This window comes from Podarcis pityusensis (genome assembly GCF_964106645.2).
Source record: "Podarcis pityusensis genome assembly, chromosome: 2".
Classification (NCBI taxonomy): domain Eukaryota; kingdom Metazoa; phylum Chordata; class Lepidosauria; order Squamata; family Lacertidae; genus Podarcis; species Podarcis pityusensis.
Window position 1 is genome coordinate 120,504,297 of NC_138029.1, and position 60,948 is coordinate 120,565,244.

The 60,948-nt window shown below is 43.9% G+C and overlaps 3 protein-coding genes and 1 long non-coding RNA gene across 6 annotated transcripts; 3 read left to right on the plus strand and 1 right to left on the minus strand.

Moving 5' to 3' along the window:
* Positions 1-5,391: 5,391 nt before the first annotated feature.
* LOC308471308 lies at positions 5,392-12,541 on the plus strand. Its single transcript, XR_013982888.1, has 3 exons — positions 5,392-5,463; positions 8,537-8,768; positions 10,050-12,541. It is a non-coding gene; the product is annotated as an uncharacterized lncRNA (long non-coding RNA).
* A 17,033-nt stretch (positions 12,542-29,574) lies between these two features.
* Positions 29,575-35,614, minus strand: LOC308470312 (uncharacterized protein). 3 transcript variants are annotated; one of them, XM_080993457.1, is made up of 4 exons: positions 35,504-35,614; positions 32,355-32,450; positions 32,178-32,261; positions 29,575-31,161 (listed from the first exon to the last, which is right to left on the minus strand). In XM_080993457.1, exons 2-4 carry the CDS (start codon positions 32,421-32,423, stop codon positions 30,001-30,003), a joined length of 1,314 nt encoding a protein of 437 aa, XP_080849583.1. In that variant the 5' UTR covers positions 32,424-32,450; positions 35,504-35,614; the 3' UTR covers positions 29,575-30,000. The 3 variants fall into 3 exon arrangements, with proteins under 3 accessions (XP_080849583.1, XP_080849585.1, XP_080849584.1); XM_080993459.1 differs by lacking the exon at positions 35,504-35,614 and adding an exon at positions 33,359-33,460; XM_080993458.1 differs by lacking the exon at positions 35,504-35,614 and adding an exon at positions 33,315-33,385.
* Positions 35,615-36,292: 678 nt separating this feature from the next.
* LOC308471827 (vomeronasal type-2 receptor 26-like) lies at positions 36,293-45,804 on the plus strand (the record flags this gene model as incomplete). Its single annotated transcript, XM_080996106.1, has 7 exons — positions 36,293-36,455; positions 39,060-39,153; positions 39,724-40,015; positions 41,326-42,126; positions 43,203-43,433; positions 44,032-44,158; positions 44,877-45,804. 7 exons carry the CDS (start codon positions 36,293-36,295, stop codon positions 45,773-45,775), a joined length of 2,607 nt encoding a protein of 868 aa, XP_080852232.1. The 3' UTR covers positions 45,776-45,804.
* Positions 45,805-57,779: 11,975 nt separating this feature from the next.
* On the plus strand, positions 57,780-60,105 carry LOC308469896 (vomeronasal type-2 receptor 26-like). Its single transcript, XM_080992979.1, has 3 exons — positions 57,780-58,081; positions 58,311-58,437; positions 59,156-60,105. Exons 1-3 carry the CDS (start codon positions 57,824-57,826, stop codon positions 60,052-60,054), a joined length of 1,284 nt encoding a protein of 427 aa, XP_080849105.1. The 5' UTR covers positions 57,780-57,823; the 3' UTR covers positions 60,055-60,105.
* Positions 60,106-60,948: the final 843 nt, after the last annotated feature.

Genomic DNA, 60,948 nt, shown 5'->3' on the forward strand with positions numbered 1-60,948 from the left:
ATGTAAACAGTTCTGAGCTAGATGGACCAATAGTCTAATGATGATGATGATGATGATAATTTATTAAATTTGTATAACACCCTTCATCTGAAGAGCACAGGGTGGTTCACAACAACAAAATACAAAATAAGAACATAATACATAATAAAAATGATAATAAAGATCAGTAAAGATCAGTAACCCCCTACCACAAATACAGTTAAAAGGCCAAGTGTGTTGATCAACCAAAGGCCTGGTTGAAGAGGAATGTCTCCACCCCCATTGATCAGCCCGGACACTGAGGTCCAGCTCCGAGGGCCTTCTGGCGGTTCCCACCCTGCGAGAAGTGAGGTTACAGGGAACCAGGCAGAGGGCCTTCTTGGTAGTGGCGCCCGCCCTGTGGAATGCCCTTCCATCAGGTATCAAGGAAATTAACAACTATCTGACTTTTAGAAGACATCTGAAGGCAGCCCTGTTTAGGCAAGTTTTTAATGTTTGATGTTTTATTTTGTTTTTAATATTTTATTGGGAGCCACCCAGAGTTGCTGGGGAGACCTGGCCAGATGGATGGGGTATAAGTAATAAACAACAACAATAATGCTGGTAGCCCCTCCAGGTTGCATATATGTGTAAATATGGAGTGCTGTGTAACAATATAACTATATTTAAAGCACATGACTACCTCCCCAAGAATCCTGGGAACTGTAGTTTCCTTATCACAGAGCTACAATCCCCAGCACTCAAAACCAACTACAGTTCCCAGGAATCTTTGGGGGAAGTAATGTGTTTTAAATGTCTGGTAAGGATCTGCCCTATTAATGATGTGCATTATTTTCAATGGTTCTGTTCTGAGTAGAACTCATAATGGCTACAGCCCACTGTCCAGGGGATGCTAAAGATATGAAAATGCCTTGATACAAAATCAGGTGGTTTTTTTTGTCATTGCATACAACACAAAGTTATATGGAGTAAATAAAACAAATGGAAAATAAAGAGAAACCAAACTCTCTTGTGTTCAGTGGGACTTACTCTCAGGTAAACATGAAGCTGAGGCTCCAATACTTTGGCCACCTCATGAGAAGAGAAGACTCCCTGGAAAAGACCCTGATGCTGGGAAAGATGGAGGGCACAAGGAGAAGGGGATGACAGAGGACGAGATGGTTGGACTATAGTAATAATAAAGTAACAAACACGGAACAGGAAAGAAGAGGGTAATAGAGGGGAGCTGATACATGAGGAAGAAGTGAATTCAAAAGGAATAATATAATATAATAAAATAATATAATAATTTATGATGTTGGGAAAGATGGAGGGCACAAGGAGAAGGGGACGACAGAGGACGAGATGGTTGGACAGCGTTCTCGAAGCTACCAGCATGAGTTTGACCAAACTGCGGGAGGCAGTGGAAGACAGGAGTGCCTGGCGTGCTCTGGTCCATGGGGTCATGAAGAGTTGGACACGACTAAATGACTAAACAACAAACATGTGTAGGGTCACAGCATTACAGTTTCAAAGCTTATGGTTTCACACCTTATGACATCTTAATGTTGGAAGGACAATTCTGCCCATCTTCAGTGATCCAGAGTTCAAAGGACAAAAAGCTTCCCTCACCACCTGGGCTTCCACTGGGGCACAAATTTCCTCCTTTGGTTAACTCACCAAGATCCGTCTCCAGCGTCAACAGAGGGCCCCAAAGCAGCACCCACTCCAAGAAGTGAAATACATTCAAAGGAGCACCCAATGAGTTAAACATCAGGAAGGGAAAGGCAGAAGCGAGAACCCAAATTTGGAGCGCCTTCCTGGGTGAATCCTGTTCTCCAGGGAGCTCTTCCTAGGGGCAAACCAGCCGCTCCAAGAGAGGCAGTCATGACTTTCCTTCTTCCTCCTCCTATAGCTCCTTTCTCATTTGCTCATTAAAATGGGAACCAGCTGCAGGTCATTTGTATGGAGTTTTCAGGGGGCTTGCTGGGAATTGTAGTCTTGAGGAAGTGGAAACTTTGGCAGGGAGAAACCGTCGGAACTGAAAAGAAACTGCTGAGGTTTTGTTTTTATTTCAATACGAAGAATAACTTCACATTGTTTTCTTGCTCAGCTTTCCTATAGTGTCTTCTTGAGACTTAAAAAAAAGGATGAAGGATGTAAGAAAATGGTTTGCTGGGAATCAGGAATGGTGCTGATATAAATCACCCCCACATACCCCACATGAATGGATTTGTTTAGCCCAGTTGGACAGGCAGCGTCACCCAATGGATAGCTCATAGCTGTCAACATTTTCCTTTTTTAAAGGGAAATTCCCTTATTCTGAATAGGATTCCTCGCAAAAAAAGGGAAAAGTTGACAGCTATGAGTAGTTGCAAGGGATGGGGAGACAGGATCTTGCCCTAATTCGAACAATCACACCACACTGGCTCTCTTATTGAATTGAATGCCAATTAGGGAGTTTTCTGGGTTGGCAAGGGCTGCTGGGGATTATAGTTCTCATAGAATCACCAAATCACAGAGTTGGAAGGGACCCCAAGGGTCATGTAGTCCAACCCCCTGCAATTCAGGAATCTCAGCTGAAGCAGCCATGACAGATGGGCATCCAACCTCTGCTCAGAAACCTCCAAGCAAGGAAAGTCCACAACCATGCATATTTTTATACAGTGGTACCTCAGGATGTGAACAGGATCCGTTCCGGAGTCCCGTTCACATCCTGAACAGAACGTAAGACGCGACTGCGTGTCTGCGCATGCACAGGTCGTGTTTTGCCACTTCCAAGACTATGCGTGACGTCATTTTGACCGTCTGCGCATAGGCGAGCAGCGTATGACTGTACTCCTCTGACATCTCCCATGCCCATGCTCAGAATCTAATTTGAAGTTTATATAGAGATCTATACATTTATAAGATTTTAAAATCCTGACTTGTCACTTTAAAAAACCTACAAGGAAGGCAGGCCTTTGTCTTCCTGCAGGTCCACCCCATATGTCAGAATGTCCCCTCACAGTCCTTACATTTCCAACCTTTCTCCAACCTTAGTTGTTTAGTCGTGTCCAACTCTTCGTGACCCCATGGACCAGAGCACGCCAGGCACTTCTGTCTTCCATTGCCTCCCGCAGTTTGGTCAAACTCATGCTGGTCGCTTCGAGAACACTATCCAACCATCTCGTCCTCTGTTGTCCCCTTCTCCTTGTGCCCTCTATCTTTCCCAACATCAGGGTCTTTTCCAGGGAGTCTTCTCTTCTCATGAGGTGGCCAAAGTATTGGAGCCTCAGCTTCAGGATCTGTCCTTCCAGTAAGCACTCAGGGCTGATTTCCTTAAGAATGGATAGGCTGGATCTTCTTGCAGTCCATGGGACTCTCAAGAGTCTCCTCCAGCACCATAATTTAAAAGCATCAATTCTTCGGCGATCAGCCTTCTTTATGGTCCAGCTCTCACTTCCATACTGGGAAAACCATAGCTTTAACTATACAGACCTTTGTTGGCAAGGTGATGCCTCTGCTTTTTAAGATGCTGTCTAGGTTTGTCATTGCTTTTCTCCCAAGAAGCAGGCATCTTTTAATTTCGTGGCTGCTGTCACCATCTGCAGTGATTATGGAGCCCAAGAAAGTAAAATCTCTCACTGCCTCCATTTCTTCCCTTTCTATTTGCCAGGAGGTGATGGGACCATTGGCCATGATCTTCGTTTTTTTGATGTTGAGCTTCAGACCATATTTTGCGCTCTCCTCTTTCACCCTCAGTAAAAGGTTCTTTAATTCCTCCTCACTTTCTGCCATTTGTTATAAGAAAAACTGCTCCCTTTCCCTTATGGGGTATTTCAGAGCCTGTATAGAGTCCTTAAGTGGGTTTCCCCATCGGTAGAAGAAAATAACAGAGGCCAACCGTAGTAAGCCTGATCTTTATTCAAGGAACTGTTGCAACATGGTCCCCACTCACCACATGCAGGAGGTAGGAGAACCCAGAACAATGCTGTCCAAGCCCTTATACAGACTTTTGAAATTGCCCACCCTGTAGCCCAAGACCCCCCCCCCGAAAAACCCCCATCATACATACATCACAGAAGGAGGCACTCTACAGCAGAAGTCCTGCCTGCCAGGATAGTCACTGATTGCTTTACCTGGGCAGCCTGGCCATTCTTTTGTGATGGTTAATACTTTAGCTCCTGAATCCAGCTCACAGGCTCACCCTTTTCATACACCAATACAGGATTTGCAAGCAAAAAGACAATAGGAAGGCTTTCCCCCTTTGCCTCCCTTATTGCAGAGGAATATTTAAGGTCATTGGGAGAGTCAAAATGGCTTCAGGGCTGCTCTCCCATACTATTTCAGACACATGTTCATATATTTAGATATGTGTGCATTTATGATTATTTATTCTATATCTGAGACCTTAAAATTCTCATAACACATTCTTGTACCTTTGAGCTAGCTTCTCTGTGGGTCTTTTTTGATATCTTTGAGCCACAACTTCTATTCCCCTTGATCCTCAGCAGGGCTTGGCTGAGGGGTTTTTGGAGAGCAGCAACATCTGCAGGGCATCACATACGCCCGGGACAGGGAGCCTGTGCTCTCCAGATGTTGCAAAGCCACTGCTAAGGGATGAGGGGACTTTGGGAGTCCAACAACATCTGGAAAACTGCAGCTTCCCTGTTGCTGAAACTGAAAATAATCCACATATATAAGTTTATTGGAGTGGCACAAAATACTTCCTGAGATGTGTGCAAACCTGGTGGCCACCTAGAAGAAACGTCTGACCTCTGTAATTGCCAACAAGGGTTTTGCAACCAAGTACTAAGCCTCCTTTGCAAAGGGATCACATACTTATTTCAGTTACAGATGGGTAGCCGTGTTGGTCTGCCATAGTCGAAATAAAAAAATTCCTTCCTGTAGCACCTTAAAGACCAACTAAGTTAGTTCTTGGTATAAGCTTTCGTGTGCAAGCACACTTCGTGTGCAAGCACACTGTGTATCTGAAGAAGTGTGCTTGCACACGAAAGCTTATACCAAGAACTAACTTAGTTGGTCTTTAAGGTGCTACAGGAAGGAATTTTTTTATTTATACTTATTTCACTCATTATAATGCACGTCAATTTCTGACTTTTGTGTTCTGGGTTTCTGGGGGGTTTTCCTATTGTTACTCTGTCTCTCGCAGCTACAACAAACCTACCATTAAAATTATGGACTGGTCATTTCTTCATCAGAGGGCAAACGGGCAAATTTAGCATTTGTATTATATATATTTCCCAAATTGGCTTTGAACTGAGCAAATGCCCAGGGGACAGAGCGATCAACCCCCCTTCCCACCTCCCAGGAGTCGCCTTGGGAACAGAGCCTGGATTCCTAGAGAGGATTTTGACGCGTAGCTTTCTGTTTCGAATGAGACTCGCTTCCCGGAAACAACGTCACGAGCAGCTGCTTTTTGAAAAATTCCCGGTTTTCGGTCAGCTCTCTCTTTTTCTTGCAGCGTGGCTGAAGCTGGATCGCGGATGCGCGCTGGGCTCGGTGAGGAGATCTCGGCTAAGCTTAGGGGAGGCTTTTGGTGTCTGCAGAGAGATGGGAAGCAGAAATTAAAAGAAGAGGCGGGTGTTTATTTTACTATGAAATAAAGTCAGAAAAGCCTATTTCCGAATTAAAAATTAAGATAGTGCGGGTGCGTGTCCCCCCCCCCCTCTTTTCCTTTTGATTATTTTGCTCTTTTTACACATTAACTTTGTTTGGGTTTTTTATTGCATTATATGTTGGAAACCCTTCATAAAATCGATTTAAAAAGGAAGGAAGGAAGAAAAACATATGACTTTTTTCAGGATTTGAAGTTACTGGGGGGTTGGGAAGCATCCGCGCACCAATAGCAACATATTTTAAGGTGATTCCAGAGCAGAGCCTCTTTCTACAGATTTCTGCTTTTGCACCGCGAGGTAAAAGGGGGAATTTCAACGGCGGGTCTAAAGCGCCCCTTCAAAAGGGTTTAATCTCCTTTGCAAGTTTCCTAGCCTGGTGTGGTGGTCTGTGTCCCCCGTCTTTTCAACTTTTGATTTCCCCATTCCCCAGGATGTTACAAAAGTGAGGCAGAGAGAAAGAAAACTTTTATCAAAATAAGGCACAGGGTTGGATTTTACACGGAAAGCTGTAACTGAGAATGGGAGTCTGCCTACCCAGACATATATTTTAATATGAACTTGTATTATATCATGTACATTGAGTACAACTCAATCTGGTTGAGTTTCTGAAGGCGATAGCTATTGCTACTGGTTATGCTCTGCCTCCAGCTCTGCTTTTGAATATCAGTTGCTGAGAATTGGGAGAGAGTTTCTTTTTTATATATATAAGATATTTATTAAGCTTTTTTAAAGTATTACAATAAAAATGAAAAACAAAAAAACAAAAATACAAAATAAAAATAGTTAAAAACACACAGATTTTCCATTGCTTATTTTCCTTTAACTTGTTTCCCGGACCTCCTCATACCTCCCTTTTTTGTATTCCAGTTCAATTTGTTGGTTCAGCAAATCCCTACCCTCTTTATTTATCCTAATCTTTAGTCTTAAAATAGTAACGTTAAATTTTTACCTATTAACAACCCATTTTTCATAATCCCTTAAAGCATTACAGCTGGAAACCACTTAATTTCTATCCAACATCATTCTAACATTCATTAATTTTACAATAATTCTGTAGATAGTCTTTGAATTTCTTCTAATCTTCTTCCACCGACTCTTCTCCCTGGTCTCGGATTCTGCCAGTCATTTCTGCCAGTTCCATATAGTCCATCAGCTTCATCTGCCATTCTTCCAGAGTGGGTAGATCTTGTGTCTTCCAATACTTTGCAATGAGTATTCTTGCTGCTGTTGTGGCATACATAAAAAAGGTTCTATCCTTCTTTGGCACCAATTGGCCGACTATGCCCAGGAGAAAGGCCTCTGGTTTCTTCAAGAAGGTATATTTAAATACCTTTTTCAGTTCATTATATATCATTTCCCAGAAAGCCTTAATCCTTGGGCACGTCCACCAAAGGTGAAAGAATGTACCTTCAGTTTCTTTACATTTCCAACATTTGTTATCGGGCAAATGATAAATTTTTGCAAGCTTGACTGGGGTCATGTACCACCTGTATATCATTTTCATAATATTCTCTCTTAAAGCATGACATGCCGTAAACTTCATACCTGTGGTCCACAACTGTTCCCAGTCAGCAAACATAATGTTATGTCCAAAATCTTGTGCCCATTTAATCAAAGCAGATTTCACCGTTTCATCCTGAGTATTCCATTTCAACAGCAAGTTATACATCTTTGACAAAATCTTAGTTTTGGGTTCTAACAGTTCTGTTTCTAATTTTGATTTTTCCACCTGGAAGCCAATTTTCTTGTCCAAATTATATGCCTCCATTATCTGATAATAATGAAGCCAGTCTCGCACTTTATTTTTTAGTTTCTCAAAACTCTGCAGTTTCAGTCTATCGAGAATTGGGAGAGAGTTTCTGTTGCATTCAGTTCCTGCTTGTAGGCTTCCCACTAGAGGCAACTGGTTGTCCCCCTGTAAGAACAAGGGACCCTCTTTTGGCATTAAGTGGTTCATAAATAATCCTAAGATATGGACCTTTGGTCTGACGGAGCAAGGCTCTTCTGGTGGTCAATATATTTTTGTAACGCGAGCTGCCCTAAATTGAGTAAATGATGTTTTAGTCTTGCATCTAATCACAGTCACTCTTGTTTCCCCCCTGCTTTCCTTAGTGCTGCACTGTTTCTGCGAGGTGACCCATGGCGGATCAAAGCCCCACAGTTCACTTCTTGTGGAAGTTGAGGATTTTTAAGGGAGGCCCATCTCCTACTCTCCTTTTTTATATATATTTTTCAAATTAAAAATTTACAGAGATATATCAAACATAAATCATAAAAACAATATTCCAGGGAATCTCCTGGGCTTCCATCCTCCCCTTTGTGGGTCCTATTATTAATCATTTCTTCCTGCATCTTTTATGACAGCCCAAACCTATTACCTCTTCAATTTTGTCCAGAATTAACCTTAAACTACAAGTGATATTGCAATCCTACTAACAATTTTAACTGTTTACATTGGTCTTTAAGATAAGTTATAAGTTTTGCCCATTCCTTATTAAAATTTTGGTCTTCCTGATTACTGACGCTTCTGGTCATTTTAGCCATTTCAGTGTAGTCCATTAACTTCATCTGCCATTCTTCTCTGGTAGGAACTTTATCTTCTTTGCAGCTCTGGGCCAGTAACATCCCTGCAGCTGTGGTCACGTACATAAATAGTCTTTTCTGCTGCTTTAGGATAAAACTTCTCTGTTTTATCGTGTTTTTAATATTCTGTTGGGAGCCACCCAGAGTATATTATTATTTATTATTTTCCATTTCCCACCTTATCCCTGTAGAGCAGGAGAAGGGCAGCTGAGACTTCCTCTGAAATAAATATGGTGTCTTTAAGGTTCTTCCCCGATATATAAAAATATATAATCCAATCATGGAATAGGGATGCTTATTGAGGGCTTGATTGGACCCAACACTATTGCTCTGCCCTAAAAGGTCTCCTTTCTCTTTCTCTTTCTCTCTTGGAGATGGCATCTCAGGTGGCGGCTGTGAGCTCCCCCATGGCAAGCCAGGCTTTGTGTTATGTCGAGAGAAGGCCGCTGGCCTCTGAAATCCAGCGAGGAGATGGTGATGAGAAGGCCTCCCTCTATCAGATCCTGCTTGAGCTCATGGATGCTGTGAATCGCCTTCCTGAGCCGACCTCAGCTGGATCTCCTTCCTGCCCTTCAGGAAGCTCAGAGGCTCCTTGGAGCCTGCAATGTATGTACTTTATAACCTGGGGCCTCAAATCTTCTCCCCTTCAGAGTCACTTCAGATGGCTGAAAATTCCTGAGGCCCCCCCTGACATGAAATGACAGTGCAGGGGCGGAGCTCATCAGATAACCAGTGCTATATGGAGGCAGCGTGTAGTGTAATTGGGTGCAAATGACTGGCATAATTGTCTGTGGATACCTATTCCATCTTTGGACATTTGCTAAATTCTCTGCCTTGCTGTTTTTCCCCCTTGTTGCAAGGAGTTCTGTAGGTCAGCTTCCTGAAGTTAAGTACAGCCATTTGCACGTATCTTTACTCATCCCCTATACTTTATTGACCTTAATTTTTAGGGTTGTAAGTTGTTTTGAATCGTTTTAATATTGCGTTTAGGTGCTGTAACTGTCCCTTGGACCTTTGAGTGAAGGGTAGGAAATAAGTAAGTAAATAACATTCTCCTTTCACACTCAACCTTATTTTCCTTCACCCAGCTCCTGTTGCCAGTTCCTTCCATCCTTCGGCCTTGGCCCAGTATACCTAAAGGAGCGTCTCCACCTCCAATGTTCAGCCCGGACACTGAGGTCCAGCTCTGAGGGCCTTCTGGCAGTGCCCTCACTGCGAGAAGTGAGGTTACAGGGAACCAGGCAGAGGGCCTTCTCAGTAGTGGCACCCGCCCTGTGGGTCACCCTCCTGTCAGATGTCAAGGCAATAAACAACTACAGTGGTGCCTCGCAAGACGAAATTAATCCGTTCTGCGAGTCTCTTCGTCTTGCGGTTTTTTCGTCTTGCGAAGCACGGCTATTAGCGGTTTAGCGGCTATTAACGGCTTAGCGGCTATTAACGGCTTAGCGGCTTTAAGAAAAAGGAAACAAACTCGCAAGAACTCGTAAGACGTTTCGTCTTGTGAAGCAAGCCCATAGGGAAATTCGTCTTGCGGAACGACTCAAAAAACGGAAAACTCTTTCGTCTTGCGCGTTTTTCGTCTTGCGAGGCATTCGTCTTGCGAGGTACCACTATATCTGACTTTGAGAAGACACCTGAAGGCAGCCCTGTTTAGGAAGTTTTTAATGTTTGATGTTTTCTCCTGTTGGGAGCTGCCCAGAATGGCTAGGGAGGCCCGGCCAGATGGGCGGGGTATAAGTAATAAATTATTATATTACTATTCCTCTCTGGTCCTTTTGCATTCACTTCCTCCCGTATCAGCTCCCCTCTTTTACCCTCTTTCCTGTTCCGTGTTTGTTACTTTATTATTACTATAGTAAATATTTTACTTTTCTCTCTCTCTCCTAGAGGAAGTTGTGGATGAACCAGTTTCTTCTGGGGAGGAGCCAAAAGCCCCCAGTGAAGCCACAGATGCCCACAGAGAAGGGAGATCCTGTGAAAGTTCAGAAGTCGCAAAGGCCTTGCTCAACATCTACTTGGGGCACTGCTGGGGCTTGGCCCACATCTGACGGCTCCTTCAACGATAACCTTCTCTCCAGAACCTGACTCCTTTTGATGGCAGTGAGGGGCAGAGGCATGGGACTTGTATAACTGCCCGCATCTGACAGAACAGTGGGGAGGAGAACTGGGATGCTGTGGAAGCATCCGACTTTTCAGGATTCCTCAAGTGAATACCTCTCATTTCCTGGCATTGCATCAGGTGCAAGACCCATTGGAGTGAATGAATATGACTAATTGGGGCATGTTGATTTCAATGAGCCTACTCTTGAGTTCAGCTTAGCTGCACAACACTTGAAGTCCCTCTTTATGGCTTACCTCTTCTGGGAAGCCTTTGGCCTATATGCACAGGTACCTTTGTAATTAAGACCAGGGTTGTGGTTGTTGTTGTTGTCATTGTCATCTGCCCTTCTCTCAAAGGTCCCAGGGCAGGTTAGGGCATTAACCCTCCCATTATATGTCAAGGAGATAAAGCACTACACAACTTTGAGAAGACATCTGAAGGCAGCCCTGTTTCAGGAAGTTTTTAATGTTTGATGTTTAGTATTTATATTCTGCTAGAAGCCGCTCAGAGCAGCTGGGGAAACCCAGCCAGATGGGTGGGGAATAATAACAACAACAACATAAAATAATAATTTATTACTTATACCCTGCTGATTTGGCCAGGTGTCCCCAGCCACTCTGGGCAGCTCCCAACAGAATATTAAAAGCATGATAAAACATCAAACATTAAAAACTTTACTAAACAGGGCTGCCTTCAAAAAGTCAGATGGTTGTTTCTAACCTCACTTCTTGCATGGAGGGAACTGCCAGAAGGCCCTGGGAGCTGGACCTCAGTGTCCGGGCTGAACGATGGGGGTGGAGATGCTCATCAATAATGTATTCTAAGTATACGTATTTGGAATAATCATCTGCCTCCTCTTGAATCCCGCTCCTTCTTATTAAATTTATTACCCGTCCCTCATCATCAGGTTTCAGGGTGGGTTACAACAAATTAAAATTCAGTCTTAAATTCAAGTTGAAGCAGATTAGAGACACAATAATATTGGTGGGGCCCTGAAAACAAACATCTCGGGTGTCTAAAGGTGTGGGGAAGGAGGAGCCCTCCAGGTGTTGTTTAACTGCACCTCCCATCATCCCTGGCTGTTGGTTGTGCCTCCTTTTGCTTCCTTACATCTGTTCTAGATTATAAGATGCTTGTGGCAGGGACTTGTCGTACCTGTTCTTTGTAAAGCCCCATGTTCATAGTGCCGTATGACTGCTGCTATGATTGCAACAATAAAATAATCAAAGGCATTTAAGACTGAGCTGATCCTCCAGGGCAGCTGAGGTGTTATTTTTTTGTTTTTATTTTGTGCACTGGGTGATGTTCACAATTAATGTGGAAGCTCAGGCACCACCCAACACTTATGCTGGTGCCGGAAACCCAGAAGTGTTGTGTTGGGGGAAGAGCCGTCGGCTTGTGAGGATAAGGAAGAAGTCATAAGTAGCGAAATCTGCAAGGTGAATGTTTCATCAAATCATTGACTGCTTCTGTGTGACCACCATCACTTTATTTGTAGGGCGACCTTTGCACAAATAAACCATGCTCAAAGCGGCTTACAACAAAGTATCATGAAATCAGCAATTGCAAGCATGGTTTCATAATACTGTAGCAACAAATTTGAGTGGACATACAAAAAAACAAGGAAACAGCACTACTGTAAGTGTAACTACATTGCACCTTCTGGCACGAACGCAAACATGAAAGCAGTTGAAACATTTTTGCCTTGGTTCTAGCTGCTGCTGCTATGTCAGCTACAAAGAATCAGGTTAGTCAGATCAAATGTCTAAGGACTCAGCTAAAAAGGTAAAGGACCCCTGACAGTTAAGTTCAGTCACGAGCGACTCTAGGGTTGCGATGCTCATCTCGCTTTACTGGCTGAGGGAGCCAACGTTTGTCCGCAGACAGTTTTCCCGGGTCATGTGGCCAGCATGACTAAGCCGCTTCTGGCGAAACCAGAGCAGCTACTTACACTTTGACATGCTTTTGAACTGCTATGTTGGCAGGAGCTGGGACAGAGCAATGGGAGCTCACCCCATCGTGGGGATTCGAACCTTCCGATCGGCAAGCCCTAGGCTTAGTGGTTTAGACCACAACTCCAGACCGGTCCCAAGCACACAGCTATACAGCAGCATATAAAAGTGTGTTGTAAAGTGCATTATACAAATGTGACACTAGATGGCGATGGTGAGCTATGGAAAATTCAATAAAAAGCATTTTCATGGCATTTTTAAAATATGTGTCTAGAGTCCACCTACATTTTTGTTTCTGTAAAGAATTACTGCCTCATTTGCATCACCCTACAAGAGGCTATAAAATGGTTAACATGATTAAGTGTTTGTGTTGCTAATTTTTTTGGCTGCTGCGGGTGGTCGGTATTTACAACTTGCAGGATTCCTAGTAGAAAATGATCCCAGGCTCTAACATGGCTAAATGCATAATTTTGTTTGCCAGATCTAGTGGTGTCCTGAATTGCAGCATTTTCTCACACACATTCCAAATGTCTGGGACATAGATGTGTTAAATTACAAACAGGGTAGTGAGGGGCACAGATTCTTTTAGCCTGGTGCACCAGGTCTTTTCTCCCCTCTCCTTGTACCTTGCAGGCCAACTTTGACAGATGTGCATAGTCACCCACCTGTCAAATATCTGACAGAAGGATGAGGTCAGAGCTGAGGGATAAAGGTTGTTTTCTGCTGCTCCAGAGAAGCGGACACGGAGCAATGGATCCAAACTTCAAGAAAGAAGACTCCACCTAAACATTAGGAAGAACTTCCTGACAGTGAGAGCTGTTCGACAGTGGAATTTGCTGCCAAGGAGTGTGGTGGAGTCTCCTTCTTTGGAGGTCTTTAAGCAGAGGCTTGACAACCATATGTCAGGAGTGCTCTGATGGTGTTTCCTGCTTGGCAGGGGGTTGGACTCGATGGCCCTTGTGGTCTCTTCCAACTCTATGATTCTATGATTCTATGACGACTGTCACCTGTTCCTCATTCCTTTTTATATACAGTGGTACCTCGGGTTAAGAACTTAATACGTTCCGGAGGTCTGTTCTTAACCTGAAACTGTTCTTAACCTGAAGAACCACTTTAGCTAATGGGGCCTCCCGCTTGCCACGCGATTTCTGGTCTCATCCTGAAGCAAAGTTCTTAACCCGAGGTACTATTTCTGGGTTAGCGGAGTCTGTAACCTGAAGCGTCTGTAACCCGAGGTACCACTGTATATACTGGAGGTCTTCTCAGAGCAAAGTATGTAACTAAATTCTCAGATAATAGTGAGGACTCTTCAGATAATAATCATCTATTTTGGCCACTGGAGCGCTATCTGAAATCCTGAAGAACTGCGGCCAGTTTAGACACTATTGGGCAAGGTGGACCAAGAGCTCAACTCTTTGTGAGGCAGCTTCCCGTCTTCCCAAGTGTGCTGCAAATGGCTGTGCCACTTCTTTCTAATAAAAATAATAGAGTAGAGGAAGGGAAAGGCAAAGGACCCCTGGATGGTTAAGTCCAGCCAAAGGTGATTATGGGGTGTGGCACTCATCTTCCTTTTCAGACCAAGGGAGCTGGCATTTGTTAGAGAGTAGAAAACAAGGGGTAGGGGAAGCATCATCTCAACTTTATTAGTAAAACAGTCACCATTACATAACGTAAGCAATCAAAAACCTGCAACAGCTATTATCCAAGTTCATAACTAACAAATGAATTAAGGACAAGCCAAGAGATCCTGACCCAGGATAGTCATTGTGCTCCTGTGCTCCAGATTTCAGAGGACTGCGACTCCCATCAGATTCAGCCAGCATGACCAAGGGTTAGGGAGATGGAAATGGCAGTCCAACATCCTCTGGGAATACGCCATCTCTGTGCATTTAGAGACATGTGATGAGAACAACTCAATGTCCAAAAGAGAGAGATCTGAGCATTTAAGGCTTTGGCCCTCCAGATGTTGCTGAATTACAACTCCCATCAGCCCTTGCAGCAAGCATGGCCAATTGCCAGGGATGATGGGAGATGCAATTCAGCAACATCTGGGGTGGGCCAAGGTCCCCCACATCTGGTTTCGATGCCGAGTCTGTGAAAGGAAAATCCCCGTGGCCCCACAAAAAAAAAAAAAAAAAAAAAGATGGCTGTCCTTGATTTGACAGAGGAAAACGTTCCGTCTATCTGGCTTCTCCTCCCACAGACGGTTTTCATAAAACGATAAAATGCAACCAAACTATAAAAGCTATGCAACAAAAGCAGTACAGCAATTTCTAAACCCAACAATCATCAAAAGGCTAAAAAAATATATACACACAACTGGTTGCCTACATGTCTTGGTTTGTGGCCCAAGCCTGTATCCCTGGATGTTAAGAGAGGGCTGCACATCCCACACAGTTTAGGTGGTCCTCCGCCTGTGGGTTTTCTCATGTTCACGAAGGCTTGACTCGTCCTCAAAACTCTCGCCACAGTGTGGACATTGGTGTGGCCTCTCCTCTGCCTTCCCGATCTGAAACACCACCTGGGTGCCTTCGATTTTCACACAGGGAAAATATTTCTGTTCCAACGTATCCCGCTGAGTTCTCCGATGTTCGGTGAGGTTGGACAAGGACCGTGCAAAGCTGATCTTGCAGGTCGGGCACCTGGAAGTCTTCGGCCCCACGTGGCCCCTCTCGTGCACTCTCAGGTTGGCTAAGTGAGCAAAGACCTTGCCACACTCCTCGCACTGGTAGGGCATCGCTGTGTGGGCCCCTTGATGTGATCTCAGGCTTGTGCTGCAGCTGAAAGGTTTCCGGCATTGCGAACACGAGCGAGGCATCCTTTCGGTGAGCTGCGTCGGAAATTTGGCGGCGCTTCTGCAGGGACTGCGGCTCCTTTCCTCCAATTTCAAGCTCTGGTTCTGGGCTTCCATCACTTGCATTCTGATCCGAGCAGCAACAGGACATTTCTCCTTGCTCTCTTCCGGTTCCTCTGGTTTAAGGAAGATTCCACCCACATCAGGCACAGACTGATCTTCTCCCTGTGGCTGTGGCGGTGGTTGTGGCTGCTGCTGCTGTGGCTGCTGCTCCTCTGGCCATCTTGGCCAATCTTGAGTGCCTAAGTTCTGTCCTGCCACTTCATCTGCCAAATTTTCTGGGGGCAACTCCATTGGTTCTTCCTCCATCTCTATCACTGGCACCTCAACTGTGGAAATAGGGTGGGGGGAACATGCAAATTAGAGAGAGTCTTTTGGATAAGGCCAATTGCCTATCTAGTCAGCATCCTTGAAGGAGCTGGGGATGTTTAGCCTGGAAAAGAGGAGACAAGAAATATGATAGTCTCCTTCAAATATCTCAAGGGCAAGGAAGAGGGAGCAAGCTTGTTTTCTGCCGCTCCGGAGGGTAGGACTTGAACCCATGGCTTCAAGTTACAAGAAAAGAGATTCCTACTAAACATATGGGAAAAAACCTGAAAGAAGAATGACAGACAAAATTAATGGACTATGCAGAATTAGATAAAATGACAGGAAGGATTCAAAACCTGCGGGACCAGAGATTTACAGAAGATTGGAAGAAATATACGAACTATCTGAAGAGCAGCTGTAATCAACAAATTACGCTAGTAGTACTACAAGAAGTTTTGTAAGAAGAAATGTATGAAGCATTGCAAAGTAGAGAAAGAATAGAGATGTTAGTTATGAGTTAAATGTAATTGTGGAAGTAAGAAATGTGTATTTAGTGAATAGACTGGAAAATTTTCAGATGTGATTGATGGAAGTAAAAAAAAATGGTATAAGATATGAAAGTATGTTTAATTACTGTTGAAAATGATATGCTGAAATATATATATATATATATATATATGGAAAAAACTTTCTGACGGTAAGAGCTGTTGGACAGTGGAACGGTCTCCCCCAGGAGGTTGTGGACTCTCCTTCCTTGGAGGTCTTCAAGCAGAAGTTGGATGGCCACCAGCCATGGATGCTTTAGCTGAGAGTTTTGCATTGTGGGGGTTGGAAGGGAAACTGTAGTCCGACCCTACAGCTCTATGATTCTATGTATGTGGGAGGTGCAGGAGGAGTGACAGGTAACCGAAAAGGAAGTTGTCCTTCAAGCCACGAGTGATTGATAGATAGATAGATAGATAGATAGATAGATAGATAGATAGATAAATAAAAATTATTATTTATACCCCGCCCATCTGGCTGGGTTTCCCCAACCACTCTGGGCGGCTCCCAACCGAGTATTAAAAACACAATACAGCATTAACATTAGAAACATCCCACAAGTTCACCCAACCTGTGTGTGAGAGAGAACTTAGCACTGACCCATGACCAGCTCTGTGCTCTAGCAGTGTGGCACAGTGGTTAGAGTGTTGGGCTGAGACCTGGGAGACTGGGGTTCTAGTCCCTACTCAGCCATGAAGCTCGCCAGGTGACCTTGGGCAAGTGCCTGCTTCTCAGCCTAGCCTACCTAGCAGGGGTGATGTGAGACAAAATGGGGAGAGGGAGAACCTTGTACACTGCCTCAAACTCCCTGGAGAAAAGGTGAGACATACATGTAATAACATAAATAAAACTAAAATAAAATAAGTGGTCTCACCTACAGCTTCTTCTTCTGACTCTTCTGATGCTGGTTCTTGCGTGGGGACGTGTTGATCCATGGTTATCTTCACAAAAGCAACACTGCTGTGTACAAAGTAGTAGTAGTAGAAATAAAAACAAAACAAAACAAACAAACAAACAAATAGTTATTTATACCCCACCCCATTTGGCCGGGTCTCCCCAGCCACTCTGGGCAGCTCCCAACAGAATATTAAAAACACAATAAAGCATCAAATATTAAATACTTCCCTAAACAGGGTTGCCTTCAGATGTCTTCTAAAAGTCAGATAGTTGTTTATTGCCTTGACATCTGATGGGAGGGTGTTCCACATAGTGGGTGCCACTACCGAGAAGGCCCTCTGCCTGGTTTGATGCAAGATTTAATGCCACTGATCTTGCTTAGGATATAAGAAGAGCCTAGACTCAACACTAGGAAGAACCTCCAACATGGTTGTTGTTGTTTTTTAAAAAAATACTAGATAGCTTCTAAGTAGATGCACATTTCTGTGACATCAAGCTAAATTGATTTAGTTCTGAATTAACTGCAGTGTAATGGTACACATCTGAGCTAAATCTGTCCTTGCTTACAGACAGCTTCTCACCCCAAAGAGTGGTCAACATAGCAGAAGATCAACAGAAGAATCAGACTTCACATGAGATGCAGAGGACAACACTGACTCTGCACGCACTACAGGATCTCTTCACCTGCTCACTGTTCATTTTCCTATAGGCTACCACGTCCCACCTCTGTACCAATACCCCTTTGCCTTGTATGGAGAACAAGCAGCCCAGTTTCAGTGAGCACATGTATGACATAAAAAATGGCAGTGCTCAGCTCAGAGAACCCTGCTATTGGGACGTAGGTGGCACCAGAGGGGGGAAGAGGGCAAATACCTGCCTTCACCAAAGGAAACTCATCCTTCGCTTGCTACCCACTCATTCCTGGTGTAGTGGTTAAGAGCGGTAGACTTGTAATCTGGTGAACCGGGTTCACATCCCTGCTCCTCCACATGCAGCTGCTGGGAGACCTTGGGCTAGTCACACTTCTCCGAAGTCTCTCAGCCCCACTCACCTCACAGAGTGTTTGTTGTGGGGGAGGAAGGGAAAGGAGAATGTTAGCCGCTGTGAGACTCCTTCGGGTATTGATAAAGAGGGATATCAAATCCAAACTGCTATTCTTCTTTCTTTCCTGAACCCTAGAAATATCCTTTGTTCCTTCTGTGCCTCAACATTTTCCCCAGCGCCACCACAGCACAGGGGAGTCCTCCTCCCATCCCTGCTTAATCCCCAGTCATCCCACGATCCCCTCTCTGCTTTTCTTCTCCCAAAGTTAAGCTTACTCAATGAAAGGTCACAACTGAGCCCCAAAGCAACATGCGCCACAGAGCAAAATGCATACAAGCCAGAAGGGAAGTAGAAAGCGGAAACAGGGAACCCCAATTACCTCTTCCAAGGCCTTAGCTACAAATGAAGCCCTTCAGGGAAGGTTGTCGTGATATGACTTCCCTCCTAAATCTCCCCTCTCTCCCAGCTGCGCACTTGATCCACTTAATTTGGGCCAGCTGTTAAATTAACCCCTTAGCATTTGCAGGGGCTGCTAGATTAAGGCTGAAGTCTTAACCTGCTTACCTGGGGGCGGGCCCTATGGGACTTTCCTCTGAGTAGATGCAGGTAGGATTGCAACCTCAGACTTGGGCCCTGTACAAATTGCCATTTACTCCAGTGAGCTCTCACTGCTGGTGTTTGAAGCCACATTAGCCACAGTCTTTATGTATTCTCTACTTTCTTGGGAAATACCGTGGTTTGATTTGTTTCCGCTCAACCCAGCTTCCATCTGATTTGAAACTGAAGCTGTGGCGAAGCTGAGGTGTGTACAGTTCTGAAAGCCATTGCACACAAACAGGTTTTTGGTAAAATGGAGGGTTTCCGGGGGGTTCTTGTTGCAGGAAGAGGGGGAACAACGCAGGGCCACATTCGCCCCATGCATTTTAAGGCAATATGATAAAACTTTGATGGCATCCCCAGAGAATTCTGGGAGCTGGAGTTTGTTAAGGGTGATGACAGCTGTTAGGAGGACCCACTATTCTCCTCACAGAACAACAGTTGTCAGAATGATTTAATGGAAATAATAATAATAATAATAATAATAATAATAATAATAATAATATAATTTATTTATACCCCACACCATCTGGCCAGGCCTCCCCAGCCACTCTGGGCTTCTCTCAACAGAATATGAAAAACATCAAACATCAAACATTAAGAACTTCCCTAAACAGGGCTGCCTTCAGATGTCTTCTAAAAGTCAGATAGTTGTTTATTTCCTTGACATCTGATGGAAGGGGATTCCACAGGGCGGGCACTACTACCGAGAAAGCCCTCTGCCTGGTTCCCTGTAACTTGACTTCTTGCAGTGAGGGAACTGCCTAAAGGGTCTCGAAGCTGGACCTCAGTGTCTGGGCTGAACGATGGGGGTGGAGATGCTCCTTCAGGTATTCAGGGCTGAGGCCATTTAGGACTTTAAAGGTCAGCAGCAACACTTTGAGTTGTACTCGGAAACGTTCTGGGAGCCATTGAAGGTCTTTCAGGACCAGTGCTATATGGTCTCTGTGGGACCCTAGGAAATCTCCTAACAAGTCCTGGCACCCTCAACAAACCACAGCTCCCAGAATTCTTTGGGGGAAGCCATTTGGGGCTACCTTTGAAGGTAACCTGGAAACTAAAACTAATCCCTTAGTCCTTAGCTTCCCACTTAAGTGTTGTCATCAGCATCCCAAAAGAGTTAGCTAGCTTGCAAGAGCCACAATTAAGTGATGATGCTCTTTAGGCCAATGGGTGGGCCTTTCCTCCACCTCCGTCCATCTGCCAACTACCTGGCAGGAGAACAAAAGCCAGAGAGTTGCAGGGAAGTGGAGACAGGCTAGAAGCTGGAGGCATCGACATGCTTGATCTGTGCTAGATTCAAAACTGTGACTAGTGGAGAAGCAAGATCTCTTGGGGTGTTAATGTTGTGTGCTGTCAGGAAGCAAGCAAGTCACACTGTGCAAGTTGGAGCTAACTCTTTATTAGCAAGAACAGGATATGCAGACGTGAGGGAGAGTCAGGCCTGATGAGCACAGCAGTTCATCCCAGGTAGGTCTTGCCTCATGGATCAGAAGTCCCTGCCTCCCCACAGCCATCTAGGTCCCCTCCTCTCCAGCAATCGGAGACTGCGCCTGTGTGAAGTGAACCTCTCCTCCTCCCTTTTCATGCCTCTTCTGGTTCTGGAAGACCATCGTGCAAGCAAGCAAGACAATCGTGACTCTTCAGCAGCCTGACTCATCTTTGCCTCTTGGTCTTCTTTCTCCTCTGCTTCAGCTTCTGCCTCTGATTCTGGGCTTCTCTCTGCCCCAGACTCTCCCTGCTCACTATACCCTGTTGCCTCCTCAGCTTCTGACACCTTCTCCTCCCAGTCTTCTCCCTCGGACAACTCACATCCCCAGGCTCTGAGCTTTCTTCCCTTGGGGGTTCCTCAGCTGGTTCCTGCTCCCACTCCTCTGCATCCAACCAGTTCATGACATGCAATCTCCATGGTATGCTCAGGTTGTACATGTGTGTCAGTAAAACCATATACAGTGGTACCTCGGGTTAAGTACTTAATTCGTTCCGGAGGTCCGTTCTTAACCTGAAACTGTTCTTAACCTGAAGCACCGCTTTAGCTAATGGGGCCTCCTGCTGCTGCTGTGCCGCTGGAGCACGATTTCTGTTCTTATCCTGAAGCAAAGTTCTTAACCTGAAGCACTATTTCTGGGTTAGCGGAGTCTGTAACCTGAAGCATATGTAACCTGAAGCGTATGTAACCTGAGGTACCACTGTATCCTGAAGACACCAGTCTCTGCTGACCTTCATTACAAGGAAACTGAACCAGTGTTAGTACCTGGGACCCCTTGAATCTCACAACAGGTGGTGCAGGGCCGGCCCAGCCATTAGGTAACAGAAGCCCCTGATGCAGTGTCCCATGGGTACTCCATCTGCCCTATCTTCTCTGCTACTGCTGGAGAAGGGGCACTGGCATTGGTGCCGATTTCCAGTGAAATCCTACCCAAATCATATAAGATAAATGCTGGTGCCATTTCCCTGCTGATGGCGGCTGGGCAGAACTTTCCAGTTTTGCCTCAAGTGGCAAAATGGGATGTGCCACACCTGGGATGGTGTGTAAACCATATAATATTTTGATACTCCTAGCTTAGCTCTCTTTCTGCTGGAGGTCTTAATAAAGAGAAAATGCATCTTCCCTTTCCATCTCAGTCATCCAAACAGAGGGGGAGGGTGCACACAAGGATATTCTCCCTGCTTTTACCCCGAGAGCAAAAACCCCCAGTTCCAGAATGAGAGTCAGATCTAGAATAATCTGGAACCCGGGAGAGCTGCTGTCAGTCAGTGTAGCCAGGCTTCCTCAACCTCGGGCCTCCAGATGTTTTTGGCCTACAACTCCCATGATCCCTAGCTAGCAGGACCAGTGGTCTGGGATGATGGGAATTGTAGTCTCAAAACATCTGGAGGCCCGAGGTTGAGGAAGCCTGGTGTAGACAATACTGTAGCCAACAGTCTGGTTCAGGGTGAGGCAGCTTCCTATGGAGCCAAGTGTGTTGAGTTAAAGGTGAATTTTGGATATAATGGAGATGTAAAAGATTTGGATGATTATAAAAGATTATATGATTATATGATTATAAAAGATGCAGGAGGAAATGATTAACAATAGGACCCACAAAGGGGAGGAGGGAAGTCCAGGAGATTCTCTGGAATCTTGTCTTTATGTTTGTGATTGTCAAATTTTAATTTGAAAACCAAATAAATAAATTTATTTAGAAGAAGGAGGGAAGAGCCCCTTGCATTCAAAAGGAGCACGTTCCTTAAGGCGGCAAAGAGAGAGCAGAAAACAGAAAAAAGGCACACACACTAAGCTTTATTAGCAACACAACCACCATCAAAAAAGCAGGAACAGCCTATTATTAAGGAGAAGCCAAGAGATTCCGATCCAGGACAACCTTAGCCCCCCCCTTCCAGTTGCTGATGACTCCAACTCCCACCAGCCCCAGCTAGCTTTACCAATGATTAGAGAAGATGAGAGTTGTACTCCGATGTCCAAAACTATGGTTCACCGCAGTCATCAAAAGACTCTTCACGATTATCTGAGCATAGATCAGGTGCACAGAACATTTGGTGCTCCAGACATTGCTGAACTACAACTCCCATCAGCCTCAGCAAGCATGAGCCATGGGCCAGGGGGGTGGGAGTTGTAGTTTAGCAACTCTGAAAGGCTAGCGGTTTCCCCAAACTTGATTTAGATGCTTATTTTGTGACGGGAACATCCTGGTGTCTCCTCCCAAGGAGGGGGAAGATGGCTGTCCTCCATCTGACAGAGGAAAATGTTTTCAGCTATCTAGCTTCTACCAAAGACAATTTTCACAAATCAGTCACTTAGAACTAAGCAATTAAAGCTATGTAACTGAAAGAGGACAGTAAGCTCCACATCAAGCAGTCAGTGAAACGCTCTCCCACGTCCTTCATGCAATCACCTTCCGAAGCTAAACAACAACAACAGATCTCCTTTGGTTGGTGTTGGATCCCTCAAGGTCCACCACGTTCTCGGAGCCTGACCACCTTCCATGTGGCTTATGTAGTTCTCCTCCTGTGGGTATTCTCATGATCATGAAACCTCGATTCAGCATCAAAGCTCTCACCACAGTTTAGACATCTGCACAGTCTCTCCATTGTATGGAATGGTCCACGTGGCTCAAGGCCTAGCTGGAGACCTGCTATTCTTGCACACAACAAACATCTACATTCTTTGGTTTTGTTGCGAGTTGTCTGGAGTTCTGCGAGGTTTCTTCCCACAGTCTGTGGACCTCATTGCCTGGTGAACTTTTTCGTGCAATCCCAGGTTTGATTTGTGATGGAAGCACTTTCCGCATTCATTGCATTTGTAGGGCACGTGAAAGGTCTTGTGTAAGCTTAGGCTTGCAATCCGATAGAAACCCTTCCCGCACTCCGAACATTTATATCGTTTCTCGTTTGTCCTGAGTGATGGCAATTCAGAAGTCTTTCTGCTGTGACTGCCACTTTTCCCAAGTTTTGAGCTTTGAAACTGCTTCCCTTCCCCACAGATTCTCAGATGAGCACCATGACTCCCCTTGTCTGGATCTTCTTGTTCAGTGAAGATTCCATCCAGATCAGATACACACTGAGCCCTCTCATTTCCCAGTTTCTCCCTTGCTCCATCCTGATCACGCAAGATCTCTCCTTCCACTTCAACCTCCATTCCTTCTCCCTCAGTCTTCCACTCCAGCATATCATCTGCTGGAAATAAGAGAGAAACTTTATTTTAGAGAGAGCTGGCAAGTTGGATGCTAACCTGCAGAAGGTGCAAATACAAAAGTGTAAAGTGTTTCCTTATACTTATACTTCTTCCCAACTTCCCTCCTCCACGAGTGAAAAGCATGTTGCAATGAGTTTACTTTTCTTTCAGCCCTAACCATCAACAGGGAAAACACATATTAAATAGCCAGGAAAATTAAGCCAGAATTCTAGCAGGACAGAAGGAACAGTGATGGATTGGAAGTACAGTGGTACCTCGCAAGACGAATGCCTCGCAAGACAAAAAACTCGCTAGACGAAAGGGTTTTTTGTTTTTTGAGCTGCTTCGCAAGACGATTTTCCCTATGGGCTTGCTTCGCAAGATGGAAACGTCTTGCAAGTTTGTTTCCTTTTTCTTAACACCGTTAATACAGATGCGACTTGACTTCGAGGAACAACTCATAGAATGCGGTGTGGTAGCCTTTTTTGAGGTTTTTAAAGACTTTGGTGATTTTTGAAGCTTTTCCAAAACTTTCCCGACACCGTGCTTCGCAAGACGAAAAAAATCGCAAGGCGACAAAACTCGCGGAACAAATTAATTTCGTCTTGTGAGGCACCACTGTAAAGGGAATTTCAGGAGCAGCAAAAGGCAGCATAAAATGAAGCTGGCCTTTCGGGCACAAGTGGCCACCTACAGGATAAACAACAACAACAACGACAACAACAGCTTTTATTTATCCCCCACCCTCCCCAGCCAAGGCTGGGCTCAGGGCGGCTAACAAGCAATAATAAAAAACAAGTTGAATGAATACAACCTAAAAACAAGATTAAAATACAACATTAAAATATTGAAACATTAAAATATTAAAATGTAGCCTCATCATAGGAGGAGAAAGAAAAAAGAAAAAAGAGGGGGAGGGAATCAAATTGGCTCCAAGCCAAAGGCCAGGCGGAACAACTCTGTCTTACAGGCCCTGCAGAAAGAAATCAGATCCTGCAGGGCCCTGGTCTCATGAGGCAGAGCGTTCCACCAGGCCGGAGCCAGTGTTGAAAAGGCCCTGGCTCTGGCTGAAGCCAATCTAACTTCCTTAGGTCTGGGACCACTAGGGTGTTGCTATTTATGGACCTTGAGGCTCTCCATGGGGCATACCAGGAGATAGGAAGATATCACAGCCCTGACCCCTTAGCAGCTTTGTGACCCACAAGAACACACGGAAAGGGCCTCACCTGGGAGGAATTCTTCCATCCTGTCCAATCCCACTCCAGATGAAGGACTTGAGGGTTTGTCTTCTTCCATGGCCCTCTTTATAAAAAATACTGTTGCAATGTACAAGATGAGAAGGAATGCCAGTGATCTAGGCTGATGAGTTGCGTCTATGGAAAAGAAGATAATAAGAAGAACCTAGACCCAGCTTGTTACAGAAATTACAGGGGGGGGGGGCATCTTTAAAGTTGTTAACAGTTAGAAATATTATGCCTGAATGTATCCTTTCGACTTGACAGCTCAGGGAATATACCTAGCTTTATGAATCATATAAGATCCACACCTTTGCCAGGTTCCTCCATTCCAACACCATTTTGCCCTCGGAAAAAGGACTCTTTCCCCTGCCGCCTCCCCAAACTTGAAGACATGTATACACTCCAGGAAATGCCCAGAGGTGACAATTGCTGGGCTCATTGTTCTCCAAGGGAAGCCAGAGCTCATCACCAGACTTGCCTCAGGTTCCAGACATGCAAAGGAAGTTCTATTGTACTTTGGGTGGTGGGACTTCAGAGGCGTTTGCCTATGCTAATCTTATACCTGGGTCTTGCCCTGACATGTCTAATTATGCTAATCTTGTACCAAGGACTTGTCTGGACATGTCTGCCAAGGTTAAACTAGTGTAACCCCTGTCTACCCCTCCCCTTTAGTGACATGTCAGTGATGTAGCAATGATGTATCAATGATACTGTATGAACTGTATTCTGGGATATGGTGGGAAAGTTTTAAAAGTCCTTGTCACCCCATCCTTGGGGTTCAAAATTCCTCTTTGAACCTGTTGCGCAATAAACTTTGGTCTACAGCTATTTGCTCCGGTTGGTGGCTGGACTCCTTCCTTTATTCTGCAGGGACCCGCGGGCTCTGCCCGACCAGCTGGGGGACTGAGCAGCAAATCAGTCTCTTAAGTTTAAGCCAAGAAAGAGCATTCTCTATAAGATTGAATATCAATACACATATCAAGACTTTGAGATTAGACCACTGAAGAAGCCCGGAAAACTATCTTGGGAGTGTGCTACCTGCAAGCCCCAGTTAAAGGGCCCCATCTAGGGCGAACAGCGGCCTATTGATTATTTGGACTGCCAGGGAGAAACAGGTGCAAAACGCCGGCACCCTGTCTCTACAACTCTACTAGCACCTCTCGGTATTGTGAATATCACCGAACTTACCTTTTGTTGGTATCTTCATGAACTTATCTAATAGACTGAGTGAAGCATTTGAAAAAAAAATCTATTGAAACCAGACATTATAAGTTCATTTTAGGCTGGGTAGTTCGCTTTGTTTAATGTTTTGTATTTTTCTCAGAAGGTTGATAAAGTAAGCCTAGCCATCATGGCTACTTACCTCTTCCAAGCCCCGGGCTGCAGATGAAACCCTCGCAAAGGAAACAGGTATGAGAGGACTTCCACCTCCTGAGCCTCCTCTTCCACACAGCTGGGCCTTGGCTCATTTTGAGTGGGCCCAGCTGTGAGTCTTTCCCTTAGTATTTGCAGGAATTGCTGGGAGTGCCTCAAACATTGCAGGCAGTGCATTGCAGAGCAGGTGTGTAGCTTTAAAGAGAACTGTATTCCCCTCACAGAACTACAATTCTCTGGAGAGAGATGATGGTGATGATTAATTGAATTACCATACTTATACAATCTTTTTAGACTTCCATCTGCACCTCTGATAATCCACCGTTTTATCCACTTCTTATACATTTCTTAACTTTATATTGCCTTTAAGTCTCTTAACAAATTATCCTTTCCTTTATCTATTTTGCAATACTTCCAATAATATTCCTCACAGAACTTCTTGTAAACCTACAAACATCGTCTGGTCTTCACGAATACTTTTCAAATAGTCCGTAAATTTACTCCAGTCTTCGGTGAATTTCTGGTCCCGCCAGTTTCGAATTCTTCCTGTTAATTTATCTAATTCTGCATAGTCCATTAACTTCATCCTCCATTCTTCAATCGTCAGTAATTCTTCTTGCTTCCATTTTTGGGCTAATTCTTGCTGCTGTTATTGCATATAAAAAGAACTTACATTCATTTCTATTTATATCACTCCCAACAATACCCAATAGAAATGCTTCTGGTTTCTTTATAAATGTATATTTCAACATTTTTTTCAACTCATTATATATCATCTCCCAGAAGCATTTCACCTTTTTGCATTCCCACCACATGTGATAAAATGTTCCCTCTTTTTCTTTGCATTTCCAACATTTGTTACTGACTTTATACATTTTCGCTAATTTGACAGGTGTAATATACCATCTATACATCATTAATTGATTAATTGAATTTATATAATGGCCAATACCTGCAGATTTGATAGATAGACTGCTATACCATTCTTTTATTATATATATAATTCTTAAATTATTTTTCAACATATTATTTTCAACAATAATTAACCATACCTTCATATCTTATACCATTTGTTTTACTTCCATCAATCACATCTGAAAATTTTCCAATCTATTCACTTAATATACATTTCTTACTTCCACTATTACATTTAAATCTCATAACTAATATTTCTATTCTTTCTCTACTTTGCAATGTTTCATATATTTCTCCTTACAAAGCTTTTTGTGGTCCTACTAGTGTAATTTGTTGATTGCAGTTGCTCTTCAAATAGTTCGTATATTTCTTCCAATCTTCTGTGAATCTCTGGTCTCGCAGGTTTCAAATCCTCCCTGTCATTTTATCTAATTCTGCGTAGTCCATTAATTTTGTCTGCCATTCTTCTTTCATTGGAATTTCTTCTTGCTTCCATTTCTGGGCTAACAATACTCTTGCCACTGTTGTTGCATATAAAAACAATTTAACATCTTGCCAATTAATATCCTCACCTATAATACCAAGTAAAAATGCTTCTGTTTTTTTTTAAAAAATGTATATTTCAACATCTTTTTCATCTCAGACTGCTAAACCATTCCATAATTGGGTGGGGGAGTTCCTAACAGCTCTCAGCACCCTTGAACTACTTTATGGTCCTTCCTTGGAGGTTTTTAAGCAGAGTTTGAATGGCAACCTGTCTATCTGCATTGCAGGGGGTTGGACTAGATGACCCTCGGGGGTGCCCCTTCCAACTATGATTCTGTGGGGTGAATGTGGTCATGGTTAGGACTCCATCTAAACTTCATGACAGCTTCAACTTTGTTGCAGCTTAATAGGGTGGTGAATTTGTCACATATTCTACTCAATATTGATCCAGAGCAGAACCTCAACGTATAGTTAGCAGAGTAAAAACTTAAATTCTTGGTCTCCTAGCTCCTAGGTTGACTCTCTAAGCACTATACCACACAGTCTCCGCAGTTCTCCCAGGGGGAATAGGTATCTCCTAACCACTCTTGGCACCCACAACAGATTGTTGGGAATCAAGCCTTTATCAGGAGAAACTGGCCACTCTCCAGGCACCCGGCTTGATCTCCGGTTGACCTCCCTGTCTGCATTCCCCGGCAGGATACAGGCTAGGTCGCGATAGGCGATCCTTCTCAGCGTGAGAAGAACACACCACTCTTTCCTGCCCCCCCAGGCAGGGGAAAGAGATAGACAGAAACGTATTTACATGCCTTTATTTCTGTCTTTCCAGCGTTACAGAAAACACGACTGCTCTCTTCAAACTCCAACAGCCGAGAGACAAACTCCTCCTGTACTTCCTGTACAGCTCATATTACACTCTGAGTTAATTCCGGTGCTTCGCACTGTGAATAGACTGTCCCTCTGTTTCCCACGGAACAGTCCCAACATTCCCATTATGTTTTGCTTTCAAGCTACCAGCTCGCGGCCGCATTGCTTCTATATCGTAACAGACTACAGCATCTATGGTTTTTGGTGTGTGTGTTTGCTGTAAAAATGGTGTTCACATAGTGCTCCAAAGAGGAACAACACCTTAAAGGTAAAGGGACCCCTGACCATTAGGTCCAGTCATGGCCGACTCTGGGGTTGCAGCGCTCATCTTGCTTTATTGGCTCAGGGAGCCGGGGTACAGCTTCCGGGTCATGTGGCCAGCATGACTAAGCCGCTTCTGGCGAACCAGAGCAGCGCACGGAAATGCCATTTACCTTCCTGCCGGAGCGGTACCTATTTATCTACTTGCACTTTGACGTGCTTTCGAACTGCTAGGTTGGCAGAAGCAGGGACCGAGCAACAGGAGCTCACCCTGTCACAGGGATTTGAACCGCCAACCTTCTGATCGGCAAGTCCTAGGCTCTGTGGTTTAACCCACAGCACCACCCTCGTCCCCAGTGCCACAAATGACCAAATTCTCCGCACCAGAGGCTTTTGATCAATGGAAGCCTGAAGCAGCAGTTCTCTCCTTGCAGCAGTTGGTGGTTTACATAACCCAGCCAGGAGGCCAGTGGCACCATTCACATAACAAAAACTACCGTAGTTATTAACATTTTGAAAAGTGGGGGGGGGGGGGGGAGTCCATGACTTGGCTTTTGAAAACTGGGAGGTTTGCAATACTTGAGTAATAGGGAACCATTGCCTTACAAGAATTTCTAGAAAACTGAATGTAGCAACCCTAATTTATGCTGTGTGGTAATTATCTCAGTGCAGGAAGTGAAGTTACAGGGAACCAGGCAGAGGGCCTTCTTGGTAGTGGCACCCGCCCTGTGGAACACCCTCCCAACAGATGTCAAAGAGAGAAAGAACCACACAACTTTTAGAAGACATCTGAAGGCAGCCCTGTATTGGGAAGCTTTTAATGTTTGACAGACTATTGTAATTTAATATTTTGCTGGAAGCTGCCCAGAGTGCCTGGGGAAACCCAGCCAGATGGGCAGGGTATAATTTTTTTATTCTGAGTATTCTGGGCCATGATATCGGAGTATGATGAACCTTATTCATCACAAAAGGGCCTGGTCTAAAGCATTAAGTTCTTTGGATGGCAGTGAAGTTAAGGAAGCAGTGGAAGAAAGTAAGAGGCCTCATTTACGAGAGGAGAACAAACAATTTAAGGAAGATGAAGTGTGGGTGAAGGTGGTACCCCAGACAAACCACCAACAACTGTTGTAAAGGCTTGAGCCGGTGTCAATTCAGGGAAAATTGCCTTGCAGCAGCATGTAAACCAGAATGATAAAAGTGTAATTTGAAAAACCAAATAAATATTATTTTTTTTAAAAGGTAAACTGGACTGATGAATCTGCCTGTTTATTAGGATAAACTTTATTCATAACCACCTTTTAAAAACAACTAGGACATCTCACAGGCCTTGCCTTTTAAACTTTGCACAAATATATCATTCACATAATCTTCTAGGACCTATGAAATGTACAAGGAACAAGCAGCAGAAGAGAGACAAGCTATATCTTGATTGCAGGCAATTTAAGTAAAACTATTCCTTGAGCTTTGTACCGATTACTGGACTTCTTCAGAGGAAAAATACATATATTCCCCATTGAAAGAGTTCTGGTTATTTAGAGGTTAGCTTAGGGCAGGTGAGGTTGATAAAAGTGTTTTTTTAAAATAAAATAACCCACCATTCCTCTTCTTAAATTTTAAAACTTGGGCTTCAACAATGCAACACGCTCCCCACCCCCCCCAATATAAAGGCTGAAAATCATGTTGCTACATCGGGACTGCCTGGCAGGATCAGATGTGGATGACATCTTAAATACGGCGATGATGATGTAGAAGTTGCAGCATAAGCAGTAGGGGCAGCAGTACATAGCACCATCTTTGTATATGGTACCTTACAAAGGACACGCACAGATTCCAGGCTGCCTGTTGTAAGTCAGGCGTGCCTCCATTTATCTGGTCCTGGGGTCTGGGCCTTGATAAGTCAAGAGGACCTCCAAGGAGTTGGCCCTGGGGTCTGTACTCTGGAAAGGCAGAAGCTTCTCCAGCTATTGGGTCCTGGGGTCTGGGCCGTGATAAGTCAAGAGGGCCTCCAAGTAGTTGGCCCTGGGGTCTGTACTCTGGAAAGGTAGGAGCTTCTCCAGCTGTTGGGCCCTGGGGTCTGGGCCTTGATAAGTCAAGAGGGCCTCCAAGGAGTTGGTCCTGGTCTCTGTACTCTGGAAAGGCAGGAGCTTCTCCAGCTATTGGGTCCTGGGGTCTGGGCCGCGATATGTCCATGGCCCTCTCACCTATCTGGCCCTCGGATTTGCGCTGCAATGAGCCCAGGGCCACCTGGCCCCCCAATCTGCGTTGTGTTAAGTCCAGGGCCCCTGAAGCTCTTTGGGGATTGTGCTGTGATAAGTCCAGCACCGCCCCAGCTCTCTGGCCCCAGGGTGGAAACCGCCAAAAGGCCGGGACCCGGGACTGACGCCAAGATGGTCTGCACCAAAATCCGGCCTGGTCCCCTTCCTCTTCCTCAGATTTGGACTGCGATAAGGGCAGGGACTCTTTCTGTACAGCCCTGCTGCGGCAAACCGTCACCTCCCCCAGGGAAAAAATTCCATGGGTTTGGATGCCGGACACCACCCCTTCTCCCATTTTTGTCCCTCTGTCGGCTTCCTTTCCCCCCTCATAACCATTCTGCGGCCTTTCTTGGCGGCTACTTAGAAACGTCTCCCAGTCCCACTCCATGTCATCACCCCCCAGAATCTGTCGGTGGCTTTCCTCTTGCGCAAAGGGGCCTTGTCCCGGAAGGAGTTTGATTGATTTTGTGGGAGGCATCAGGCCTCGGCCCAAACCAGGGGACCAGCGAGCAAGACCGTCGCTCTCCGCAGCTTCTGAGCTGCTGTCTTGCTCCTCTTCTTTGTCTTCGTCTTCCCCTTGGGCCTCCTCCGGATGAAACCGCTTAAGTCCCGTCTTCAGCTGGGCTGGAAGCTAGAAAGTGAGGGGAAAGGGAGATATTATAGAACAGCATCAAATGGGGAATAGAGAGGAGGAGGCTAAGAGATGACGGCAGTTACCAGAGGAAGAAGGGAATGGACCAGGAAGGAGGGATGAAAAAAAAGGAGAGTTTTGTAGGAAAGGAGAAGAGGAGGAGAAATTGCAGGAGACTGATAAAAAACAGCACTTTTTTTTCTAGAAAAAGAGGTGTTGGAACTCGCCACAAAAACATCCCTCCTTCTCTTAGAAGGGCAACAGTGCACACCTGAGAGGTGCCAGAACTGAGTTCCAAAGCCCTGATAAAACTACTTTTTTGAGAGGCATGTGGAGGAAGGGAGGGGAAAAAAATATAAAAAGGAAAAGCCTCCTCTGCTTATTAGCCTTTAAGAACAGCAAACTCTGCCGAAAATGGGGAGGGTCACAAGAAAATCGCCAGGTTTCATCTTCTTCCCATCAACTATGGTGGGAATGCCTGCATGCTGCAACTCCAAGGAGAATAATTTCCTCAATGCATTTTATATATAACAGGCACTGCAATACGGCCTACTACTGTTTGGTCAATTTTAAGAGAATCGTAGAACTGCAGAGTTGGAAGGGAACCCAATGGTCATCTAGTCCAACCCCCTGCAATGCAGGAATCAGAGCTAATGTCTCTGGAAACGAGTTATATGATAACAACAAATCAGAAAGATACTGGCTTGTATAGTTTATATAGTGGTACCTCTGGTTATGTACTTAATTCGCTCTGAAGGTCCGTTCTTAACCTGAGGTACCACTTTAGCTAATGGGGCCTCCTGCTGCCGCCGTGCGATTTCTGTTCTCATCCTGAGGTAAAGTTCTTAACCCGAGGTACTACTTCTGGGTTAGCGGAGTCTGTAACCTGAAGCATTTGTAACCCAAAGCGTTTGTAACCCGAGGTACCACTGTATATGTGTTTATCCCGTTTTGTTTGTTTGTTTATAAATCAAGTCTTTTCTTGAAGACAACAGGGGGCTTTGAACTGGGCTTACTTTTCTGGGTAAGCAATCTTTGGAAAACGCTGAGGGACTCCGCATGGTATCACGCAAGGAACTCACACGCGCCTCCCGTAACACCTGCAACAGTGAAGAAGAGATGTTTTAAGGCAGAGTATTAGGGCTGAACCCCATCTAGCCCTCCACCCCCACAGTGAGAAGTCTTATTGGCACCTGGATGATATCACGGGTCATAGTTGGCCACATCCCGGGGTGGGAAAATCTGGGGTTTTGATCTGCCATGGGTTGCCTCAGACAAACAGTGCAGCACTATGGGAAACGAAAAGAAATGCAAGGGATCAAGACTGGATACCAGGACATAATAATAATAATACCTTTATTGTCAATGTACAACCTGTGTACAATGAAATTAACTGAGCCTCCCTCCTCCCCACCCACAAACGCTCAGTCTCATTGCACTCTGTGCGCTTGTTGCACAACACACCAACCCTGAACGTCAGTTGCACTGTATTATTTTCCGTTCAGCAGCCTAACAGCCCACGGATAGAAGCTGTTTTTTAGCCTGTTGGTACGGCTGATTATACTTCTATATCTCCTGCCCGAGGGTAGAAGATTAAAGAGGTGCTGGCCGGGGTGTGAATCATCCCTGAGAATTTTTCTCACTCTCCTAAGGCAATGATCCCTTGCGATGTCATCTAGCAGGTTCACCACCCTCTGTAAAGACTTTCTGTCTGTGGCTGTCAAGCCAACGTACCACACTGTGGTGCAATATGAGAGGACAATTTCTATTTTCTCAGGTTAGGACGGCTTGTTATATAGTGAATGGAGAGCCCTGTTCAATAATGTTTGTACCATTAAATTGACATATAACTGTGACTTTAAAGAGGAATGGGAACCTTTTACACAGTACCTAAAGACGCAACAAAGTGAATTGGACTCTTTGGCAGGTGTTGAATAAACACTCACAAACTTTTTATTGATAATAATTAGTTAGATAAATTAAGGATTTATACAATTCAGTAACATGCATAGAATAGCATTTATAGAGAAACCAGAGATTGGAACTGAGGGAAGTCAAGGGTGGGGGGTGGGTTGTTTGTGGGAGGGAGGGGGGGAAATGAGGAAAAAAATTAAGGATGATATGTTTTAAGATAATATGTTTTGTTGAATTACCTAATAAAAATTATAATAATAATAATGTTCATAGCATTATTTACTAAGATAGAAACTGCTTGGCTCCAAAAGAGACTTCTAGCCCAGGGGGGACAACCAGTTGCAGGAACTGAGGGCGACAGCAATTCTCTCCTCTTGAGATTCCAAGCAATCTGGCGGTTCCCTCATTGCGAGAAGTGAGGTTACAGGGAACCAGACAGAGGGCCTTCTCAGTAGTGGCGCCCACCCTGTGGAACGTCCTCCCTTCAGATGTGAAGGAAATAAGCAGCTATCTTCTCTTTACAAGACATCTGAAGGCAGCCCTGTTAAGGGAAGTTTTTAATATTTAATGCTGTATTGTTTTTAACGCTTGATTGGAAGCCGCCCAGAGTGGCTGGGGAAACTCAGCCAGATGGGCAGGGTATAAATAAAAAAATATTATTATTATTATAACAATATGCGGGCAAGTGGAGAGATCCATTTAAGTCTACACCAGATATGGGGAACCTGTGGCCCTGCCAAAGCCCGTCTTCCACTTTATCATCCAGGTTCATTGGCTGGGGCTGATGGGAGTTGGAGCGTCCTGAAACATCTCAAGGGCCATGGGTTCCTGTGCACAGTTTTACACACTTCTATTCATGCCCACCCCCAGTTGCTTCTTTCCTTGGGAGAGGAGACATTGGTCACACCCACACCAGCCAATTAAAGCACATGGGCTTCCCCCAAAGGATCCTGGGAATTGCATGAGGAAGGGCTGTACCTCAGCCGGAGATTATCTGCTTTGCATGCAGAAGGCTCCCCACCTGAAACTTTGGAGACAAAGCCTTCTAGACAACACTGAGCCTACATGGACCAATGCTTCGACTCAATATGAAGCAGCTTACTACCTTCCTAGTTTACCCCTCAGAGCTACAGTCCTTGGACCCGTGAACTACAGCTCCCAGGATTCTTTGGGGCAATCCATACGCTTTTAATATATGGTGTAGGTGGAGCCATTTTTTATTTTTGCCTTGCCCTTGGGATGCACCCATGCTGGGGTTCGGGAATTGCAAACACTTGTGTGAGTCGTGCTCTGGCCCCACAGTTTAGGATTCCACTTTTGGAATAAGCACGGCGCTTCTGGAAACAGAAAATTTTAACTGTGCAGCAAAAGTGAGGGTTTCAAACCTAATCAACGCAGTGGGATGGTGTTGTAATTGAGAAAGGGCCTTGCTTCTACAAACCGTTGAGGTGTGTTGCAATCCCCTTTGATTACAGACAATCACCATCGCTGCCACCACCTTTGTGGTGACAAAGATTTGTCTGCAGTCACAGTCAAAGGCGATTGCAATGCCCTTCTCCGGTTTCCTGGAGATTCCCCAGCAGTTTTCAATGGGCAACTGTGCCTTAAACTATTTGGGAATCTGGTTCCCAAGCCAAAGGGGGAGGGGGCACTCCCCCTAAGCCAAGCTGAGAAAATTGTCAAATGTTTTGTGAGGGGGCACTTTGGACCCACATTTATTAAACTCCTGCTCCTCTCCAGCCATTTCAACCACGCCGCAAAAGTGAGGAAGAGGGATTAAAAAAAACTCCACGCAAGGATTTTGCACCCGAATCCGCAGCTGAGAGTGGGATCTACTTTTCCGACCAGGGCTTCTTCTAAAATAAAAGCAGTGAGGCGCCTTGCACGGTCGTTTGACTGTGTCGATGCCCAATTTTCTCTTGCAACGCGCGCGCGCGCCTTGGTTAAAGGAACTTGCCTCTGGGAATTTATTCCCCAATGGGAGCTTTCAAGCGCACGTGTTTTCTCCAGCCGCCGAGGCTTTAAATCTCTGCCTCGCTTTTGCAACGTGGTTGAACTTTCCGGAGAATCGGTGCGCGTGCCCAAAATAGCTAGGAAAAGTTGGGACACCAAAACGCCTGGTTAATGAAACCTGCAAGTGAGATCAGGATTCTTCTGCGAGGTGCGCCCTTTGCTTTAGAATCCACCCTTTTGGCGCAAAAGCAATAAAAATAGGTCTAGCCTTGAATCTCCTGTTAGAAGACCCTCATGCCACTGTTGTTGCACGGAGTCTCCCAAAATATATATAATATAAATATATACATTTACAAAATATGCAGATTTACGTCTCTGGCTTTATTACAGAAGAGACACACAACCCTCACACCTCCAGTTTCTGCTTTTCTCTGGAGGAGCTTACAAAAAAAAAAATCCCCTCTCTTGAACTCACCTAAGGTCTTCCAGCGAGAGGATCCAGAAGCAGCTGCGTCCGTGGGGAAAAAGAGAGATCCGGAAGCGGGACTTTTTAAAAAAGCAGCTGGTTGCGACGTCGTTTCCGGAAGAGGAGCCCCATTGGAACAGAAACCCAACCTGGGGATCTTGTGTTCCCAAGCTTACTCTCTGGAAGGGGGTTGCTCAATTTCCTCCCAAAAGCTTCCGATTTGAGGAAGGGGGGTTCCTTTAGGATTGGCAAAGGTTGCTGGGAATGGTGGTTCCAACCAACACCCGCTGTGTTTTGGGTAGGAATTTAGGCATGAAAAAGAAAAAAATTACAGGTGAAAAGTTTTGGGTTTTTTCCCCCCCCAGCAAAGGGGAATCTTCAGCTCTCCCCAGCTCTCTTTGTCCCTAACCCTTGGTCATGGGGGGCTGATGGGGGTTGGAGTCCAGCCATTTCTGGACTTCCAGAGAGACATTGTTCCCACCATCTTAATGATTAACTTGTTAGGATGAGGTGAACAGAGGTGTACATGCACCTATATTATACTTTTCGTGACTCTATGCATTCAATGCACACTTTCCCCTAATGCTCGTTTTAAACCTTTTTGCTTGGATACACCATCAGAAAAATCAGGAAGTGCAAATTTTACCCTGTGCAGGAAACTATTTGTCACACGTGGCGACTGCAGCTTGGAATGTGGGAAAAGGGTGGTGGAAAGGAATAGGATTGGGGGTTGGATTAGATGACCCTTTGGGTCCCTTCCAACCCCACAAGTGCATGGTTCACAAAGGGGCAACCAAAATGATTGAAGGGGGTGGAGCAACTCCCCTGATTGAGCTGGCAGAGGTGGTCTCTGGCATGGTTTTGGAGGAACATAGTCATTCAGAGATTGCCACTGGGCCCACTTGGGACTTCATGGCTTCCATGGCAATCATTGGGCTTACTCAAATTGTCATTATACCAGGTACATCACAACTGGAAGGGCACAACCTTGAATCAAGATTGGGTTGCTGGAATGCACTCAGGTCTTTATTGAGATATTTAGTAATCCACTGAGTAGGTCTGTTTACAATTGTATAGTAACAGATGTTTAGACAAATTTATGGAGGGGGAATGGGACGTGGGGGCGCTGTGGTCTAAACCACAGAGCCTAGGGCTTGCCGATCAGAAGGTTGGTGGTTCGAATCCCCGCAACGGGTTGAGCTCCTGTTGCTCAGTCCCTGCTCCTGCCAATCTAGCAGTTCGAAAGCACGTAAAAGTGCAAGTAGATAAATAGGTACCACTCCAGAGGGAAGGTAAATGGCATTTCTGTGCGCTGCTCTGGTTTACCAGAAGCGGCTTAGTCGTGCTGGCCACATGACCCGGAAGCTGTCTGCAGACAAACGCCGGCTCCCTCAGCCTAAAGAGCAAGACGAGCGCACAACCCCAGAGTCGTCTGAGACTGGACCTAACGGTCAGGGGTACCTTTACCTTTGTTGTTGTTTAGTCGTTTAGTCGTGTTCGACTCTTCGTGACCCCATGGACCAGAGCACGCCAGGCACTCCTGTCTTCCACTGCCTCCCGCAGTTTGGTCAAACTCATGCTGGTAGCTTCAAGAACACTGTCCAACCATCTCGTTCTCTGTCTTCCACTGATCCTTGTGCCCACAGTCTTTCCCAACATCAGGGTCTTTTTCAGGGAATCTTCTCTTCTCATGAGGTGGCCAAAGTATTGGAGCCTCAGCTTCACGATCTTTTCTTCCAGTGAGCACTCAGGGCTGATTTCCTTAAGAATGGATAGGTTTGATCTTCTTGCAGTCCATGGGACTCTCAAGAGTCCCCCCCCCCAGCACCATAATTCAAAAGCATCAATTCTTCGGTGATCAGCCTTCTTTATGGTCCAGCTCTCACTTCCATACATCACTACTGGGAAAACCATAGCTTTAACTATACGGACCTTTGTTGGCAAGGTGATGTCTCTATGTGGGACAAGAAGGTACAGTTAGAACTGGATATGGAACAACTGATTGGTTCAAAATTGGGAGAGGAGTACGGTAAGGCTGTATATTGTCTCCCTGCTTGTTTAACTTATATGCAGAATTCATCACGCAAAAGGCTGGGCTGGATGAATCCCAAGCCGGAATTAAGATTGCCGGAAGAAATACCAATAACCTCAGATATGCAGATGACACAACCTCGATGGCAGAAAGTGAGGAGGAATTAACGAACCTTTTAATGAGGGTGAAAGAGGAGAGCGCAAAATATGGTCTGAAGCTCAACATCAAAAAAACTAAGTTAGTTCTTGGTATAAGCTTTCGTGTGCATGCACACTTCTTCAGATATACAGTATATACTGTATATCTGAAGAAGTGTGCATGCACACGAAAGCTTATACCAAGAACTAACTTAGTTGGTCTTTAAGGTGCTACAGGAAGGAATTTTTTTATTTCGACTATGGCAGACCAACACGGCTATCCATCTGTAATCAAAAAAACTAACATCATGGCCACTGGTCCCATCACCTCCTGGCAAATAGAAGGGGAAGAAATGGAGGCAGTGAGAGATTTTACTTTCTTGGGCTCCATGATAATTGCAGATGGTGACAGCGGTCATGAAATTAAAAGACGCCTGCTCCTTGGGAGAAAAGTGATGGCAAACCTAGACCTTTACCTTTATGGAGGGCGAAAGGCTACCCAAGGTTATTATCTTCAAGGATATGTTCTCCCTCCTCTGCTGAAGGTAGGAGACCCCTGTGTGATGGTTTTTGGAAATCACATGTAGGGAAAGTTCTGCTGCACTCATCTTCAGCTTGTGGGCTTCCCTTTGGGGCAACTCATTGGCCATTGTGATTACAGGATGCTGGACTAGATGGACCTTTGGCCTGATCAGCTCCAGGGCTCTTAAGATGCCAATAAAGATAATGCAAACTCATCTTTCTGCCTCTTTGACCCATGTCAGTCTATTCAGTAAACATGTTTTTCTCTTGCTCTGCACCTGCTCTTCTGAAGTTCCAGAGGAAACCTCTCTTCCCTTTACAATTATCTGAACCACAGCGATTTATTCTTATTATTTACAGAGTCCAAGGGATCCTCACACCCCGCCCTCAAATATGGCATTTGGGAACAATAACACAAACATCACAATTAAGGGCAGCTGGAGGATTATTTCTTCCACTGTGCCTGAAGGGTTTGATGTATAAAATATCTCATGTGCCACAGATTCCTTGGGGCTAAGATATAGGGCAGGTGAGGGGGGAAGCTAAGTTTGTGCAAAGCTTAATCAGGACATGGGAAGCTGCCTTTGAGATCTGTACCATCTGCTGACTGGCAGTAGCTTTCCAGGAAGGGGACATCCTCAGCTCTGCCTGGAAAGGTGAGTCAGGATTGCACTTCACACCTTCTGGGTGCAATAGAAGATGCTTGTCCACTGAATTTTTGGCCCTTCCCCTCAATCCCCCTTCGACAAGAGACCCAGAATGATAACACTGTTTCTGGTGATGTCTCTCACAACCTATGGGTTACAGCAGAGGGTAAAGTGCCCACCGATTTTCATCGGTGGTGTAAACTCTCCTGTGAATTTTTACCGGCCAGCAGACCACCTCATTGGTGGAATCATATCTCCAAGATTCTTTCAAAAGCAGCAATACTTTACCTTTTCCAGTAGCCCCTTCAAGAGAATTGTGCTGTAAGTACTGATGTATTAATGGGATTTATTTCTGCTCCTAGCTACTCTCCAGTTCCTTAGATATACCTGTGTTACCCCTGTTTTCTGGTAGTCTAGCTTTGTGTGAAATATTTGATTTGGTTTTATCATTAGAAATCTACAGTCAAGCAATTTATATAATCATTTCATGAGATTCCCCCCATCCCCTACAATGGGTCCTTGTAACAGAATTTAAATCTGCATATGCATACGTCCCCCACAATTTTCATTTTCCAAATTATCCATAATCTTCATCACTTTACAAGTGATTCTTAGAGTCCAGCTAAAGTTTTGATTTGCTTGCAGCGGTCTTCTAAGTAAATTATAAAATTTTCCCATTCTTTTTTAAAGTCCTTGTCTTGGTTCCTGAGTCTCCCGGTTAGCTTTGCCATTTCAGTGTGGTCCAGAAGCTTGGCTTGCCATTCTTCCCTAGTCGGGATTATTTCTTCCTTCCATCTTTGGGCTAGTAGCACACTTGCAGCTGTTGTCGCATACATAAACAGTCTTTTCTAACTGGATAGAGGGTAACTGTGTGACACACTATTTTTGCAGATGGGAGATTGTGAGGAGCTCACACGTTCTGTCATTCGCCCTTGCTGTTCAGGATATCAATGATAATCCCAAACTCTTACCAAACATCACCCTTGGCTTCAGCATGTATGATACCTGTTTTCAGGGAAGAATGACTTCCGATGCCCTGATAGACCTTTTTTCTGGTGGGGAAATCAATATTCCAAACTACAGGTGTGGAAGACAGAAAAAGCTGTTGGCTGTTCTTGAAGCGGGTGAATCCGACATCTCCACACACATTGCAAGCATGTTGGGCATCTACAAGATCCCACAGGTAAGAACTGGGTTCAGGTCCAACACCCCAGGCAACATATGCCACCTAGTCAGACTGTAGGGAAAAACTTAGGATAATGTAACTGATTGTATTGCTTACTTTACATTGTACACTGCTTTGTAACATTGTCTTTTATGAAGTGAAGAGCCATATAGAAATAAATTGAGCCTGGAACCTTTTGCATAGTAAATACAATTGTTTAATGCTTATTGAAATGGGAAATGAATAATGTGTCTGTATTGTATACTGCGAAGCATGGCTGGAAACTTTCATTGGTTGTATCACAAGGTGTTTAGCTCATCTATGTGTATGCTAACCTGGGGGGCATCCCTATTGGGTAGGGTGCTCTTTGTTCTTAGCTGCTGAAGAGAATGGATGTGTTTTCTCTCTGTCTCTAGCAAACTGCCTGAGGCTGAATAGGGGCTTCAGTGGAGAAGAGATGGAGATCTGTTTTTAGCTCAGAATGCAATATATTTGTAATCCACGTTATTATCCCACATACTGGGACCAGTGTAAGAGTTATGCAACTAAGCGAATGTGATTCTGGTTGTTTTCAAGTTACGTTCTGTAGGTAAAGCATATTTTTGATAGAGTTACAAGCTTGGTGGATCAGGGGAATTCTGTGGACGTAGTGTATCTTGATTTCAGTAAGACTTTTGAAAACATCCCCCATAATATACTTGCAGAGAAGTTTGGGCTGGATGAGGTAACTGTTAGGGGGATTTGTAGCTGGTTGACTGAGGGTCCTCTCCTCTGTTTGATGCAGTGTGGACATGGTGATCCATGCACTGGTGACTCAAGGCTCCATTACTGCAATGCACTCCATTATTGCCTGCATGTAACTCCACTGCTATAAAGTGTGCTCTAGTGGCCCAATCACTGTTAGTGGTTCCCAATGGCTCAGATGCAGAGTTTGTATCCAACAGGAGCCATGTGTTCAGTGTTATGGACCCAATGTTATCACACTCCTTTCCAGCTGAGGATTGGCAAACCACTTCGCTATTGACTTTCTGGGGCCTACTGAAGAGGTTTATTTTGTTTTATTATTTCAGCAGGCATTTTATTGAAGTCTGATTTGAAAGTTTTACCTTCTTGATTTTTTTGTCTTGCCTCTTTCTAAACTCTTTAGAGACTACTGCAGTTAAGCAGTATAAAAACTGCTTCAATATTGATATTAAAAATTCTTTTTTTAAAAAAAACCTAACCTGTCAGATTCACCCTAATTAAATTTACCATCACCTTTCACATAGAAGTATCCAATCTTAGTCTTAAAAAAACAAACCACCAGTCTCTTTTTCTTTTCTCACCAGCTCAGTTATGGCTTTGTTCTTAATGATAAAGCCCTTTTCCCTTTTGTCTACTGGATGACTCCAAAGCAAGACACTCAGTACCAGGGGGTGGTCCAACTCCTCCTTCATTTCCGGTGGACGTGGGTCGGTCTCTTTGCTCCAGACAATGACAACGGAGAAAGGTCCCTGAGTACCTTGACGCCTCTGATGATCAAAAAGGAAATTTGTATTGCCTTCACAGAAAGAGTTGTACATAAGACTTGGCTCTGGATACCCCATGAACTACCTGCCATGTGGAGAGAAGTCAATGTATTTGTTTACACTGCAGACTCTCAGTATGGACTTTTTATAATCATAGAGGTGGAATCCTTACTTCAAAGGTTACAGAGTGGAGGGAAAGTCTGGATAACCACAGGTCTTCAGAACAAAATCTCATTATGTGATACTGACTGCTTCTCGTATGTGCATGGCTCTTTGTCCTTTGTAATGAAGACTAGAAAAAGGACGAAAAAGGACTACTATGAGCCAATGTCCCCAACTAGTCCAAGCTGCATGGTAAAAGTATTTGATTGTTCATATTCAAAGCATGCCTTGTCCCTGAGGGGTTTAACAAAATGCAGGGAGAAGAAGGATCTGAAGTTGCTGCCCCAGGAAGAGGTGGAAAGAATCCAGTCGCAAGACAGCTACATCAATTACTTGAATATCCAAGTTGTGGCTCAGGCTTTAAATGCAGCATATTCATCCATATCAAAGCGGAGTTCGATTGTGGGAGGAGGAAGAGGAGGAGGCAGCTTGGAACGTCAAAGTCTATGGTCATGGCAGGTATGTCCGTTCCATTTTGCAAAGGATTGTAAGATTTCTTACTGTCAGCCAGATTACGTGTTGTTTTATGTTTTCCTGTGATTTTGATTCATTTGCAGTCGGTTTGCTTTTTTCAATTTGTTGTGTTGCTGCTTTTTCATGAGTTTCAAGATTCTTGGCCTTGTGGTTTTCTGGAAAGTTTCCGTGTTGTTATTTTTTTGAATGCAGCCCTGTGGCCCCAGCGCTGAGTGAGGGAAGGCTGGGCCAGGGCGGCAAGCAAGCAGGTAAGGGATGTCGCCCCCTATCCCCCAGCCTGATCGACTTTTGAGAGATCCCCGCCTCCACTCCTGCTTGCAGGCAAGTAGGAGTGGGATCGGGCAGCAGCGTTGCTGCTTGCTGGGGAACAGGAACTGGATCGGGGCTGCTCAGCTGGGGAGGTGCAGGCTCCATCACACTTTCCGTTGAGGAGTTCACGGCTGCACTCCCCTCAAGGGAGAAGTTTAAAGGAGCCCCCACCTCTGCATCAGATCCCCTGAAACCCCATGAAGGCACCAAACAATTTAACCCCTGTGTTGCAAACAGTAGTCAGTAATATCCAAGGCAACACAATGACCAAATACAATGATATGATATCAATATGCATTTATATAATACGAAATATATGAAATCACATAAACAGAAAAATTATGAATCTCTGAAAGTCACAAATTATGCACTCTTAATGGATTCTCTTGAAAACATAAAACCAAATAAACTTAAGTCTTATAAGTCTCTGAAAGTCTTTCTCTGAAAGAAGCAATGTATCAGATTCTTATCTGGTGAAAACAGGCTGTAAAGCTTTGTTTATGGCGTCCAACACTGTCGAAGTAGTTCGCAAACAGATGTTGTGAACAGAGCATGTTCGGCTTCCAAAAGAAGTTCCAAAATCAGAACATTCATTTCTAGGTTTGAAGTGCTCCAGTTCCAAGTAGTTTGAGAACTAAGCTGTTCAAAAACTGAGGTACCACTGTCTTTATTTTCCCCAATTTGAACTGTTTTTATTTCTCCCCTGATGGGTTCACGTTCTCTCAATGCTGGAGTTTCCTCTGCCATTCCAGCTTCATCCTTTCTTGAAAGAAGTCCGCTTCTATACTAATACTTCAGCTGATGGACAGTACTTGGATGAGGATGGGGCAGTGGCCGCTGACTTCCATATCGTGAATCTGGTGCTGTTTCCTAACAACTCTCTTGCTAGAGTGAAGATTGGGAGAATAGAGAGACAGGGGTCCTCAAATATGAAGTTCACCATTAATCCGGAAGCAATTGTGTGGCCCAATCTATTTCAGAAGGTATGAGAAATTATATCCGTTGGGTGTAGTGAAGGGTTAACCTTCTGTGTCTCGAGGCTGAGAGGAGGCGCTTACAAGGGAAGTAAGCCAGGACGTGACGAAAGCAGCTTGGAATGCTGTGAGCTGAGTGAAAAGTGAAAGCAGTTTAGCTACGCAGCTGCTGAGAGAGAAAGGTCGCAAAATGCAACTTGAATCAGATGGATTGTAAATATGCTATTTTTGAGCAAATAAAGTGCTACTAGGAAAGAAGAAACGTGTGGGACCTATTTACTGACTGCCCTTTCAGACACGGACGCTGTGCAATTCTGCTAATTGCTTTACGACCTGCAGAGGCTCGCAGGGGGAAGTGTGCTGGACGACAAGAGTAAAGCAATAAATCTTACTTAACAATATCTGTCATTTTATTAACTATGGCATCTGCCACGCTCTAACAACATTTTGAATAATACATATGACTGCAGTCTTGTGCTCACTTCCCTGCAGCTAAGTCCCACTGAGATTAATGGGACCTGCTTTTGAGTAAACATGGATAAAATTTCATCCAAAGGCAAAATGCTACTGACACTTTCTCCTTGGTGCTAAATCTCTTTATGTCTAGACGGCGCCTCGTTCAAGATGCACCGAAAGCTGTCTCCCAGGATTTGCCAAAAAGGTTCAGGAAGGGAAGCCGCCGTGCTGCTATGATTGTGCTCCCTGCTCAGAAGGGACAATCTCCACTCAGGAAGGTAGGGGAAGATGTCAGAGGAAAGGACCTTTGACAGGAGGACGGGGCTAATTTCTGAGTCACTCCAAACATGATGTTATTAATGGCACCTCATGAATGAAATACCCTCTTCAGGGGAGCTCCCCTATTGCCAGCCTTCAGTGTCCCCCCCCCCCCAGCACCAGGAAATTTTATTTGTCCATGTGCTCAAGCATGTATTATTGATCTGTATTTAATGATGTTAGCTCCTCTACAGAATTTTGATTTGTGGTTTTTATATAGTTGTTTTCTCAGTTCTCATTTTGGCTTCTACTACTGAATCCATACAGTTTTAGAGTTAGACAGGTGAAACATCTTTCAAATCCACCCATTCATCAGTAAAGATTAACTTATAAGAAACCTCAAGGATTCAAGATCAAAGCATCATGTTCTAAGAGAAGCCAGTGGGAATGAATTGATGGATCGATTCTTTTCTGGCTGTGAATGTTTGTCTCTCTCCTTCCCTACAAAACAATCTTTCCTGATTTCTCCCAGATGCCCACCTTTCCTCAGAATTGAAACAGCATAAGACCATTGAATAATTTTTTTAAAAAAAATTGTGAGGTTTGCCCTATTTAATTTACATCATCTTTCACATAGAAGTATCCAATGCCCACCTTTCCTCAGAATTGAAACAGCAGAAGACCATTGTAGGTGTGTGATTCATGTTAGGATACTGAACTGTGTTTTCCTCTATGCAGATGCTGATGAATGCACCAATTGTCCAGAAGATCAGCATCCAAGTGAGGACCGAGATCAATGTGTCCCCAAAGAGATCACCTTCCTGTCCTATGAGGAATATTTGGGGAGCCTCCTAGCTTTCCTTTCTCTCTTCTTATCCTTAACCACAGGCTTTGTGTTAGGAATCTTCATTAAATACAAAGAAACTCCCATAGTCAAAGCCAACAATAGGGACCTCTCCTACATCCTCCTCATCTCTCTCCTTCTGTCCTTTTTGTCCTCCTTCCTCTTCATTGGCCAGCCAATGAAAGCCACCTGCCTTCTTCGTCAAACAGCATTCAGCAATATCTTCTCAGTTGCTGTCTCTTCTGTGTTGGCAAAAACCATCACTGTGGTGCTGGCCTTCCTGGCCACAAAGCCAGGAAACACGATGAGGAGATGGCTGGGGAAGAGTCTGGCCAACTCCATTGTCATTTCCTGTTCCAGTGTCCAAGTTCTCATCTGCACCATCTGGCTGGGGGCCTCTCCTCCATTCCCAGATTCTGACATACATTCCCAGCTTGGAGAAATCATCCTGCAATGCAATGAAGGATCTGTGTTCATGTTTTATGGCTCCCTCAGCTACATGGGCTTCCTGGCTGCCATCTGCTTCACAGTGGCTTTCCTAGCCAGGAAGCTGCCTGGAAATTTCAATGAAGCCAAGCTGATCACCTTCAGCATGCTGGTCTTCTGCAGTGTTTGGCTCTCCTTTGTGCCCACCTACCTGAGCACCAAGGGGAAATACATGGTAGCCGTGCAGATCTTCTCTATCTTGGCCTCCAGTGCTGGGCTTCTGGGCTGCATCTTCATTCCCAAGTGCTACATTATTATACTGAGGCCAGATCTGAACATGAGAGAGCATCTGACAAGAAAAAGCTAAACATGACATTTGATTCTTAGCTCTATGGCTACCATAGAATCATAGAATTATAGAGCTGAACGTCTCCATCAGAATCTTGATTGGAACCACAACTTGTTGTTGGGATTAAAAAATATATATCTGGATCCCTGATAGCATTTTCCAGAGGGTTCCAGTAAACCCCACAAATACGTGCACGTGCATGCGTACATATTATTCTTATTATTTATTGAATTTAGGAGGTCTTGGGGTGGTTCACAGAATAAAATCAAAGTATAAAACCACAAAATATATAATCAAAATAAAACAACACCCCAATAAACCTCCCCCCACAGCATATTCAAGCAGTTTCCTCTTATTGCAATTTGCAGCTAACCATGTGTATGGTGAGGCAAAGGTCCCAAAACAGTATGAAACTCATTTGCCAATATAAAACTGCTGGGGAATTGGAGAGGTGTGTCGCAATCCCCTTTGACTAAGCATGCATTCAAATTTTTGTCACCACAAAGGTGGCGGTGGTGGCAATTGTGCACCATCATAATCAAAGGGGATTGCAACACACCTGTACGGTTTGTGGGAACAATCCCCTTTCTCAATTAGAACACCATCCTATTGCTTTGATTAGGTTTCAAGCCCTCACTTTTGAAGCACGATCAAAATTTTCTGGTTCCAGAGTGCTGTGCTTATTCCAAAAGTGGAATCCTAAACTGTGGGGCCAGAGCACGACTCACACAAGTGTTTGCAATTCCCGAACCCCAGCATGGGTGCATTCCAAGGGCAAGGCAAAAATAAAAAATGGCTCCACCTACACCAAACATTAAAAACATATGTATTCCCCCAAAGAATCCTGGGAGCTGTAGTTTAAGGGTCCAAGGACTGTAGCTCTGAGGGGTAAACTAGGAAGGAAGTAGCCTGCCTCATATTGAGTCAAAGCACTGGTCCATGTAGGCTCAGTGTTGTCTAGAAGGCTTTGTCTCCAAAGTTTCAGGTGGGGAGCCTGTAAAAGCCATTAGGGACCTTCTGCATGCAAAGCCGATACTCTGTGGCTGAGGTACAGCCCTTCCTCATGCAATTCCCAGGATCCTTTGGGGGAAGCCTATGTGCTTTAATTGGCTAGTGTGGGTGTGACCGATGTCTCCTCTCCCAAGGAAAGAAGCAACTGGGGGTGGGCATGAATAGAAGTGTATAAAACAGTGCACAGGAACCCATGGCCCTTGAGATGTTTCAGGACACTCCAACTCCCATCAGCCGCAGCCAATGAACCTGGATGATAAGGTGTAAGACAGGCATTGGGGTCCATGGTTCACAAAGGGGCATCAATCCTGACTGAGGTGGCAGAGGTGGTCTCTGGCATGGTTTTGTAGGAACATAGACATTCAGAGTTTGCCACTGGGCCCTGTGAGGACTTCATGGCTTCCATGGCAATCATTGTCATTATACCAGGCACATCACAACTGGAAGGGCACAACCTTGAATTCTAGATTGGGTTGCTGGAATGCACTCAGGTCTTTATTGAGATATTTAGTAATCCACTGAGTAGGTATATTTCCAACTGCGTAGTAACAGATGTTTAGACAAATTTATGGAGGGGAAAAAGGCTGCCTAAGGCTATTGCCTTCAAGGATATGTTCTCCCTCCTCTGCTGAAGGTAGGAGGCCCCTGTGCGATGGGTTTTGGGAATCACATGTAGAGAAGGTTCTGCTCCACATCTGCTTGTGGGCTTTCCTTTGGGGCAACTCATTGGTCATTGTGATTACAGAATGCTGGACTAGATGGACCTTTGGCCTGATCAGCTGCAAGGCTCTTAAGATGCCAATAAAGATAATTCAAACTCATCTTTCTGCCTCCTTGACCCATGTCAGTCTATTCAGTAAACATGTTTTTCTCTTGCTCTGCACCTGCTCTTCTGAAGTTCCAGAGGAAACCTCTCTTCCCTTTACAATTATCTGAACCACAGCGATTTATTTTTATTATTTACAGAGTCCAAGGGATCCTCACACTCCACCCTCATTTGGGAACAATAACACAAACATCACAATTAAGGGCAGCTGGAGGTTTATTTCTTCCGCTGTGCCTGAAAGGTTTGATGTATAAAATATCTCATGTACCACAGAGTCCTTGGGGCTAAGATATAGGGCAGGTGAAGGGGGGAAGCTAAGTTTGTGCAAAGCTTAACTAGGAAGCTGCCTTTGAGATCTGTACTATCTGCTGATTGGCAGTAGCTTTCCACGAAGGGGACATCCTCAGCCATACCTGAAGAGGTGAGTCAGGATTGCACTTCACACCTTCTGGGTGCAAAACAGATGCTTGTCCATTGAATCTTTGGCCCTTCCCCTCAATCCCACTTTGACCCTGAGGCAACAGCCAGACACTTCCCTTTATTTGTCAAGCCACTGCTGCTTCTGATTTGCAAGAATGTGGGGTTTCTTCTGAGCAGCGGGTAGTGGGGGGAAGAACAGTCACAAGCAAAGTGTAGCCGATAGACCTAGAATGATAACACTGTTTCTAGTGATGTCTCTCACAAACTATGGGTTGCAGCAGAGGGTAAAGTGTCCACCTAGTTTGATTGGAGATACAAATTCTCCTGTGAATTTTTACCGACCAGCGGACCACCTCATTGGTGGAATCATAGCTCCAAGATTTTTTGAAAATGTGCATTTCTTCACCTTTTCCAGCAGCCCTTTCAACAGAATTGAGATGTAAGTACTGATGTATTGATGGGATTTATTTCTGCTTCCTAGCTACTCTCCAGTTCCCTTGATGTACCTGTGTTACCCTTGTTTTCTGGCAACCCTGATAAATCATTGGCTCCTCTTTTTTTTCGTTGAGGAAACACCTCATTCAGTGGGATCCAATACAATTGGGAGATCTGGGTAGGAATATAATGTTACACAAAAGCAACAAGCGCCCTCTTTGCTTATAAACCTATAATATAAGGTTTATAATGTCGTGGGTCTTTCCTGGGGATTGAAACAAGAATGCCTGTTATTTTACTTTATTTATTTAAAGATTTCTTTATGATGGTTCATACCTTATTTTATAATGCAATTTAAGTAACTGGTAGCAGTTTTGATGTATGCTGCTCTCTGAAGAATAACTTGTTCTCTAAAATGTAGGAAACGCTCTGGGATGTGTTTGAATTGCAGGTCTTCTGTAGTAAGCGACATTGGAACTAGACAATTATTTCACCCATGCACAACAAAATCTATGGAGCTGCAAATTGTAAATGACTCATGTGCTTCATCACATGCAAAGCAGCCTGTGGGCTCAATTTGGCTCCAGGACCTTTTTCTCTGGCGTCCAGCACAGCACAGCATAACTAAGACTTCTTGGCTGCTCTGTGGGGCTCCTCTCCCCATGCCCCCATTAGAAATATGCAAATCATTACTTTGGAAACCCATTTTGTGAGACATTGCCTGGGAGGTTGTTTTATACAGGGATGGGTGGTAACCACTGGACCTAGTGGGGCAGCGGCCAAGGAACAGTTGTGTTCTGGTTTTGCCTCCTTTCTCCTCCTTGCAAAGATACTGCATCCACTGATACTGGTACACCTCCGCCTTACTTTCCCCTGCCACCTCGCCTCATTTCTTATTTGCTTTGATTAACACAAAAAAGAATGTGACTTTCATTTTCACTGAATTGAGGGTAACTGCTTGACACGCTATTTTTGCAGATGGGAGATGGTGAGGAGCTCACACGTCCTTCCATTCTCCCTTGCTGTTCAGGATATCAGTAATAATCCCAGGCTCTTACCAAACATCACCCTCGGCTACAGCATGTATGATACGTCTTTTCAGGGAAGAATGACTTCCGATGCCCTGATAGACCTGCTTGCTGGTGGGAAAATCAATATTCCAAACTACAGGTGTGGAAGACAGAAAAAGCTGTTGGCTGTTCTTGAAGCGGGTGAATCCGACATCTCCACACACATTGCAAGCATGTTGGGCATCTACAAGATCCCACAGGTAAGAACTGGGTGCAAGTCCAACACACCAGGCAACATATGCCACCTAGTCAGACTGTAGGGAAAACCTAGGATAATGTAACTGATTGTATTGCTTACCTTACATTGTACACTGCTTTGAAACATTGTCTTTTATGAAGTGAAGAGCCATAGAGAAATAAATTGAGCCTGGAACCTTTTGCATGGGAAGTACAATTGTTTAATGTACACTGAAATGGGAAATGCACAATGTTTCTGAACAGTGGTACCTCGGGTTACAGACGCTTCAGGTTACAGACGCTTCGGGTTACAAACTCCACTAACCAAGAAGTGTTTGCTCCAGGTTAAGAACTTTGCCCCAGGAGAAGAACGGAAATTGTACGCCAGTGGCGCAGCGGCAGCATTAAGCCCCATTAGCTAAAGCACGCCTCAGGTTAAGAACTGTTTTAGGTTAAGAACAGACCTCTGGAACGAATTAAGTTCTTAACCCGAGGTACCACTTTATTGTATACTGTGAAGCACAGTTGGAAACTTGCAGAGAAGTTTGGGCTACAGTGGAAGAAGATTGGAAAAAATTTAAAGATTATTTACAGAAATACTGTAAAATCAATGAATGTTAGAAAAATGTTGGAATGAAGTTACATGGCTTTAGTAGAAATGTTATAAGGAATTAAGTATAAATAGATTAATAGAGTATTAAAGGAAAAAATAAGGTTAGAATGAGGTAAGATAATTATAGGATAGTAAACAGAGGAAGATGGAAAGGAATTGCTGAAATAATTAATAGAAGTGGAATACAAAAAGGGAGGTGCGAGGAGGTCGTGGAAATAAGTGAATGAAAGATGGGATAATGAAATTGTCTGATTTATTTTATTGTTTTTGTTTTGTTTGGTTAGTTTAATGTATTGTATTGGGTTTTTTTAGTGTTTAATTTTTTTGGAAAAGTAATAAATATTATTTTTTTAAAAAATAAAAAAATAAAAAAGAGAAGTTTGGGCTGGATGAGGTAACTGTTAGGGGGATTTGTAGCTGGTTGACCGAGGGTCCTCTTCTGTGTTTGATGCAGTGTGGACATGGTGATCCATGCATTGGCGACCTCGATTACTGCAATGCACTCTGTTGTCAGCATGTAGCTCTAAAGTGTGCTCTAGCGGCCCAATCACTGAGCTCTTTGGGGGAGTCACTGTTAGTGGTTCCCAATGGCTCAGATGCAGTCTCTGTGTGTGGTTTGGGAGCTGCATGGTCAGGGGAAAAACAATGCTGTCCAGGGTTGTAAAGAATAATTGGGTGCATTCTTTCCACCTTGGATCAAATCTACGCTCCCAGGTGCCATAAGAAAGCTGCAGAGATAGCGCAGAATAGTGCACACCCTGGAAATGATCTCTTTCAGCTTCTGCCTTCTGGAAGAAGGTAAAGTAAAGGTAAAGGTACCCCTGCCCGTACGGGCCAGTCGTGTCTGATTCTAGGGTTGTGCGCCCATCTCACTTAAGAGGCCGGGGGCCAGTGCTGTCCGAAGACACTTCCGGGTCACGTGGCCAGCGTGACGAAGCTGCTCTGGCGAGCCAGCACCAGCGCAGCACACGGAAACGCCGTTTACCTTCCCGCTATAAAGCGGTACCTATTTATCTACTTGCACTTAAGGGTGCTTTCGAACTGCTAGGTGGGCAGGAGCTGGGACCGAACGACGGGAGCTCACCCCGCCGCGGGGATTCGAACCGCCGACCATACGATCGGCAAGTCCTAGGCACTGAGGTTTTACCCACAGCGCCACCCGCGTCCCTTTCTGGAAGAAGGTACAGGGTTATAAAGACTAGGACTAGCCGCCTGAGAAACAGTTTCTATCCAAATGCGATTTTGGTTTTAAACGCAATGTAAGATAGTCTCTGTGGGAGTATATTGTATTTAATTATGGGGTATCAGAGTTTTTAGGGGGTTAACCAGGCTGGGATAGCTGGGATAGCAGGCTGGTTGGTTTTTGAATGTCTGAGGTAGATTTTTTCAATTTCGTTGTTTTGTATGGGACAATGACAATAAAGATTATCGTATCGTATCCAACAGGAGCCATGTGTTCAGCATTTGGGACCCTTTTTAAAAAAAAACACAACAACCCATCTTTATTGAAAATTCAAAAAGTGCATAATTATATCTGCACCAAACATGGTGAGACATGTAAATAAAAGAGAGAAAAAGAAGAAGGAAATCAGAACCCGCATAGAAGGGAAAATAAAAGAGAGAGGGGGAAAAAACCAGAACTGTATATTTTACGAAGTTGTTAAAGCCCTAGTGCTTTACCATCTGCCACATTTGTGATTGTTTTCCTAATCCTGGCTTCTGATATTGGAGACATCAATACTTGTTTTTGTGTGTATTCTAGCCTTGGTAGTTTTATTTTTTTTTAATCCCGCCCTTCCCATAAACTCTTCTGGTACCTCTTTTCAGGAAGTGGTTGTTAATCACGGTTGGAGATGTATGCACTTCATGCAATTCACCTCTAATTTGTGAGATTATTGAGTTTTCTTTCTTTTGCATAAGTCGCTTCACAAGAATCTTACCTGCCCTTTCACCTGTCTCCCGATACTTTTGTCCTGTACACATAAGCATGAATTCAACTTATTGGGACAATATATTACTTAGTTCAAATTTCTTTTTTCGTATCTTACTATACAATTCATCAGTTGGCTTATTAACTATTAATGTCTATAAGTCATTTAATACCTCTTTCAATTTTTTCTTACTATTTTCAAGGTTGTCTTTTAAAAAAGTGGTATGCTATAATTCGACCTCTAATAAAAGCTTCATATGCTTCCCATTCATATATCCTAGCGGTCAAAGTCTCAGTATTTATATCAAAGAATTGTTCAGTCTCGGTCTTCATTTGTTTTACAAACTGGTCATCATTAAGTAGTGAGATGTTAAAATACCAGTTTCTTGGTATCTTAGCTGTATTAGAATACTTCCAATCCAAGCTAATTTCACTGTGATAAGATACACAATATACACCAGTCTCACAATCTTGAATTTGATAGTACAAGGACACTGATATTAAGAAAAAATCCAACCTAAAACAATTTTTATATACTTGACTATAAAATGTAAATTGCCTTTCCTTAAGCGCCAAGGGTCAACCAGAATCAACTTTTGTATGTACTTTTTGAGAGTTTCTCTAACTAATGAATTACCCCCCCCCCCCGTGGAGGTGTGTTTCTGTCCAGGTTAGGATCAATTATTTCATTGAAATCACCTTCTATTATAAGTTTATCATATGTACTTTGACTCAGGTGACTAAAACATTGATAAAACATATCTAGGGAATCTACATTTGTCCCATATATATCAATCAACATTATTACCTTTTCAGCAATTTTCATACCCAAAATTAAATAGCGTCCATTTTCATCACTAATAACTTGTTGTGTATCCACCCTCAATCCTTTTCATATCAAGATAATGAGGCCTCTTGCATTGGGAGCATAATTTGTAGTATATACCTCTCCTACTCAATCCTTCATTAACACATTTTTGTCTTGTTCCAGACAGAATACTCTAGTATTTTTGTCTTGTTCCAGACAGAATACTCTAGTATCAGTATTTAAAGATTTTAAGTATTGGAAAATTACTTGCTGTTTTTTGGAGTCTGTCAACTCTTTTACATTTAAACTAACTTCATATTGTATTATTAATTTCCTTTTGGCCCCTCTTATCTTGGTCATAAATCCAATATTCATTGCTGCAAGGTTTATTGTATATGCATATAGTTATATATACAACCTGCCATTCATACACCTAAATTACCTTACACATATCTCTTTATATAATTTGGCTTTATGGACCCAATGTTATCAAACATTAGCATTTTGGATCCAATATTATCAAACTCCTTTTTTTTAAAATGATATTTATTGAAAAATGATTTTTTTAAAAAATTACAAAGAAAAAAGACAAAAGCAGAAAACAGAAAAAGAAAAAGAAAATAAAACCATCATTTTCAAATTCTCCACATTCATTACCTTCTTTCCATGACCTCTTCCTCCTCCCATCTCTTGTATCTTGATTAATAATTGTCACAGCAAATCCTTTCCATAATTCATAATATTCCGTCATTACATTACCTTACTCTATTTTCATCTTATCTTATAAAAAACCTTAAAACGTAAAACTTAAATCTTATTTTTACCAGCTTCTCATAACCATTACCTTTTTACCTAATTCTTTAAACATTTTTACAAGAGCCAAGTAATTTCATTTCAACATTTTTCCAACGTTCATAAAACATTTCTAATAATAAAAAAGAGAGAATAAAAACAATCCAATCTTCTTCCAGCGTCCCCTCCCCCCGGTCCCGGGATTGTCAGTCCTTTTTATCCCATTGGTCTGGCACATTAACCTGGTGATCGTATATCCGAGGCCTTCAAATCTCTTCCATGTCCCTTCCGCAGCTCTTCCTCATATTTTCCTTTCACTCGTGGGAACTCCAGCTTGGTAGTGTTTTTGACCCTTTTCAACAAATCAGCCCCTTTCACATAGTCCAGACTAGACTCCATGTGGTATTTTAAGACATGTTTCAAATTCCCTCCAAAATTGGAAGTCCCAACAGCTCCAAACCTCTGACGGCCCATTGCCAGACTCGGAAAGTCCAAACATCCCTGCATAGGGGGGTCAGTCCAACCCCCCATTTCCAAGTCAATCCAAACTTTGTCTTTCCAAATCTGGTTTTTTCCAAGTTCATTTGTCAAATCCAAAGGCTCATTTTCCTGCTGGGTCAAAAGTCCCTCCATCTCTGGCACCCAAGATTCTGCAACATCCTCTTCTATCATCTGCTCTGTCAGGACACACTCCTGTTTAAGTTCCTGGGTGGGCTCCATATAATTTCCCACTACCTGTTCAAATGTTCTGGCCGCATTAGTCATCAAATCCGTCTTCTGACTTAACTGATCCAATAGGGCATTTATTTTACAGAAAGCACCCAACAGTGCTTCTGAAAACATTGTCCTGCAAGGTCACAAGTCCTTTCCCACCGTTGTAATCTGGCAGCTGCAAGCTCCCTAAAATTGGTTACAGTTTCCCAGTCGCCCTCTAGGGGGAAACCTCTGGTTGTTCTTTCTTTCTTTTAAGAACAATAGCAACAAAGTTTCTTTTTAAAAAAATATTTTGTCAGTATTTATTCCTTTAAAATGCGAAAGGAAACCATGGAATCACAATGTTACTCTTCTTTTAACTATCTGTCAAAAACATTTGTCTCTGGTCAATGAGCTTCAAAATGTCAATTCTGACACCCCGCTCCAGGGTCAGGACGGTGGAAAGTTACTTTACTTTAAACTCACTTCTGCAGGTTTAAACAGTCCAAAAAAGATCCCCCTTATTCTCCTGCTACCGAAGGGGGGTTCAACGCTTTTAGATGGTGAAATAATCCTTTAAAAGTAATTTTCTAAGCTCTAGTTTATGTTGTCTTTGCTTTCTTCTGACTACAAGGAAACGGAAGGCTGACTTCCTGTTTAGAGCTTCCCGTTTCAGTACCAAATTAAGATAAATTTTTAAGTCCAATTCCTTTCTAATCGCCAGTTCTTGTTTGAAGTCCAATTATTCAATGTTTGAGTACTCATGGGTGATTACTTTAGATGCCAAATTTTCCCAGGAAAAAGGGAGCGCTCTCCGGCAACGGCTGTGCGGCTTCGCTCCACGGAAATAGCAGTTGACTCACAGCACCGCGCCACTTCCCCCTCTTCGCATCGGAGCCCATTAGTGGGTTCCTTTGCGGGTTGGGGGGGTGCTAAAGGTGCCCGCCGAGTCCCACGGTCACAGGCTTCATCCACCTGTGATTTCTGAGAGGGTCTCCGCTTCGCCGCAGCGGAAAAGACCCGTTTCGTGCGGAGCTGGTCCCTCCGGTTCAGAGGGAGTCCGTCATTCCCGATGGCGCCACCCCGGAAGTCTCCAATATTATCAAACTCCTTTCCAGTTGAGGATTGGCAAACCACTTCGCTACTGACTTTCTGGGGCCTACTGAAGGATTTTATTTTATTTTATTTTATTTTATCAGGCAATTTAATTGAAGTTTGATTTGAAAATTTTACCTTCTTGATTTTTTTGGATTGCATCTTTTGAAACTGCTTAGAGACTATTGCGGTTAAGCAGTAGAAAAACTGCTTTAATTTTTTTTTATTAAAAAACCCCCACTTGTGAGGTTCGCCCTAATTAAATTGACCATCACCTTTCACATAGAAGTATCCACTCTTAGTCTTAAAAAACAAACCACCAGTCTCTTTTTCTTTCCTCACCAGCTCAGTTATGGCTTTGTTCTTAATGATAAAGCTCAGTTCCCTTTTGTCTACTGGATGACTCCAAAGCAAGACACTCAGTACCAGGGGGTGGTCCAACTCCTCCTGCATTTCAGGTGGACGTGGGTCGGCCTCTTTGCTCCAGACAATGACAACGGAGAAAGGTCCCTGAGTACCTTGATGCCTCTGATGATCAAAAAGAAAATTTGTATTGCCTTCACTGAAAGAGTAGAACATAAAACTTGGCTCTGGATACCCCACGAACTACCTGCCATGTGGAGAGAAGTCAATGTATTTGTTTACACTGCAGACTCTCAATATGGCCTTTATATAATCATAGAGGTGGAATCCTTACTTCAAAGGGTACAGAGTAGAGGGAAAGTCTGGATAACCACAGGCCTTCAGAACAAATTCTCATTATGTGATACTGACTGCTTCCCGTATGTGCATGGCTCTTTGTCCTTTGTAATGAAGACTAGAAAAAGGACAAAAAAAGACTACTATGAGCCAATGTCCTCAACTAGTCCAAGCTGCATGGTAAAAGTATTTGATTGTTCATATTCAAAGCATGCCTTGTCCCTGAGGGGTTTAACAAAATGCAGGGAGAAGAAGGATCTGCAGTTGCTGCCCCAGGGAGAGGTGGAAAGAATCCAGTCGCAAGACAACTACATCAATTACTTGAATATCCAAGTTGTGGCTCAGGCTTTAAATGCAGCATATTCATCCAGATCAAAGCAGAGTTCAATTGTGGGAGGAGGAAGAGGAGGAGGCAGCTTGGAACGTCAAAGTCTATGGTCATGGCAGGTATGTCCGTTCCATTTTGCAAAGGATTGTAAGATTTCTTACTGTCAGCCAGATTCCGTGTTGTTTTATGTTTTCCTGTGATTTTGATTCATTTGCAGTCGGTTTGCTTTTTTCAATTTGTTGTGTTGCTGCTTTTTCATGAGTTTCAAAATTCTTGGCCTTGTGGTTTTCTGGAAAGTTTCTGTGTTGTTTTTTTTGAATGCAGCCCTGTGGCCCCAGCGCTGAGTGAGGGAAGGCTGGGCCAGGGCGGCAAGCAAGCAGGTAAGGGATGTCGCCCCCCACCCCCCAGCCTGCTCCACTTCTGAGAGATCCCCGCCTCCACTCCTGCTTGCAGGCAAGTAGGAGTGGGATCGGGCAGCAGCGTTGCTGCTTGCAGGGGAACAGGAGCTGGATCGAGGCTGCTCAGCTGGGGAGGTGCAGGCTCCATCACACTTTCCGTTGAGGAGTTCACGGCTGCACTCCCCTCAAGGGAGAAGTTTAAAGGAGCCCCCACCTCTGCATCAGATCCCCTGAAACCCCATGAAGGCACCAAACAATTTAACCCCTGTGTTGCAAACAGTAGTCAGTAATATCCAAGGCAACACAATGACCAAATACAATGATATGATATCAATATGCACTCTTTATATAATACGAAATATATGAAATCACATAAACAGAAAAATTATGAATCTCTGAAAGTCACAAATTATGCACTCTTAATGGATTCTCTTGAAAACATAAAACCAAATAAACTTAAGTCTTATAAGTCTCTGAAAGTCTTTCTCTGAAAGAAGCAATGTATCAGATTCTTATCTGGTGAAAACAGGCCGTAAAGCTTTGTTTATGGCGTCCAACACTGTCGAAGTAGTTCGCAAACAGATGTTGTGAACAGAGCATGTTCGGCTTCCAAAAGAAGTTCCAAAATCAGAACATTCATTTCTAAGTTTGAAGTGTTCCAGTTCCAAGTAGTTCGAGAACTAAGCTGTTCGAAAACTGAGGAACCACTGTCTTTATTTTCCCCGATTTGAACTGTATTTATTTCTCCCCTGATGGGTTCACGTTCTCTCAATGGTGGAGTTTCCTCTGTCATTCCAGCTTCATCCTTTCTTGAAAGAAGTCCGCTTCTATACTAATAGTTCAGCTGATGGACAGTACTTGGATGAGGATGGGGCAGTGGCCGCTGACTTCGATATTGTGAATCTGGTGCTGTTTCCCAACAGTTCTCTTGCTAGAGTGAAGATTGGGAGAATAGAGAGACAGGGGTCCTCAAATATGAAGTTCATCATTAATCCAGAAGCAATTGTGTGGCCCAATCTATTTCAGAAGGTATGAGAAATTATATCTGTCATTTTATTAACTATGGCATCTGCCACGCTCTAACAACATTTTGAATAATACATATGATGCTTGGACTGCAATCTTGTGCTCACTTCTCTGCAGCTAAGTCCCACTGAGATTAATGGGACCTGCTCTTGAGTAAACAGGTATAACCTTTAATCCAAGGCACAATTGCTACTGACACTTTCTCCTTGGTGCTCAATCTCTTTATGTCTAGATAGTGCCTCGTTCAAGATGCACAGAAAGCTGTCTCCCTGGATATGCCAAAAAGGTTCAGGAAGGGAAGCCACCGTGCTGCTATGATTGTGCTCCCTGCTCAGAAGGGACAATCTCCACTCAGGAAGGTAGGGGAGGATATCAGAGGAAAGGATCTTGGATAGGAGGACGGGGCTAATTTCTGAGTCACTCCAAACATGATGTTATTAATGGCACCTCATGAATGAAATACCCTCTTCAGGGGAGCTCCCCTATTGCCAGCCTTCAGTGTCCCCCCCCCCCCAGCACCAGGAAATTTTATTTGTCCATGTGCTCAAGCATGTATTATTGATCTGTATTTAATGATGTTAGCTCCTCTACAGAATTTTGATTTGTGGTTTTTATATAGTTGTTTTCTCAGTTCTCATTTTGGCTTCTACTACTGAATCCATACAGTTTTAGAGTTAGACAGGTGAAACATCTTTCAAATCCACCCATTCATCAGTAAAGATTAACTTATAAGAAACCTCAAGGATTCAAGATCAAAGCATCATGTTCTAAGAGAAGCCAGTGGGAATGAATTGATGGATCGATTCTTTTCTGGCTGTGAATGTTTGTCTCTCTCCTTCCCTACAAAACAATCTTTCCTGATTTCTCCCAGATGCCCACCTTTCCTCAGAATTGAAACAGCATAAGACCATTGAATAATTTTTTTAAAAAAAATTGTGAGGTTTGCCCTATTTAATTTACATCATCTTTCACATAGAAGTATCCAGTGCCCACCTTTCCTCAGAATTGAAACAGCAGAAGACCATTGTAGGTGTGTGATTCATGTTAGGATACTGAACTGTGTTTTCCTCTATGCAGATGCTGATGAATGCACCAATTGTCCAGAAGATCAGCATCCAAGTGAGGACCGAGATCAATGTGTCCCCAAAGAGATCACCTTCCTGTCCTATGAGGAATATTTGGGGAGCCTCCTAGCTTTCCTTTCTCTCTTCTTATCCTTAACCACAGGCTTTGTGTTAGGAATCTTCATTAAATACAAAGAAACTCCCATAGTCAAAGCCAACAATAGGGACCTCTCCTACATCCTCCTCATCTCTCTCCTTCTGTCCTTTTTGTCCTCCTTCCTCTTCATTGGCCAGCCAATGAAAGCCACCTGCCTTCTTCGTCAAACAGCATTCAGCAATATCTTCTCAGTTGCTGTCTCTTCTGTGTTGGCAAAAACCATCACTGTGGTGCTGGCCTTCCTGGCCACAAAGCCAGGAAACACGATGAGGAGATGGCTGGGGAAGAGTCTGGCCAACTCCATAGTCGTTTCCTGTTCCAGTGTCCAAGTTCTCATCTGCACCATCTGGCTGGGGGCCTCTCCTCCATTCCCAGATTCTGACATGCATTCCCAGCTTGGAGAAATCATCCTGCAATGCAATGAAGGGTCTTTGCTCATGTTTTATGGCTCCCTCAGCTACATGGGCTTCCTGGCTGCCATCTGCTTCACAGTGGCTTTCCTAGCCAGGAAGCTGCCTGGAAATTTCAATGAAGCCAAACTGATCACCTTCAGCATGCTGGTCTTCTGCAGTGTTTGGCTCTCCTTTGTGCCCACCTACCTGAGCACCAAGGGGAAATACATGGTAGCCGTGCAGATCTTCTCTATCTTGGCCTCCAGTGCTGGGCTTCTGGGCTGCATCTTCATTCCCAAGTGCTACATTATTATACTGAGGCCAGATCTGAACATGAGAGAGCATCTGACAAGAAAAAGCTAAACATGACATTTGATTCTTAGCTTTAAGGATATCATAGAATCATAGAATTGTAGAGTTGGAAGTCCCCACCTGAATCTTGAGTGGAAACACAGCTTTTTGTTGGTAGTGTTTTCCAGAAGGCTCCAGTAAACTCCACAAATATGTGTGTGTGCATGTATCCTTGTCAAAGTTCCCTTTGTTCACTTGTGATGGGGAGGAGATAGATAATTTGCAGTAGACCTCTTAAAGTTTCTGATTCCCAATTCTTCACTAATAGCAATTGTGGAGTTGCCCATTGTTGCTTGAAATCATTCCTGTACCAGGCTCTTCTGTCTTGAGTTAGACTGCACATTATTCATAGCTGAATTTCCTAAGCTGCTTAAGACGTTGTCAACTGAATTGCTAAAGTGAAAAATGAACTTAGTTAAATTAGAAGAAAAGGGACATTAAACGAGCTACATGAAGGACATAGATAAAAGGTCATATGGGAACGGTGATACACATAGTTTGCGGAAAAGAAATATTTTTGGCACGTGAGTGTTGACGAGGATCAAAAGTGCAAGAGTAAGGAGAAAACCTAGTACATTGAAGGACATGACTGAAACTTGATATTAGTTGGTCAGAAATGAGATAAGTGGTCTCTGGAGAAGTAAAGTTGTCAGACATAAGGAAAGTGGAATTTGGCTAAAGTTTTGTTCCATCTACAGAATACAAGATTCATGTGATAATGAGCTCATGTAGGCATGTCCTGGTATCTATGCTAACCAAAGGGAATGTGAACAGTTTGACACCAGGAAGGTCTATTTTCTTGGCAAAAGCAAATTGAAAGCATAGTACCAGGTGTTTTTACACCAAGAGCTTGTCTCCTTTTCAGAAGTAACTGAATCCGGACAAAATACGTCTCTCTGGGAACGT

What these genes read in the sequence shown, in the direction of transcription:
- LOC308470312 (XM_080993457.1), bottom strand. Translation starts at nt 32,423, where the DNA reads ATGGCAGATCAAAACCCCAGATTTTCCCACCCCGGGATGTGGCCAACT. An exon ending in TGACCCGTGATATCATCCAG is followed by an intron (nt 32,262 to 32,354) that starts GTGCCAATAAGA and finishes TCACTGTTGCAG; the next exon opens with GTGTTACGGGAGGCGCGTGT. An exon ending in AAGATTGCTTACCCAGAAAA is followed by an intron (nt 31,162 to 32,177) that starts GTAAGCCCAGTT and finishes CTCACTTTCTAG; the next exon opens with CTTCCAGCCCAGCTGAAGAC.
- LOC308469896 (XM_080992979.1), top strand. Translation starts at nt 57,824, where the DNA reads ATGGTGGAGTTTCCTCTGTCATTCCAGCTTCATCCTTTCTTGAAAGAA. An exon ending in GGCCCAATCTATTTCAGAAG is followed by an intron (nt 58,082 to 58,310) that starts GTATGAGAAATT and finishes CTTTATGTCTAG; the next exon opens with ATAGTGCCTCGTTCAAGATG. An exon ending in GACAATCTCCACTCAGGAAG is followed by an intron (nt 58,438 to 59,155) that starts GTAGGGGAGGAT and finishes TCCTCTATGCAG; the next exon opens with ATGCTGATGAATGCACCAAT.